We start from the raw sequence: 61,904 nt of genomic DNA, 5'->3' as shown, positions 1-61,904 counted from the left end.
ATAGTAGGAAAAAATCCTCGAAGACATGCCAAAGGTAGTAGCTGAATAAAGTGTAAGATGAGGGACTGTAAAGATCGTTGGACTTCAAAGTCAATAGTTTATTATACATTCTTTACAATCTACATTCTCAATGCATTTTATTAACCATCAGAAATTCCACCCTTTCCAAAAATGAAATCCAACAAATACCTGACTTGTTATGACGTCATAAAAAGGGGTTGCCCTTAGTGAGATTTAAGATAACTTAACGTTATAAAATATTGTTGTTGAATAAGTAATCTCATCCCACCAAATACCATAACTTTACTAATAGATAAATTGAACAACTGACTTGGTGCACGTATGCATATAAAATAGAGGTGGTCGTATATAGAGGCTGTTACACTCTGTGTGATCACCTCACTCTGCTGAAAGAACTAAATACGTCCTTTCTCAGATTTCGCGGAAGACAAGAACCCAAGCAATTAGTGGTATTATGTGGATTTCGAAAAAAAATTATGAATTTAATTGGAAAAAAGTAGAACAGAGTATTCGTTTATCTATGCACTTATTCAACAAATTTGAGAAACGTTCTACCGCGCGGAACTACTGTCTCGTGTGAAGAGAGAGGTAGCGTTTATGGTGGGAATCTATTAAAGCTAGTAAGATCCGTTATCAGAAGTCATGATAAATAAAGTTGGACAATTCGAGCTATGGACTCATTTACTTTCGGCGTTCGTGGGATTGTATTCAGTATTTGAAGTGAATTAGTACTCATGTATTGGTATGCAAATTACAATTTTGAATTGAATTGAATTTTTTGAATTGAATTGTTTATTCACCAGATACAAAACAGGATAACATTTTTATGTACATTTCAAAAAGGAGGTTGATTTGATAATATATCTGGTGAGGGCCACAGAAATAGTTCGATCTGAACTAGTCTAGTCTGTGACCCTGACAAAATAAATATAGAAGAAAAAAAATACAAGTGTGTAACTGGGCAACAAAAACTAAGAACAGAAAGGGATATCTACAAATACGAAACAATAATTGTACAAAATATTTACATGTCTCAATAATTTAAATAAAATTTATACTCATAAGAGAAAACAAAAATACATGTCATGTGTTTTCTATGAATTACTCAGGTGAGCCTTTAAAATTGATTTCAATCTATTCCTATCAGTGATGTCTTTAATGTGTCTTGGTAATAAATTCCAGTGATGAGTGGCTGCATATTTTATACTGTGTTTACTTTGTGTTAGGTTAACTTTGGGTACGTAGAAATTGCGATGTGTAGCGGAACGAGTAGAATAGGAATGTGAAATTGTATCCAAATAGCGGTTTACATCATGGGCAAAGTGATTGTGTAGCAAATCAAAAGTAAAGAGGCAGGTGTGAAATGAACAAAGTTTATGAATTGGTAAAATATGTAGCTGTTTGAATAAAGGGTCAGTGTGTGCACGAAAGTCAGAGAAAGTGATAAGACGTGTAAATTTCTTTTGTAGTAAATATATTGGTTCCAAGAAAGAAGTGTAAGTATTCCCCCAGATTTCGACACAGTAGCTTATATGTGGAAGAATTAGGGAGTTGTACAATAACAGAAGAATAGATTTCGGAATAAAGTGTCGGAGTAGTGAGATAAGTCCGATCTTTGGGGCAATAGATTTGACAACTTTTTGGATGTGGGACTTCCAGTTAAAATTGATGTCAAGAGAAACTCCAAGATACGTTGTCGAGGAGACGTTGTTCAATTCATTTCCATCTATTCCCAAACTACCCTCTATGTTCACAGGTTTACGGGGTGTTTTGATGACCATGTAATTTGTTTTTTCAACATTGACCGTTAGTTTGTTCGCTCCACACCAGTCACACACCTTCTGAAAATCTACATTTATGTGGGTAAGATTAATCTCGTTTCCTTCGATAGATTTGAATAAGTTAGTGTCATCTGCGAAAAGTCGAAACTGGAAGGAGTTGGTAGAATTTGCTATGTCGTTGATGTATATTAAGAAAAGAATGGGGCCAAGAATCGATCCTTGTGGGACGCCACATTGAATGTGTTTATAGGGGGATGATATATTGTCAATGGTAACGTATTGCTGTCGGTTTGTGAGGTAGTTTTTAAACCAATGAAGTGGAATGCCTCTTATGCCGTAATGTTCTAATTTATGAATTAAAATGTCGTGGTTTATGGTATCAAATGCTTTCTTTAGGTCAATGAAAATGCCGAAGGTGATGAATCCATTGTCTAGTTGTTCACTAATATCAGAGACCAGGTCTGCAAGGGCCAATTTTGTGTTATATTTTTTTCGGAATCCAAATTGTGTATCTAAAAGAATATGTTTTGTTTCAAGATAATTGATAAACTGTTTATTTACAAGTGACTCTATAATTTTACTAAATGTAGGGAGAATTGAGATTGGTCTATAGTTGCTGACGTTGTCAGCTGCACCTTTTTTATAAATTGGCATTATTTTGGCTATTTTTAAAGAATTTGGGACTATTCCTTGGCTCAGTGAACAATTAATGATGTGTGCAAGAGGACGAGCGATGATATGTGCAGCATGTGTGACAAGTCTTGGGTGAATATTGTCGTATCCAACAGCTTTACGTGGGTCTAAAGTTTTGATTTCATTTAAAACATCTTGTTCAGAAACAGGGTGGAAGAAGAAAGAGTTGAGATAGTTACCGTCGAGATATTGTGTGAATTTGGTGGCTGAAGTAATATTTGACGCAAGGCTTGGACCAATGCTTGTGAAAAAGTCGTTAAATTCGTTCGCTATATCAGAACTTTCTGTCAGAGGACCATTGTTGGGCGTCGTTGAGATCAGTTTGCGTGGGTAGAGTTTGTTAGTCGATTTGTTCAGTACTTCGTTGATCACCTGAACATCAGAGCCACGTCTTGTTAATATTACCTTGGGCCCATCGAAATTTATTGAAGTAATAACGTTTCTTTACTGACTTGAGGAGTTTTGTTAGAATATTTCTATATTTTTTGTACTTAAGTTTATAATTTTCATTTTTGCGAACAACCTATGTTTTGTACAATTACCATGGCAATCATTATATGTTGGGATTTAGAGAATTATCAACTCCGTTAAAGTTTTGCACATCTTCGAGGTATTGTTTCTAACTGTTCAGTATTGTATAGTTATGTGCCACCTTAAACCGTAACTTTTTTCTGTCAGGGTTTATTGAATTAACATTTAACATTGTTGGGAAGGTACAAAGTTGTTAGGAGAGTTGTTGACTTCTGTGTTCAAGTTCAAATACAGACTAGAAAGATTGTAATGACATTTTAAATTCATTTCAACAATAACTCTCCATGTAGCTCAATAGAGTGCTTGTGTGCAAAGTGTTACATGTAAACTTTTTAAAGGTTTTCATCATTTGAATTTCGGATATAGTTTATCATAAATTAAATTCTTTAAATTTTCCCACTATCTCGCTGACTCTCAATTAAATTCAGGACTTGTTAAAACCCCTCCACAATTTACAATGTAATTGGAATTCCTGAACAGTTTGACCAAAACAGTGACTTTCTATGTTATTGTAATATTAAATTAAAACCTCGGACTTGAAAAGCTGAGCAATCACTCATATTTTAATTAGCAAATGTCTAACGTGTGTAAGGTGTCATAAAACACTACACTTTCTGTTTCAATGTTGGTATTGAATAGACTGTGTACGTGTAAGTATGTGATCGTACACAGGTGTCAATTACTTTCGCCAACCTACTTGCTGTTCAATCTCAAAAGTTCAATAAACCCTGACAGGATAGTGAAAGGTAATAACAAACCGTGACTCACAAGTATACAAATTGAATAGGACATTTCTTCGAAGACGTGCTAAAAGTAGTTGAATAAAGTGTAAGATGAGGTAAAGGTCGAACTTCAAAGTGTACATTCTTAACAATCTTCCACATGTTCATTCCATGCCTTTATTCTTAACCCTCCAAGTAATTTATCGTCACATGACAAGAGACAGAGTCGTTACAGTTTTAACGTACATCCTCCAGTTTATAAAAAAATGGGGGTGGGGGTGGGGAGAGAGAATCGCCGAAAGCGGAGCTGAAGTCAAAAATGCACCATACTGGAAAAAATGATAAATTAAGATTTATAGAGTAATTCACGACTGTTATCTTAAATTACAGAAAAGCAGTCGGCATTGAGAGATAGACTTGACAAATTGGAGATCGATACAGAGGAACCTATACTCGGAGCGAAAGGTGAGCGCTATATTTCGTAACTTACAGTACGTACACTATTACAATGGAAAAATGTTCACGTTCACATCACGATAATATAGAGACTGTGGTATACAGGAACCTCATGGCTAAGTTAGCACAGAGCTGACAGTAGAGGACAGATAGGCCTAAGGTTAGAATGAATATATCCATCCTCCACTGTTAATGTGATATAGTGAATATGGTGGAACCCCCCCCCCCCCCCCACAGTTGTTGACGATTGTCATAAGCCTTAATGTATGTATGTACAGTATGTATGTATGTATGTATGTATGTATGTATGTATGTATGTATGTATGTATGTACCATTTATTGAATTAGTTGTAGTGTTATAGGTTTAGTTTTAACAGACTGGGTTACTCTATTTTTAGATCACCAATCTTCAACGAAAGACCACCTGACCAAACAACAGCTGAAGTACTTTCTACGTAAGCTTAGCCAGGCCACGACTGTTCGTAGTGGTAAGAGAGGCTGGTTTGACGACGTTATCGATGCAGTTGTCGATGTTGGAGAAACCATCGGCGACGCAGTTGTCGATACTGGAGAAGCCATCGGTGATGTAATTGTCGATACTGGAGAAGCCATTGTCGATACTGGGGAAGTTATCGTTGACGGTGTCACAGATCTATATGATGAATTCGTGGATTGGGCTGCCGGTCCAATCGGTGACCTGGTTGACTATGTCGACGAAATCATAGAATTCTTCGACAATGTTGCCAGCACTATAAATGATTTCATTTCCTATTTATATAGACAAGTAGAAACCTGCTTCAATGATTTAGAATCCTGCGTGATGAGTATCGTTGAACCTGTTCTTCGACCACTGTTTGAGGTAGGTGCTCTCATCTCACCCAGGGGGTAAGGGTGGGGGCTCTCAAATTATTGAGTGTAGGTATTCTCAGAACCCTATTTTGGAGATTAGTCTTCTACTAGAACTACAGAGGAAAGTCATTCAATCTCCCTCTGTCTTTAAGAAATTGTGATATCAAGGTGTCTAATAGACTGGCACCAATTCTTTGAGAGATTTGTTTGCTCTCATCTTCAAATGTTTGAATTTTGTTATTCGTTTCAAATTTTGTGAAGGGAAACAAAACTATATTATTTAGACAGATATGGGTTCGTCGTGGCGCGACAAAAAATATCCTTACCTGGTGAGGAACAAAACTAATTAAACAGTCACTCTTTCTAAATTTGCATGGTCATCATGTGTATTTGATTGTCACGTTTATCAATTTATGGCTCTAGTTTTGTGCCACAGAAGACAGAATTCTAAGGTAGAGAGAAAACTTTCTATATTTATTTTCTAGGTATAAAAACTTTACTTTATATAAATCACGAATTTAGTTATCGGTCTTATATCAATTCGGTAAACAGGCTCCGACCATTCGTATAAGCACAGTAATCTGGCCCCAGCCTGGGATGTTCTCTTATTATGTTTCTTTTCTTTCTCTCTAAGAAACTTAAAGACCGATTCTTGGGCATGCTAAATAATGGACCTGGGATTGGAGGTAAGGATGTTTGGTATTACCCGTGTCGTGAAATATTCAAGTTGTAGTCTACACGTGTGTTTTAACATCGCCTGTCATCTTGGTGTGCCAAGGGCAAAACAAGCACAAATACCACTGGGCTTTAATTACTAAACTATGCATTCAAAGGACATAATAATGTAAATAATAATAATAATAATAATAATAACAACAACAACAAGCAACAACAATAGCAGATGTGCTGTTGAAAATTAATAACAGTTACAACAAATCTAATTCAAATGCACAAAGAGAACTTTAAAACGTCTATTTAAAAATCTGCCAAGAGCAAGGTGCTCCGAATTCTACCATTGATGGCAATCTCACCTGTTGTAATAATGTATGAATGATTAAATAACGGCATATACTTATGTTAGAGTATGAATTTTTTAAAGTTACAAGCACTTCTTTCTTGTTGTCGATGTTGTATAGGTCCTGTTGCTGTATGGCAAGGAATGGCCCATCAACTCCGTCTTGCCGACACTGGTAAATGTCTCGCTTATAGTCAAAATGGCGGTAGTTATACGTTCGTCGTAAATGACTGCCTCGATGCCAGCACCACTCTCAAGTCAGACACTTCTCAGGATTTCAAACTGACACCTTGTGGTAGGTTTAACTGTGGCGATTTCACCTCAAATTTACGTAATATTTCTTCAATCTGCACTGTTTTCTATCGGATGACCTGAGTAATTTTATATGTTTTTACTTAGTACTCAAATGGCATTGTATTTGGCATTGTATTTCTTTATGTTTTCCCAAATTGTAACATCATTTGTACAGACTATATTTGTACCATTCAAGGAAACATGGTGAAAGACATGACAAATAGTTCTAACGAACACAATCTGACGTCATGGTGAACGTTACATTGCGAGTCAATATATGTGAATTTTTAAATTCTAATTCATTTACAAATGTAACTTTTGCATCCATTTTGTCATCTAGTGCATTGATATAGTTGCACTGTGTAAATGAAATATCTAGATGAGCTGAGCTAATAGTACACTTTATCGTTATAATTCTGTATTATAGATAGTTGCCATGACACTACTGCAAGTTTCTTCGATGTCTTTGAGTTCAGGATGCGCATGTGCAACGTTGGTGATTTGCATACCGCACGAAGCTGGTCCTTGATGATTGAAATCACAACATTCGGTCACGTCATCACCCGTGGACGAACTTCAACAGTCGGAGAACATGTCCGTCTTGAGGCTACGGCACCCTGCATCGTCTTCCCACTGTCCATCTTTACAAGAGTGATCGATATCAAGGCTGACCTTCACGAACTAAGCAACGGTGAGACTATAATTTTTGGTTTTAATAAATTACAATAGTGATATTCTCTTGAGATACTTTCAAGTATACATTAAATTTCTAAAATCTGTCCAAAATCTAATTTTTCGTTGATTCAACATTCTTCGTCTACGATTTAATAGGTCTGTATTTTATTTATGTAAACCTTTTACATTGCATAGCCATAGTTATAACACAAGAATAATTGTGATTAATTGTGATGGATGGAATGATGTCTGGAAAACTCAATATTAAAATTTAAACTAGTTATATAACACATTGGTTGATGTATAATACTGTTATACAATGTACACGAGTCGACGGGAAATATTTATTCTGAAAAGTCTATGTTTATATATATTCATGGCAACAACTTTATAGAGAGAATGTCAATTATAAAACCGCTGTTGATTGATGATAATTTTCTGTTAAATCTGTTTACTATTGTTGCCAAGGTGATAGTTTTCTTTTTTACTGTTGTTGATTGGTGATTATTTTCTTATTAGTTATTTTTGTTTATCATTGTTGCCAGGTGATATCAACTTCAGTATCACTTCATTGACGTCATCACCAACCAATGAATTCGTTGATGCTATACTGAGTCCGTTAGAGACTTCCTTCACCATCCCAGCTAGTGTGAATGGTTATACCATCAACCCAGGTGGTTTCCAGAACTACATCTCTTGTAAGTACTAATATGCAGCGTAGATAGAAGCCGTCTCTTTGTACAACGTTGTAATTTAGTTTGATAATGGAACAAGTGGATATGGTTCCAAATAAGTTATTGTACTTTAACAGTTTTCACAGATCTTCAGTAAGGTTCTAAAGTAGATTTAAAAAAAACAATTTCACCAATCATTATAAAACCAGATTTTGTCATCAAGACCAGATTTCAACCATATTTTCTGTGTCTGTGTTGTAGCTAGACTCACTTCTTATAGTTAGTTGCAGTTGATTTATTTCATTATTTTTTATTTCATTGAATTGAAAATTATTCCATCAGAGCAAATGTACTATAAGAGCATTTGATGGAAAACAATGAAGGCAGTAATCGAGCAGTACAGTGACAATATAGTCAGGATGCTATCGGTTTATTTTAAATCTGAAGATCTCACCACTCATGGCTGGTTAGATCTTCATATTCAAAAACAAACAGCAAGTATCGAGACTAATGACACTGACGTATATCAACAGCAAAACAAATACTTGTAGTCATCAGAAGTGCAAAAAGTAACTGTAAAGTTTCATTGACTTTATAATTAGTCTTTTCGACAGCTGTCTAACCATTCCCATGTATACTTTACAAAAATATGAAAGATATTTTTACTTCATTCTACAGCTCTTGGACGATAATAGAAGAAGACTTCACACAGGCGATATCTGCTGATTCTCAGCCTCGTCTTGAATATTGATTCTATGTATCTGTGTAGTTTATAGTCATTCCAGTGATAGACAATGTCTGTCACTTTTATAGTCATGGAATGATTCTATTGATAGACAAACTTCGTGTGTAACAACTGAGTACGTATGCTGCATGCTGAAGGAAATTTACCACAGTAACATTCTGTTTCGACTTTGTGTAAGAACTGTCAAAAATCAATTTGACTTTAGGAAAGTACCCTGGATGAACTGTTGTAGTATTACAGTTGATAATGAAGATAATGTTACCAGCATTGAATAGCTGAGCACTGATAGACACGTGGGCATCTTGAATTTGTAATTATCATGCATGATATTAATTTAGAAACATGGCGTAGTTGTACCTAGATTGAATAAAAGCATTTGAAATGATATATTATAGTATATTAGTTGTTGTTGTTGTTGTTGTTGTTGTTGTTGTTGTTGTTGCTGTAATTACAAACTTGCGACTGCCGCCGTCAATGATGATGATGATGATGATGATGATGATGATGATGATGATGATGATGATGATGATGATGATGATGATGATGATGATTGGCGAGTCTTATCAGTCAACGCCAATGCGTCAGCCGGAAAAAACGCCCTGGCTTGCGAGAATGGAGAACCCATTGTGTGTTTAGGGCCTAATACATAGTAATTCATCCCTAAAACCATCAGCGCCCCCCCTCCCAGTAATTTATGGCCAATCCCTAATAATTTTGGTTATTAGGGATTTATAATTTATAATTATAAATGTAAGTACTTATGGTACCATTGGCATATACGGTATACCCACATTTCGGATAATGAAGGGTTTCTAAGACCTTGAAATTCACCTAGCCATAGTATTATCTTATAGGGTCTACGCACAGGCATTTGTTTCCCGAGTTATGTCTCAGAATATTTATATCAGAATACAATGAAATGTCGATAATATCGTTATTGACGTAGTCAGCCAACTATATATGAAAGGGTTAAAATTACACTTGTTTCTGTGATCGCGCAGGTTCACTCACTGCGGTGTTTTCTTTCGCAGTGAGTGAACCTGCGCGATCACAGAAACAAGTGTAATTTTACCCCTTTCATATATAGTTGGCTGACTACATCAATATTAACGATATTATCGACATTTCATTGTATTCTGATATAAATATTCTGAGACATAACTCGGGAAACAAATGCCTGTGGTCTACGTACGTCAATATTATCGTACACTCTGATCTGAAACATATCTGGATCACGAGCGTAGAGGGCGTACGTGGTACTAAGGGGTGGACCATTTGATATCCTGGGGGGGCTTGGAAGATTTCGGGGAAAAAAGATGCCAAATGGATTTGCTTGAAAAAAAATCCGGATATGAGTGGGTGATGGAAAAAAAAAGATGGACCACTGCTGCTGCTAGAAAAAAAAATTGTCTTGGCAGGGAAATGATGCACAGGTTCGAATATCCTGTTCAACCTGCTCGTACCTCTCCACCCAGCACACTTGTCAAATCATGACAAACAGTTTCAAACACATGTCAGGGACCAGTCAGTTTCGTTAGCCTGTGGTCTTTCATAAATAGTTTAAATATTACTTCATGTAAGGGTTCAAACATAACTATACATAGAATTATACATATAATACATGTATTACCTAGCTACCACACTAGTTATAGAACATGCCATGTAAGTGTTTGGCTGTTTCACAATCAGTGCTTCACTTATCTTACACTTTGGGGCAAAAGTGAACTTGAAGGTTTTGTAATGGTAATCTTCATACTATTGGATAGTTTATAAAAGAACTTAATCTAAATTGTTCTAGTCTCTTCAGTATGAATTTGTAAGAAGGGATGATATACTTCCTATTTCAGACACTATATGTATCGACACCACAACTCAAATTCAAGTTTCTATTGTACACTAGGTATGACCTCCTAAAGTGCTCTAACACATCAGTAACTTTACTATACATGCAATATCAATGCCCCTTGGACTCCATCACCCCAGAGGCCACTCATTCGTTAAACCAACAATAAGATTCACCAAAATTGGTAAAAAAAAACTTGAAAAGCTTCTAGGGGAATTCCCCTAGGACCCCCCCCCCATAAGAGGTAGACATGTCCAAGCCTCAAATCAAAGTTTTTCCCTCCACCTCTTACTGTCAAGATGCTATGAAACTTTATTTCAAAAATGTTTCAACCATGTGTAGTTGCTTTTTACAATTGTTAGAGCTGTCTTGTAAAGCTTGCAAATTATTGTCTGAAAGTGTCTGTTAATAGCCTGAAAATTGGTTTTAAGAGTAAAAATCCTCCAGGGCTTATAGGGGACACCCCCTAGAACCCCCTCCCCCATAAGAGGTAGACATGTTCCAGTTTCAAATCAAAGTTCTTTCCTCCACCTCTTACTGTCAAGATGCTATGGAACTTTATTTCAAACATGTTTCAACCCAATCTGATTAAAATCCGATGTAGATGTCGGCTAATCGTGCATTGCTATCTTACCATCGTTATTTAGCTTGAATTGACCTTCGTAGTAGATGTTTACGTTTTTAGCCTGATCGCCTCCTCTACGTAGAGCTAAATAACGATGGTTATTTATTCAAAAATGTTTCAACCATGTGTAGTTGCTTTTTACATGTTAGAGCTGTCTTGTAAAGCTTGCAAATTATTGTCTGAAAGTGTCTGTGAATAGCCTAAACATTGCCTTTATATAGAAGTAAAAAACCTCCAGGGCTTCTAAGGGGAGACCCCCTAGAACCCCCCGTAACGGGTAGACATGTTCCAGTCTCAAATCAAAGTTCTTTCCTCCACCTCTTAGTGTCAAGGTGCTATGAAACTTTATTTCAAAAATGTTTCAACCTCACGTAGTTGCTTTTTACATGTTAGAGCTGTCTTGTAAAGTTTGCAAATTATTGTGTGAATAGCCTAAACATTGCCCGGTAAAAATCCCCCAGGGCTTCTAAGGGGAGACCCCCCCCCCCATTCACACACACTCACACAAGAGGTGGACATATCCCAGTCTCAGAGCCCTTCCCTCTACAGCTTACTGTCAGATGCTATGAAACACTGAAACACTGACACCCCCCTCCCAAGCTGGAGAAACTGACCAGTCTATCTGAATGTTTGAGCTCACCAATCAAGTTTCCGATTTGTATTTTCGGTGTGTCACCATATCATGTCAACGATGTTTATTTAATTGAAAATCAAACATGTATGAAATATGTAGTTTTCTAAATACAATATGTGTGTGATAGAACAGCATCTTTTTACTCTCTGTATTGCGGCCGTGTGCGAAAACAAAACAGAAAATTGTGGCAACAAATGTAGGTGTTCAACATTGACGTAAAAAAAATCCGGATATCTCAAAGAAGCAAAGAAAAAAAAGTTGCCAGCATAGGCGAAGGAGAGAAAAAATAATTCTCAGGCAAGCAGGTGGGAAAAAAATAATGACTCTCCACCAATCTTCCAAGCCCCCCCCCCAGGATATCGAATGGTCTACCCCTAATACGGTATGCATGGCATGAATCTCGCGCGATGACCTCAAACACGGGGTCATTGATGTAGACGTCATCCTAGAACGACTACAACAACATCAATAACATGAGCAAGCCGATATCGCGATATCCGGTGTGATGACTCAACTGCTAGTCGTATGATACATGATGATTTCGCAATTTTCTCAACTAGTAGAACCTTTGGAAATGGGTTTTTCCACCGCATATGCTCGAAATAAGTGCCCAGAACGGAGAGTTGGTTTATCAGAAAGCACTCGCTCTCTGACAGTGACAGTGCAGTTTCACGGTAAACTCAACGATATAATTATCAACTGCCCACGGGAAAGGAGTACATGTACGGATACAGAGACACCATGAACCTTCAAGAAACAAATCTCTCTATACAAAACAACGTTATTGTCTTCTTGTGTTGTGTAGCTCTTTTGATAGTTCAGATCGATGCGCAAACAAGCGATGGAAACTGCAGTCCGTCATGTACGGTAGAACAATATTGCCTATACCATGGCTCAGGGATCTCCACGTGCGGTGAATGCTCCGAGATATGTCCTGGCTATTCACATGAAGATATTGGCAAACATTTGAATCAACCCCTACCAACTCCAAGATTTGAATGTCAAGAGTACTGCTCAGGTTTGTTTTGTTTTGTTTTGTTTTGTTTATTTACATCACGTTTACTATCAACGTGATGTCATCATTGTTTATTGTGAAAAGCCCGAAAAGCCCACAAACGTGTAGTGTCGAAGGGGTGGTTAGATCATGGATGTATTAGTGAGACATCCATGGTTAGATTAACCATTGCCATTGTCCATGGCCCGTCCCGTCCCTCTGTGACAGAGAGACGATGGCCCAACGGTAGACCTAGGGTCAATAGCCCGTATCTTTTGATGATGTTTTCATCCAATTTTATTCGTTCATCTTGACTGACAAATTCAAGGTAACGTGTATAGAGTTACCCTGTCGGTTCAGGAGTAAAATTTGGATGAGTAAAACAGTTGTCTGACAGAGTTTTGGTAAAAATGTAATCACTCATTGTGGCTCTGTTGATAATACATGTATATGTGATAACCTGGGATTGGATCATTTCGAAATTGTTTGTATGTTTTTTTTATTTTGCTTTTTATTTTGTTCATGGCAAAGGCTGATGCACCTATCTGTAATATTTCCTATGCTTATGTATGATGGCTTTTTAATTTTCAGACTATCTGAAATTGTTTGAGAGTAAATCAGCAATTACTGCCACGGAGAAGACAATTGTTAAAGAGGTTCTCATAACACCAGAAGGTGAGTAATAACAATATTCTTTGCTCTCTCTGCTTGAAGTAAAACATCAAAATTAGTGTTAATTTTTGCCTTTGCTATAAAAGTAACCTTGGGTGCTTTTGTACACATAAATAATTAGCCAATTTATTTTTTCATTGATTTATTTATCTGTTTGTTATGTTAAGGGATATAACTATAGGTGAAATCTATGTGAATTACCTCAGCTTTTTACGAATTACAAAATTAAGTTACATGAAACGTTGGAAATCTATGCAAGTTTTACCAAATTGTTCCCTCTGTGACTGAGTTTCCCAAATCTTACATGTAAGGGACAAGTCAGATTGAATTAATTTGAGGTGTGATACATGCATGTCTGATAAAGCTATTGAATGAATATGTTGAAACAAAAAGAATGGACAAATGAATGAATATTCCACATAATATTAGAAATGCGTATTTGTTAATGGGATAAGTATTGGGATAATCTACCTGTGTTATCTCATCTTTTCCAATTAAGATTCCCAACCCAAATCATGGTACAAGAAACATCAGAAATAAATTTTGCAAGTATTACCAGAATTTGTCTGTGACTGCAGAGTCTTTCAAATCCCAAAGGGGCAAGTCAGACTGATGCCCCCTAATTTACATGTGCTTTACATGTAAATTATGTAAAAATGGTTATTCTGATAAAGTGTTTTTGGGGATGTGGTTAACTGAATCAGTTTTACATGTAAGGGATTGGTGGAGAATTTGGCAGCTATCTGAGTCATGTCGACAGGCTACACAAGACCTCTGACTTCCCCTGTGAGAGAAAAAAAATTTGATGTTTATGTTGTTATTTCAGAAAATTACTTTGGAAAGTGTTAAGGCTTTAAGCTATCAGTCCTTTTACATGTCTTTGTTGTTCACTGGCTTATCAAGATTTGCATGATAAAATTGAATGGATACCTACAATATTTTATTTTTACCATTTTGTTACCATAGGTATACTGGGACAATATTTTTTGTTGGATCTAAGTGTGATTATACTGGCTGTTGCTCCTTATATAAAATGTATATTTGTCTTTGGCTACAAATGTATCAGACGTCTCTGTGCTAGGAACAGAAGCAGTGGAAATGACTTGGAAAATGGTATTGATAGCGATCATAAAGACAAAACAGGTATAGTGAATAATTATGGAAAGTTGATTTATTATACTCACAAGTTTACTGAGATTGACACTTTTAAAAATACCCATTGCATATTTGTTGTCTCTCTTGGTCTGAGGAACAATAATGAGATATAGGCAAGGACATTTAATATGTGGTATCAACACACTGATCTAGAAAAAAAAAGTGACATAGCTACGATGACCTCATTGTCTCTCAATCAGCTCATCCTGATTACATCCCTGATGTCAAAATACTGCACTTTTTCATCTGCTCATGTAGTAATTGGTATGATCTGTTAAAAGAGAATTTGTAGTTCTGCTGAAATGTGCTTGCACCAAATATTAACCATGTTACCTAAATCTGTATTCCTTTTTCATTTGAACAGATGTACAGAGTGGTAATGTAACTAAGGAAGGGGATATGTATGCCCCCAGTAATAGTGTTCACAATGGAAAAGCACCAAATGGGCAAGTACCCAATGAAAGGGAACACAAGGGACACGAAACTAACGGACATATACCCAATGGGCATATACCCAATGGGAAGGTACCAAACAGTCATGTGACAAATGGACATGCATCCAAAGGGCATAGATGCAGAGAACACACACCAAATGAACACCAACTTACTGAAAGTGTGCCCAACAGAAGTGAACTCAATGAACATATACGTAATGAAAGTCAACCCTACCTTGGCACTGCAGAGGAACTTCAGCCCTTAACAAGAACAGCTGCACCTCAAGATTACCATCATAACCAAAGTGCTAGAATTAGAGGAAGTAGTTTTCATGAAGCAATCACAATCACACAGCCCAGTGATGATGGCAAGAATACTTCAGTATGATTTTTCTGACCGAGTGAAAATACTAGCTGCAAGAACAAGATCAGTTAGTCTAGTGATATCCTTCATCCATCATTCTCTTGGGGTTAGAGATGATTTGATATCAGGCAATGGCATCCAGACTATAAAGATGAGTAGGAAACATGATGAAGAGTCATGTGTTGTACATGTAGATAGAATCACTCCTTATCTCATACGCATCTAATTTGCATATGCTTCTTCTAAATCTGTCTATAGTTTTGGATATATCCTACTAACAGACAATAGACAAAGGGGTGAAAACAACAACTCCCATAGGAGAGTAATAAAAGTTCTAAGAGGATGGTTTTATAGGATGTTTTTGTAGTTGCTAACTGTAAATGTTTGTATAGCATGCATTGAAATTACAGATTGCTTTGTGCATGGTGTGCTAGTTGCATTTAGATGTGTACTAATCTAACCACAAGTTGACACCATGGAAGATATTTTGAAGTTGTAAATTAAAAACATTTTAATTTACCATAATGTGATCACAACTGATGTAGATCTGTGTCAACAAATGATATTTGCATGAATAGACATTGTACAAGGAAGTTTTATATGGTACCTTGAAGTTGAAGAACCTATTAGAATTTGTTGTGATGTTTTTTTTAAGATTAGTTAATAGATGCTCATGGTGTTTTGTGTGTACAATGATTGTAGCATTGTGTAAGTTCCTAATAATTTGGTGGGTGGAAAAAGTCACCGGTATAACATCTAATATCTATAGCAGAGGTATTTGGAGAATAGATAGTTTTGTTTTGTTTTGTAGACTATGGAGAATATTTGGCTGAAATAAAAGTAGCTGACCCTGTGCTACAGTTGAGTTAGTCGTGAGACTTGCTGTGATCTTACAATCCTACACTGCACTAATGCAAACTATACAATGTGTTTGAATAGCTTGAGATAGACCATAGCCTGACCTAGCCTGCAGTCTAGTCAAGTCAGACAACATGTGTATAAAGCCTTGCATTTAGAGTAGACAACATCAAAGTACTGATTTGTATATATGATATAGAAAATATAGAATATTGCATGTATTTATAGAACAGATGCTATTTTAGAATTTTAAAAAAATCTAAGTACAATGTGATATGTTATGCATTCTTGATGTTTCTCAACTGAAGGAGTGGTGGTGGAGAAACAATAAGTATCATGTCAGTAAGGAAATGTTGAAAAGGGAAATGTGAAAAATAAGAAAAAAAAAAAAAAAAAAACTTTTTTGAATTTCTTTCTAAACTAATAGAATGTTGGTAGCATAGAAACAAGAAACATCTAGCCAGTAAGGAAATGTCGAAAAGGGAAATGTGAAAAATAAGAAAAAAATAAAAGTTTAAAAAAAAATATTTTCTTTCTAAACTAATAGAATATTGGTAGCATAGAAATAAGAAGCATCTAGCCAGTAAGGAAATGTTGAAAAAGGAAATGTGAAAAAGATGAAAAAGGTGTTTTTTTTTTTAGTTGACATTTGAAAACTTTTATATGTATATTTTCTAGCTTTATGACAACATATTAAGATAAAATGTCCTTGGTCCAAAATAATTGAAAGTTTTTCACCTTTGGAGAAAGTAGTTGTGTAGTAGTTTTGTTATTATGGAAGGTACATTACACTGTATATTGATTTGATTTTTGTTTGAATATCTTGTCATGCCATATTTAAAATGGCCATCTGGATGAGGATTGGGTACTTATTTTGGATTTTTAATTGATAAAGCCATGATAATATTCTTTATAAATTCAAAATTCAAAATAAATACCCAATTCTCATCCATATGGCCACTTTTAATAAGGTGAATGTGTTGGCAATAAGAGATGAGTAAAATGTTAATGAAATGGAAGCAGTTATAACATTATACTGTAATGTAATCTCAAATCAAATCCTCTCAAAACATAGAGTGTTTTTAGTGTGGGAGGACTGTGATCTAAAAAAACCCACTCTTTGAAAGGATTTAACAAAACAATCCAGTGTGTTTTCATTTTGGACAATCATGATCACATTAAATTTCAAAATACCATATCAAAACGAACTTGTATATACCATGTGTAAACGTAAAGTTCACACTTTAAACTTTAGTAATGCATTGAATGCATGTTCAGTGTGTGTTCACAGTGTTGAATAACTATGAAATGTCAATTACAAATTTCTAGGCCCCAGGCAACCCAAAAATGCAAGTTTTCATAGTTTGAAAGTTATAAATAAATGTTAACGTGTTGCTATGACTAGATACACCATGTGGAAGAACTACATTTTTTTTACCAGAGTTAGTACAACTTTGCAAAACTTAAATAGAGACTTGAATGTAAATCACAACTGAAAGCATTATATTTTGTAGTTCACATCGTTCCCAAGTGACAAAGTCACATTTTCAAATTGTGTAATTTGATGTCATACTACAGACAAATTATTGCAGCACCTTTTATTTGCATTACAGTGTGTGGTTGTGCGAAATTGTACAGTGTGACCTGATATGTACTCTTATTACCTCATCAACATGTCATATGTTAATGAGTCACCTTGGTCACACCACATATAGGATGTTTTGGATTATCCAATAGAATGCTGAGCCAGCAAATATCATGCATAATGTGCATGATGGTTGTTTGAAATTTTTTTATTGCGTGACCTAAACATGACCTCTATTTACCTCATCAACACATCTGTGACATCATAGTCACCTTGGTCACACCATGTGTAGGATGTTGTGAATTAGCCAATAGAATGCTGGAGTCAGCAAATATCATGCTTAGTATTCATGATCACACATTTGTGTTTATTTTTAAAAAGTTGTAACACTTATTTATAAATATCCTTTCAGAACTGTATCAATACAAGGAAATGTCATTAGTTGCTTATAGTACCCCTATAATTTGTAAATTGTCCATGCCAGTTTTGTCACTGTATTTTCAAGTCTCATTATTCTCCAAATCCAAGAATAAATAAATTTAAGTGTATTTCAAAATTGTTACTACATATACTTGTAAAAGCTCAAACCAATCCAGTGTGTCCAAATCAAATCTAAACATTCAGGTTTTTTTTTTGGAAAACATGGACAACCAGACAGCATGTTTAACTTTCTAGAATTATTTATGACGTACATTTATCAGTGTGTTTACAGATAATACAAATTGTATCCTTTGAGTCTTGTCTTTACATTTTTCATAGCTGTTAGTATTTGGTTATTTATACTTTCATACCATGTAGTAACTTTTATAGATGTAACATTTGATGTGTTACTGAGAGAATGAATGTTCATGGACTCTGAGTTCATACTTAGTAATGAAATTTCTACTCACAGAGTCAAAATATTTCTTGGAAGCAAATCTCAAATTTTCATGAACCTCATCATCAGGTGTGTACTACAATGGGCTATTTGTTGTTTTGTTACTGTTTTTACTTCATAACAGTACTAGTGGAGAATACATCATTTATAGTGTTTTTAGATGTTTGCAAACTCTGACAATTACATTCAATTGTATCATCTCAGACCACTAACAACTTTTATATAAAAAAAATTTATGATCATAATGGTGTGAAATATAATTTCTTGAAATAAACTTACGTCATTACATATTCCAATTCAACTTAGTTTTATTACAGTATTATCGCATAGAACAAAGACAGCAAGATGATGACTTCATAATTAATTACTCTGATGTCATGCACTCACATATGATTAGTTTTTATAAGAATTAGCTTAATAGCTTAACAGACATCAGTCATTCACAAGTGAGATTACACAACAACATTGTATAAATAAAAACAGGAAATGATATGACCTAGTTCATTTACTCGTTACACAAGTATGTCAGGTCATCTCAAGGTCATCTCCATGGCTGATGGGTCCTAAAAATTTAAGTGTCATTTTTCAAATTCTTATATACCTTTGTTATTTTTCAGACATAATGAATTTTGTTAATTACCATGTAATACAATTCTGATTGTTTTCGTATTTTGTTTTCTTAGTCAATAAATTATTGTCAACAACAAAAAATAAAAATCTGTCGAGTATTTCTAAGCATGAAAGACACATGGTTTGTGAGTATAGCCAGGAGTGTATACTGTATTTTATGTTAAGCAATGATGCAGGTTCCCATTGAAAATATTACTAAGAGACACTTACACAATAGCTGAATACTGGGTTGATTAGGCCAAAAAATAATTTGTTTTATAGAACATCTTGTTACTTACATAGTAAAATATAGGGCGACATATACTGCTCATACCATTTCACAAAGCGACACACACACACAGACACATACACATACACAGAGTATCTAATTGCCAGCAAAGCTTAACATGATTGCCATTACATTATACATATCCAAAGTCTGGTGACACAGTTTGTGCACCAGTGAAAGACAGGATACACTGTATGTAAATGTCACATTGTAAACTGGTCAGATATTCTTCCATTAATACCTAAACATAAATGCATCATGTTTATCTACTCAAGCCATGTAAACTTGTGTTCAACATATGCTAAGAACATACAACAATATTCATGTTATATTTTAACAAATTTTATTCAACGATAGCAGATATATCAATATGTACACAAAGTAAGACATGAATGAAAACAAAGTAATTTTCCTCGCTTGTGAAGTATTGAATCTGGGCTTTCATATATATATATACAAGTATATTTACACAATTGATACCCCTATAAATGATGGGGCAATGAGCCATTACAAAGTCTATCAAGGTTAAAAAACACATTTGATAAATGAAAACAACAGTGCTGTTTACTTGACAGTCTATAAATAGATATTACATCATTGTAAATTATCACATGCTCATTTTTGGGTGTGGTATGTTTATGTATAAGACTATCAAAACCTAGTCAAGGCTACATAAATCTGGTAAACTAAATAAAACCTTATAGTCTCTTAAATTTACAAAGTATCTCAATTCAATAAACAATCTTTACATTTCAAAATGGGAGGAAAAGAAACTTATGGTTTGTTTCCTGTTAAATCTACAGTGAAGCTGAATACACATGTGGGGCTTTGCTTATGAAGTACAAAAATTGCTATTTTTATGCCTTCACCCCTTCCCAACCACCACGAGACATTTCCTTGGCTTTGCGTTCTGACTGTCTCCTGTATCGTTCCAGTTCCTGAAAAATAATTAGAAATTAATATTAATGTAGTGTTATGTATATTTTGTACGTTCTTGTGGATGATTTGTCAAGTAATCTTTTATTTCATTGGTATTTGAGAAAATTCTCATTCAGGTGCTTTGGACAAATGATGGATAATTTAAAAACAAATTTTTACACCTTGAACTTCAAAATAATGGAGTAGTCTTCAAATGGTAGGTGAAAAATATTGATTAATGTTTAGACTGGTATGATCATATTGAAAATCAAACACAAAGACAGGATCCAAAAATATTACCATCTTGATAAATAACATAGAAAGACAGTAAAAGTTATTTCCTGCAGTTATGTCTCAGATAAGGTATAGCATACTCTGAAAATAATATACTAACTGTGATGAACCTCTCGTTTCATATTAAATAAAATGTCACTGAGCCAAAATGCGAAGAACAATTACATTCACACATACACACATACATACATACATACATACAATACTACTCCCACATAAATACAATACTCCCACACACTATATTTTTTCAAAAGGAAAGTTGCGTGCCTGGAAAAAATTCCAAGTCACTTCATGAATCATAGCATGTAACACACTATTAATCTTTGGATAGTTCATTTAAAAAAAAAGTTGTGTGGGTGGGTGGAGAAGAATTCTAAGACAGTTTATGAGTACGAGTCATTGGGTGGATATAACTGACTATATCATCTATACTCACTGTGTGCATAATTAAAGAAAACTATACTCTCTAAAAGTTCATCTCAAATCATCAACTCATGAATTTTTCACATAAAAAAATCATTCAGAAACCACACATTGAAAGAGAAAATCTGACATACCTCGTCTTTCTGTACTCTAATATTATCAACGGCTGGTTCAACATACTGGGGATCCTTAGCTGGGTCATCAGCTGCTGCCATTGATGAACTGCTAGCCTGAATAGAATATTTCAAACAGTCTCTTTGACTTTCATTTCACAATATTTCATAGATTTCACCTGCTAATCTTAAATGTATCATGAGATAACAATATTTCCTGTCTCTATATAATAGCGCCCTCAATGTTACCATTTGAATATACCTTTGTTTATCAGTAACCTTCCATGTTTGACATACACAATCAAAGCTAACATATACTGTGGATAAAAGCCTAGGAAACGCACAGAAACATCTTTGTTGCTGATAACAATTTCTTACAAGCAAATTATTTTGAAGCCCAATTCGTCTTGAACCAACTATCACACTGTCTTAATTACAAACTGTGCAACAGAAATATTGAATACAAACTGATTTAATTCCACAGAGGTAGATATTTTATGATATTATATTTTTAATAATCAGTCTTTACATATTTGATAAATGATGACATACCTTCTGTGGGAAGAAAGCAGTGAACGCTTGCTTCCATAGCTCCATAGGATTTCTGGCTGTCAATTTACCAATGTCACCTTCTGGCACTGGTGGGGGACCTATATGCAAAAGGTGTCTACTGCTCAATACACATATTTTGGTACTTTATCAATTTACTTGTGTGTCATAACCTTTGCAATTCATTTGATCTACCAAGTTGATGAATATTTTTGGTTTAATTAATATCAAATGACAACTAAACAAAATGCTTGTGACATTCAGGTTCAACTGAGTTGCACTAAAAATGGTTGTGTCAGTAAATTCAATGATACAAATACTTGTAGTGAAAACACTCACATATGTGACTGTACAGTTCTTACCAATTTGTTGTAATGAGTCATTACCAGCAGGAACAATGATTGGTTTATTTGCATCTACTGAGAAAGTCTTCCTGTAAATGTAAAATATTAACAGGATAAAGTGAGAATGTCCGCTAGCAAAATTGTAATGAAGACTTGAGACTTAATTATTCGGACAATTTTGTGTCAGGCTTGAGTTCATTTCTGTACAACTGCTTGAAGCAACTCAGCAGTGCACAGCCTTGTGTAGTACCAGTATAACTAGTATGTTTATAGTTTGTATTTCATGTGTTGAAATGCCTATTCACACTTGCTTCCATCTTTAGTAAACACTGTATAAATTTTAACAACGGATTGCACTCTCCAGTGTTCCCTCTAAGTTTTTTGAGACTGAGCAACTTAAGGAGGAGGAAAAAAATGGAAAAGGCGACATGGCGGCCGCACTTGTGGGGCCATGGGGGATGGTCCAGAAGGGGGTATCTTCCCTTTCGATCGAAGGCCGGAATCAAAATCATATGTTTATTTGGAATATGAAAATAACACTTTTTACCTGCCCTTGGATGCAGAATAGAGAAAAATAAAACTCTATGACAACATTCCATTTAATCATTAATTATACTTTAGTTTTTTATTTTCCGTTTCATTCTTGATGCTTGAATATAAGGTTGCACAAAACATGAAATTTGACTGCGAGAGCAGATGGAGACCTTGCGCAAGTAGCGCGTAAATAAGCCTTAGTGGGTACACTGGTAGTCTCACACAATCAGGTTATTAAGGGGATAAAAGCTGAACACACTGGTACCTGTAGTCTCACACTCAGACCATGGTCTCTGGTATTACATTTGAGTGAGTCTCATATTAATGAATATATCAATCTTGTGCCATCCTACACAATGTCTAGAGTAACCCAGAGCTATTCCCAACTTACTATGAGACAGTAAAATAAGTAGGGAAATGTTGGCTTGCATATTTATTTTCTACAATGGCGTGAGAATGCACAGTACTTTTTCTCTCATACTTTGAATAAAATAGATGACTTATTTCCAACTATTCACTACCATATTGTGTATGGATGCTATGTACTGGACATTGAGTATAGTTTGATTACAACATACAATGTTATGTACTTACCCTATTGCTGTATTGAACACTAGATGACTAATTAGTTGGCGGGCTTTAGTTACCAGAGATTCAGTCTTCATACTACAAAACTGAACAAGAATTATGTTATTTTCTTCTTTAAAAAAAAAGCATTCTTCAAAGACATCAATAAACAATTATCGACAATACAATGACATCGAAGATTAGAGATCTGACAGCCTTCTTGTTATCTGAATCAAAATCATCACAAATCAACCTGTCTTTAGTCAACTTTAAACTCTACAACTTACCAGCAATGATGCACTGTGACTGTGGGCTACAAATCTCAATGTTTTACATATCACTTTCCTTTTCTCTGACTCAAAATCCTGTAAATACAAGACAACATAACATCACTGTCATCAGTGGATTCTAAACTTTTTTCTATCAGTATCAAAACACTGCAGTGTAATATAGAAAACATTATTGCACACCTGTATACAAATGAGTGTGTGAGAGTTCAATGATGTAAATGAAAATCACCCATGTGAGCACACAAGTTACTGTATATTTTTAAGAGAGGATATGTTGTTTTAGGTAAACATATGATTGTAATAATTACATAGCCAAATGACATGAAAGTGCCAGAATAGGTACTCAGGGTATCTGTAATCAAACTTGTGGTGTCTTCTGCTGCATTCTCATGAATTTCACATGTGAATGTACGGCCACCAAGAATATTAGTACAAGCACTTATGTTAATATCCCAAACATGCAACACAGGCACTCACACATCATGGATTTCTGTGACATCTGCCTGACCCGAGTGTTAACACAAAGCTCACACTGAGCTATGCCAATGAAAAGGGATTCTTGAGGTGTACTGTAGCCTACCTGAAACATGTCATACTTGCTTCCTATGATAACCAATGGTACAGGGAATGGTTCAATCATGTCTCTATCCTGAAGAAAAATAAAAAAAATTATGAAATGTTTACTTCTCCACTGTAAAATAAATGAAAGAAAAAAACATCTTATTTCTTGAGGGTCATTCTATTATTTCTTTGCCTGCAATTGCTTGATAAGTTTAGAAGTTTCTACAACTGTTTACAACCTATTCTACTAGTCTGTTTTTCATTAAATCATGTAATTGTCATTTTGGCCTGTGGCCTAAAGACGAATAAACAATATATATATATTATTCAAATCTGGAAACCTCCAGCAATGTATTGATACTTACAGGGTGTTCTTCTCCGAACTGTTTCAACATTCTTCGTCTGAGTCTCTGCTGTAAACCAGAATCCCTTGAAGAGGCCTCTAACTTTACTTTCTCTATTCTTTCCCTTGTGGCATTCAGCAGCGTATCCATGGTATTCCATAATTCTTGTGGCTTTGATAAATCCAATATGAGTATGATGGATAGCTTCCTGCCAAATGGACAAAAGAATTAATAAAAAATATTATAATGTTAGCTGTTGTGAGGATAACATATCTGTTTCATCATGAACACATGGGCTGAAGACACATACTGGACACTTGGCTGCCATCATTCAGGTCTTCTTTTATTCAATAAATTAATGAATATTTACAGTTCCACACAATTTAATTCTAACTTCTCACTAAAGTCCACTCATGGTGTGAAACTAGTCGAAGATTCTAGCCATTTTTGTACTGTATTATCACTGCTAAATATACGAATGAAACTGTATTTTATTTGTCACCAGAGGGCACTGTTTATGGATAAAAACATATGCTGATAAAAGAAGGTTAAATAACTGTAGAACTGTACATGAACTCACTCTATAGTTTCAACATTGATAGGTACATCTACTAGCTTTGATAGGAATGTCCCTCCACCTAGCTCCCATATATGACCAACATCTTTTGCCTAATATTAAAGGAATAAAAGATACAGAAGTATTAGAGTTTTCATTCAAGATGCAAAAGAGGAAAACATAATTTCATAAAAAATTAATGAACAATTGTATATCATATGGATATATCAAATGTTACATTACATTTTGATAAAGATATCAATTTTTATTTCCATCAAGATTGAGGTTTTACACACACACATCCATTGTGTTGGTTTTGTTGACCAATGTAACATGACATGAACTCTAGTATAGTAGTGACAATCCTAGTCTGTAAGGTATGCCATGATGGGGCGCCCTCACACATCGTTCAATCCCACATGAGAGGAGGCCAGTGAGAGCGGAATGGCACAATGTATCTTACAGTCTATGACAACCCAGGGTATCATCAAATACCCATTTGACAACAGCATAAACAGTGTCTGGAACTAAGCCTAAAATTTAGAGTAATTAGTTTTAAAAAAAATACTTACTATATTGTGTCCTTTTGCCCTTCTACCAAATGTGTATTCTAAGGCAGTTGTTGGTTTGGCTATTTCATCTTTGTCTAGAAACCGTAAAATTATTGATGTTTTCCCCTGTTACAAAATAATAACATTACAACAGTATATTATTAGTCTTGATATTTTGATCCCCAAAATGGATAAAACCAATGAATTGAAAATATAATGTATTTGAATAAAGTATCACACACAAAAAATATTGTGTTTGATTTTACAAACTGAGTGTATATGATATTTTGTTTACTATATCGGAAGTGAATACATGTAGGTACAGTTTATTCAAACTGATGTGCCCTTGTTCTCTAACTTGTGGCCAAACTATCCTGTAAACAATGAAAACATCTAAGTGTCTTGAAATAAAAGTATGATCACAGGCTACTTTACTGTTTAACATGATTTTAAAATTTGTCAATGACTGGAAATGCATGACAGCTGTTGTGGACAGTTTGCTAACAGATGAGGTAAAATACTATTTTGTCAACCCTCCTGCAGTTTATGAATGTTTAGATTGACTCTTTAACACCAGCTTTTTCCACAAGGAAGGATGGTACATCTGGACAGGTGTCAAAAACTGGAACAGGTTTGACATTTCATTCTTTAAAACAACTACAGTACTTGATCCTTATAAAGCTTGTTGGGTACTAATTCAAAGTCATTCAGATATCAGATTTTATCCTGCTGTGTAAATTCCGATCAAAATTCAATTACATCACACGAATACTTACAGCATCTTTATTTCCTACAATGAAAACAGTTGATTCCTCTCCAGTCTTCAGTCCTTCTTGTTCATCTGTAAGGTCAAGGTTACAAATTAACACATCTCAATAACATTCAATTTCATATAAAAACTACAGTGCTACAAATGTAAATCAATAAGGTAATGAAACATTATTGATAAGAATGTAGAAAAGTTAATTTTCTGTGTGAACAATTTTTACTTCAAGATATTCAAATCACCATGAAAACAGTGAGGGGCTCCAGACCACTAAACAGCCTAACTGCTATTATGACTGTGGTATAACTCAGATAATCAAAAAGAATAGTTTTCACTATTAAGCCACAGCATGTAGTTACTAACTTTGGGTTTCACTTTGTAAACACTCCAAGGGCAAACAAGAAATCAATTCATCCCATTAACTTTATTACAGAGTTAATTCAACAAAGCAGTGATCTAAAGTGCTCTCAGTAACTGTAATTTCCAAATACCGATACAATTGTTTGACTCCACAGTTGATCCTGCACTGAAAGACATTAGATGTGTACATAGACACTAAAATATAGATACTTCCAACTCTCCTAAATTTCATGCTGGTATTTTCCTATCATTTTGATATAGGTAAAATTATGGTTCACATAACAGGTTCATCTTTACTGTCACATAAGTATAGCCATTCTACTCCTTCATAAGTTTCCTTTGCAGGCAACTATACATCATGAATGGTCTGGCAATTATGAATAGCGTAGACTCCAGGGTGGGTAGTAGTTGATTTGGGCACTTATCTGTGATTTGAGCTACTACCCACAACTCACAGTAGGCAGCCTAAATCTCAGATGACTTTTAGTGGTCTGAGCCCAAACCAACCACAACCTTAGAGTCTAAGCTATACAATGCAATAAAGTTATCAATTGTCTATCAATGATAAACTCTCAGATAACTTATGAAATTACTTACCTTCAGATGTTTGATACACTGTTCTTCTTGATTTCTCAGCTTCATCAATTGCAATGTCCCATATTGTTTTCTCACTAGTACAATACAATACAATACAATACAATAGATCTTTATTATCCCAGTATGGGCAATTTTTTGCGCGACAGTTAAACGTATAAAAAACTATACACTACACATTAGTAAAAAGAGATGAAAAATATCAACTATCATTATTGACTGATAGCAAAGGACACTGGATAGATTTCCTTTCAGTGCCCCCCCCCCCCCTCAGGAAGTCTTACAGCTATAAGTTTACCAAACAAAAAAGTGAAACTTTATATTAAATTAACAAAATCCACGAAAGCATCACCTGTTGTCATGGAAACATGGTAATGATATTGGCCATTTATTTTTATATGACTATCCATTTTGACATATAACATGTAATGTGATCGCAATTAACCTACATGGTTTGATTTATCAACAATTTCAGATGAACTTACACAGACTAACAACAACAATGTGCTGTCAGAAACATACAGGGCATCATACATGCATGGATCTATTATCAATAATAGATCCATGCGATTCGGGCTCCGAGCTCTTTCCTCCCGCGAAATCAGTTCAACCGCAAGGTAACGACGATCGTTTCAATACTAAAAACTTACCCCTTATACATGTTAGTGATACGATTGCATAAGCCACTAGACTAAATAACCAATCCTTGACGCGAATATACTTCAAACATCAAATTTCTTCTTGACACACAACAGCTACAGATCTGTCACACAAGCGAATTTTACCGGTTTGCAAAAATGTGCACGGTTTAGGATGACGTCTACACGGAAATGTGACGTCATCAACAGCAGTGTACATATCCAAATGACACAGTACACTGAGACGGCAACCGAGGACATGTAAACACCAGACATAATGTGGAAATTTGTCACATTTTAGCACAATTTATTGATTGAACTGATAAATGGTGCCAAACTAATTGATATATACATTATTGTGCAACAAGGGACTGGGCTGCAATATGTCTGTTTCAAGTGGGAGGACTGGTTCAGGGAAACGCGTTCTCCCTCCGATATCTTCGGAGACAGACAAGCAGTTTCTTCAACGTGTTGACGAATTTATCGATGCCGAACTAGCTCGTCTTGGATGTCCTGACAAAGGTCCAGATGAGCGAAGATACTCTGTTTATAAAGATGTTTTTGGTCAGGTCAGTATCACTGAATGGTCGATGCGTTGTACAACTGTTGTCCATGCTTTAAAATTTTACACACGAAAAAAAATGGCAAAACAAAACATACACTCGAAACGTTGACAACCACGAAATTGCATAGAGATTTTCATTTTTAAGAAGAAGAAAATGGTTACCATGACTACGGTTGTCGTAATGCAATCGATATTAATGTGTGCAGCCTTCTGAGCATTTTTCTCTGAGTGAAATTTATCATATAGAATAATTGAGTTTTGTAATGATTTATAATTTACATATGATTTTAATATCCTGTAAAATGTTGTGTATCATGTACAATTTACTCAAACATAATTTCTTTTGGAATTACATGTACTAAATGTTACCGTTACACAAACACACATATATAAAACAAAGATGATACAATATGAAAAAATAACAAACATTTTGAAGAAGGAAAGAAAATGGAAAATGAACTGCAGTCTGCAGATAGTCAAAATTGAGAATTGAAGATCAATATTGCATTATTATAATCATGGTGGAATATTAAACGAACTATTCATAAAGATATTGCTGTCTCATGATTTAATAACAAAATCATATTTTATCATATTATTGGTATGGTTGAAACTGATTTAGTGAACTGTTTTTGCAAAAATTGTAAACTAATTATCATAATGCACATGAAACAGATTGATAAGAAATACGTCTTTGTATGCACAGGTAATAGAGCATGTTTCAGCCTACAAACCATTGATGACTAGTATCAAAGCTGAATATGAAGACTGCATTGAAGCTATTGAACGGGGACAGAAAGAAGCCTTCTATCTATCTGGAAAGGTAAAAACAATGGCTGCAGAACAAACAACATTGTCAAACTATCGTAAACGAGGAGATGAATTAGAGGAGAAGTAAGTATAGTGTAGTATGGTTTATATTTACTGCAATGATAACCTGAAAAAAATGAAAACAGTTAGACTAAGTGAGGAAACATGATGAGAAAAATCTGAGTATGTGGTACACAGGAGGACAAATACACATCAATGGCAATGAAATCATACTGTTATCATCATGATACTTCTCATACTTTAAAAGCTTATTTTGAATACAATAAAATGTAATACAGTTTGATAAAATACAAATTATCCATGCAATAAAAAGTTGAAATACAAATGTAATCTCATTCATGCAGGTCATCCTACATTTTCAACACCTACCCTGTCAGTACTTGGATAAATTTTAGACGAGGGGTTTGAAACATATACCCATTTCTAAGGATGATGTTTTTGTAGGAAAAGAGGATCGATGACTGAACTATGCATAAAGAGTGCATATCACCAATGTTTACAATAATGAAACAGTGTAGGTGTGTCATGTAGGGGACTATGGTGATGATCTTGATCCTTATTTGCATGGGGTTTGATAAGATGAGGAACTGCATTTTGGGTTAGACTTAGAGGGTCAACAGATACTATCTCTACTGATAAGTAATATGTAGATGGAGATATCAAGGAAATCAAGGTTGGTACATTGAGGTCTTTGGTATTTGTCTCACCAGGATAAACTCTGTGATAGATGATAATGAAAGACTAGAGGCAGAATTAGAACAGATTAAAGCACTGAGAAGGTCCAGGAATCAAACAGACAGTGATGCCATCAAAGATATACCACAGAAAAAGACTAGGAAAAGGGACACAGTACAACTACCAGGTAAAATAATAATGATCTTTCTTACCCTAAAACATCACATACCACTTCAAGCATCGGTGACCAACCACTCCAGGCTATTGGAAACCAAGCAGTTAATTGATACCGGTATACCAAGATAAATGAATGGCTTAACACTCAGAGAATTCAACTAATGAACAAGAGACTTTGAAACAGGTTTTTGCTGTACATATAATCACCACATGAGTCAGGTTGCTTTCAAGTATAATTGCTTTGTCTGGAAGAAACTATTTCTTTCAGAGGTTGTGTAGCCTGTCTAAATTGCCGATCGTAGATTGTAGACTGGCTATGTAGAGTACATATGAATCTGTTCCACCAATTTTCAATGAACATTTTGAGCGAAATTCAAAATTTCTAGAAAATAAGATGCAACTTTTCTTATTATGATAAATGGTTGTCATCCAGAAATATGTATAATAAGACCTTGTAACCTCTATTGGTATGCATGTATCTATTTTGAAATTTGTTCTTTTTTTAGACACAGATAAATATGGCATATTATGTGTACTTTTTTTAGGTCTGACCATTGAAGAGTCAACCAATGTTGATATGTTGACTGCTCACCTGGCTAAATATGAACAGCAGCTTAAAGAACTTACAGTCAACAAGAAAGCCAAGTTTGCACCCAAGGAAAAAAAGCAAGTATTGAAGGATCAACTCGACAGAAAAATTGGCACACGTGATGAAGTATCAGAAAGGAATGATAACCTCAAAAAGAAGTGAGTTATATACATTATCTCAGTTACTTGTGCTATTTTTGGTCAAATGGTTTTTTTTTTTATTTCGTCTCTTCTCTTACCTTGATATTTGATATATATGTACCCAGTCTATTTCTTTAGGAATAGATATCTAGGTTTCTCTGTTTTGTGAATATTTCAACATTTTTGTGAAAACCAGTATTTTTTATATTTCTGTAAGTGCAAGTTGCTTTATTCTGCTGTATGCATAAATCTAGGGGTTGAGTCTGTTGCTTTGATGTGTCATGACTAGACAAGTATTGAATATCTGTTAAAAAAGATTGAATATTTTGTTTTATTTCCTGTTCAAATTGATATTTATGTCTTTTTCTTCTGTTTCGAAAAAGAAAGTTTTTACTCAAATAGATATAGATATAGCCTGAAAGATCCCCAGAGGAAAGATTCAGGCGTTCCTTATGTGCTAGCGAGTGATTACATAAAGCAGACTCAACAGCTTGAGCTTTCAGATAAATATATATATAGACTGGCAATTTAATTCTTACAGTTTAGTCTACATGTTGTGTGTTTGTTCACTTCACATTATTGCTTTCATTTAATTGTAAACCTGTCATCAAAACCATACCAGAGTTGACATTTCACTTCTTTGGTGTATTTTGTTTCTCAGTTTTTTCCATCCATTATGGCTTGCAAATTCTTCGGTCTAATGCCTGGCAAAGTAGTATCTTTGGCATGCACTTAAAAGACAACTTTGTCTCATGTTTCTTGAGTGTAAAAATAGCGTTAAAGTTTGATTCTATTTTTCTTGGTGATTATTTCAGCAAGACTGACACAGTGAAACAACTGTAATAACGTATAGTAATCAAATACTTACCCATGAATAACTTGGTCACCATGTGTGATTCTGATAACAAGAATAAATGTTTTGATTGATGTACATCAGAATTCCAAGTCCCTATCTTCAATTCACAGCATGTTATAATTGACATGAATAACATACATGAAATTTCATCGATATGGATAAACTTTAATGTCATGTCTGTCTGTCTGTCTGTCTGTCTGTCTGCCTATCTGTCTGTCTGTCTGTCTGTCTGTGTATGTATGTATGTATGTATGTATGTATGTATGTATGTATGTATGCATCTGTCTGTCTATCTATCTCTCTATCTGTCTGTCTGTCTATCTATCTATCTATCTATCTATCTATCTATCTATCTATCTATCTATCTGTCTGTCTGTCTATCTAACTATCAATCTATCCATCTAGCTCCATCTATCTCTCTTTGATAATGATGTATGACATGTATATATGTATCAGGTAATTTGTCATGACATTGCTAGATTTCTATATGAAATGTTAAGTTGTCATCGCAAGCCAAGTACATTGATACAAAAATGTTGTATGTATATGTGTATGTATGTGTGTATGTATGTATGTATGTATGTATGTATGTATGTATGTATGTATGTATGTATGTATGTATGTCTAGTCTGTACTCTGTACAAGTATGTTCAGTTGTTGTGGTGGTATTGGTGCAAACATTCAGTGAATTTTTATGATCTCATAGTGTGATATCATTCATTGTGTACTAGGAATGTAAGGCTGAAAGTAGCAGTGGATACAGTCAGAAGATATAACAGAGATAAACCACCGTTCAGTTTGGTAGACAGTCTCAATTTAGCATCACGATCAGCTTCAAAAATGAGTCTAGCAAGTAAGTAAGCTTTACATGGCAGAGAGTAATTGAAATGATTAGAAATAGCATTGTTGGCCATTTTTGGATAATCTTGAGTACTTTTGTTTGTTGTTTATATTCTTTTCCTGCCAACTACTTGTCTTTTTGCTAAAAGTGACCAAATGGATGAGGATTGGGTATTTATTGGGTGATTTTTAATCTATATATTAAACAATTTTATCATGGCTTCCTACTTGAAAAGTCAACCTGAAACAACATCGACAAAGTCTGTGTTTGTAACTCAATACATTGCAAAAAAGCTTTAAAAAATGTGTAAAAACACTTGTTATTGTATGTACAATAACAAACACTGTACACATATATTAAGATTTTGCAATTTATTGAGTTACAAACAAGGACTTGGCATTTGTTGTTCTACGTTGATTTTGCAAGAAGGAAGTCATGATAAAATTGTTATATAAATAAAAAATTCAAAATAAATACCCAATCCTCATCCAGATGGCTACTTTAAATTTTTGTGTGAAATTTGGCAAATATAATGTGGTAGCATTATTACTCAGGAATCATGTACAGAGACTAAAATTCAACAAGACTTGTTGTCAAGTCCCACATTATACAGAAAATCCATACCATAACCCTTCAGCTATTGAAATTTATCCCATTCCATTTAAATGAATTGTAATGATAAGGTCAAAACAATTGAGGATATGGAAGCAATTTATAGCTGAAATCACATATAATCATGACATGATCTTTACAAACAGTGCCAGGTGTCCACCATGTATGTATGTGTGCTATCAACTTTCCAAGTAGTGTCAAGTGATTGTAACATCTCTCCTCAAAATTGACCCTTCCTTTTCACAGTTGATTATGTCATTTGATCCACAAAATTTTATTCTTTGTGATACTTTAAGAAAGTTCCATAAAATAAAGAAACTGCATTTCAACTGTTGTATGACTCATGCTTATATGATACAGTCACTAGAAATCAGCTCTTTCACATAACAACAGTTTTGTTTGAAAGTAAATGTATTATAGATAACACACAGTGAGCTATAGTGAGTGTTTCACCATTGCCACTGTGTATTTAAAGTGTTGTTGTAAAATGATATGTATTTATATTAGTTATCAAAGTAGTGCGTGGATTTGTTGTGAAACTAAGCTGTTGTTGTGTAGTACTCAATCTAATGTGGTATGTCATGAATGAATTGATTTCAACCCCCGCTGTTTTGTTCAGTACAAGTATGCTGAGTGTCAATTTCACATTTTATTGAAGGTCAAGACACAACTTCTTACTCCACATTTGAAGACGACGATCCTACCAAAGAGAGAGAAGCAGAAGCAATGCTGGAATATATTGAAAAATTTAATGAATTATTTGAAGAAGGCGAATACACGGAGGCAGCCCTGCATGCTGCAAATAGTCCTGGTGGTATTCTACGGAATCCAGGCACACTCAGTAGATTTAAAGGTAGGTGAAGAACACTTTCATGATCTAGTCACCACTCTTTGGTAATTAACCAGAGCTGTGTAATGAACAAATGATGTGTATGCCAAACTTCCCACAAAGTTGTATCACTGCAGAAAGAATGTGCCACTGTCACTGTCAGTTGTGTTACCAATATGGTTTTTACCAATATGGTTTTGATAAGAGTCATTTTAGTATTCTTTATTAAAGTCTATCAAACTACTACAAGCCTGTTGTAGTTATTTCATACAAGTGAAAATTGTGTTTTAATATTTTACATAGCTATTAGGTAATTTGTTGTTTGATAGCAATTTGAACATGTTTAATTGATACAAAATTGCTAGCAAATAGGGATTAATTTATAGTCCTCGGCATATAAAGGACATTAAGAGAACTTTTTATCATACTTATAAAAAATGACATGTACATCTCTAGTAATTGAAACTATGCAAATGGACACAGGATCACTTTTCAATTGTGTAACTAAGGTAACAGCAAGCCTGGAGTTGCCATTTGCAGATTGATATTTTAGAATGAGCCTCTGGGGATTGAGTAACGACAATTTGTAAGTGGTGTCATAATAAATTGAAATATATATAAATATTGATACAATATATATTGATAAATAATAGAGTGAAATGAATTCCACAATATTTATCATAATATTTCATTTCAGCTTTACCTGTTATACCTGGTCAGCCATCACCATTATTACAATACTGTGAAGCCTTGATGTCCTCTGTGAGTGCTGTCAATATCAAACCCAATGCTGAAGTATCATGGGAGTGTGTAGCATGTGCATTGGATGAAGACAGACTAGATCTAGTTATGTACTGGATTGCACAGGACAGGTAAGAGTGATAGCAATTATTGATGTCCAGAGATGTGTGTGTCCAGACCTGTTTATGTCTCTGTATAACCTTATCTCTGACACCATGACTCAATTTGAAACCTGGCACAAATGTCAGGCACTAGAGAGGACATATGGATGTCACTTTATTTTGCATTCAATTGTATGATGCAACTATTCGTATCCTGTGAAATAAATCACTGTTTTTTTATTCCAGATTGACCTATAGTCTTGAACTTGGCCATTTACTGAGTGATTATAGTCGACGTAAAGATCCAACAACTACAGACCAATGTCTAGCGCTAGCACAGACTGTATATAGTAAATTGGAAGAACATAGACTGGTAGTGCTGTGTATGCTGAGACAAAAACGCTACCATTCATTGATGGAGTACACCCAGAAGAAAGCTAATTTCACAGAAGGTAAGTTGGTTTGTTTAAAGGCTCAGTGCATGTAACTTTCACTTTTTTTTATCAGTTTCCCTGTTCAAAATATTCTAACTTTTGCTGGAACAGTTCAGTCATTCTGATTAGCTAAATGACTTCTCCAGTAGTTGTTGACAGTATTGTGTACACTGGCATGATGTTTGTATGTAAATGTTGTTCATGAATCAGGTAAAACTGAGGAAGCTTGTAATGTTATAAATAGTACCAAAATATATTGAAATGAAATGAATAGAAAGAGGTAACTGTCACATTGAATACAGTAAAATCAAATATTTGATCATTCAAAAAAAAGTGCAATGAAATCCAACCAATGAAATATCAATTAAGGAAAACACATGCCTAAGAGTTTGGTAAACTTTGCAGTTATACTAGTAATATACTAAATATAGCTGTTATAATTGGACTTTGATTAACAGATGATTATCTAGGATTGCTGGAAGAAAGTCCAACACTTGAACTAGCCATGATATTAGGTAAACCACACACATCTAGTCAAACCATTGTATCAACTGAAGAGGTTGTTGCTACGTTGATAAGAGGTGGTCATAGTGAAGTTGGACTAAGAACACTACAAGAAATCCATGCAGAATATCCATCAGGTAGGTCTTGTTTTAAACATCATGGATGACATTTTATCCGGTGCTCTGTTTTTTTCACTTACTAAATATGGATCTAATATCAAGTTTGGCAATCTTTTATTGTACAGCATAACTGATACAGTGCATTTATGCATTCAGGTTTTCATTGCTGTCTCTTGACCCTATTTTTTCATTTATATCATCATTGTTTGGAAAGTTCTCAGAAAAGGAAAATTTAATATTTAATTCTACTAGTGAAATCCAGGAGCATCCCCCCTTGAAAGCAATACTCAGATTAGGATTGAAATTCAAGACTGAAAAACAGTCATCTGGCAGAGTTCTAAAAAATTGGACACTCCTCAACAAAAGAATGATCCCATGTAATCCTTATGACTACACTAATAAGACAGTACTATGGGATTCAAACATTGGGGTTTAACTGCAGTTGGTTTTCTTTGCATAAGTCTGATGTCTTGCTTGTGTCCTGTAGTGGACTCCTTCATTTTCATATACATGTATTAATAATAATAATAATAATAATAATAATAAATTCTTATCAGCGCATTACGCAACAGCCTCAATGCGCTTTACAAAACTGAGAAGAGAAGAAGAGAAAAAAAATTACAATAAAATATCAACTTTCCCCCCATGTTACATTTGTAGGTGCAGAGTTTGGAAGTCTAAAACAACTGGTGTTCAAGGAAACATCTTCTCTTGACACATGGAAGGAGATAGTGAACACTTGTCAAGAGAATGGCTGGTTTGATATCGGTGTAGAATTACTAGCTGCTGTCACAGTCAGAGATGCTATCAGTAAAGCTATTGAAACAGCTGCTCTTCTCAAAGGGGACATATTTCAGAAGTCTATATAGTTATCATCTTAACAACATGTCAATTATTTTAAATTTGTCTTTCATAATCTCTATGTTTTGTTCTGAGTTTTTAACTCCTTTTTCATAAATTTAACTATTTATTGGTGTATATTAGAATAGGTTTGTTTATCTGTCCATCCATCCGTTTGTCTGTACCTTTATTCTCTACCATGCCTGTGTTAACCTTTATAAAAAAAAAACTTGTATACCATAGAGGTGAGAGAAGTGTAGGGTGTTTCACTTTGTTTTGTTGTCAAATTGAGATTATGAATCTTGCACCAGTTTATGTTATCATCAATTCACAGGTTAAATTCTTAAAGACGCAGCCCATCAATGGGATGCATGTTGTCTTCTACAAAGAATTATTCTTTTTACTATTATCTCTTGTGAGTATTGTCTTGTACTGAGTTTGTGTAATAAATTTAATACACTGGTCTCGAGTTCATTATTTATTTGCCACTAAAGTGGATGACCCATATAAATAAATCCCATATAAATCTCAAATTTTCATATTCATCATGTTGGACATGTAACAATAATCAAATTGTAAGAATTGGTCTTACAGGTAAAAATCATTCTATTATTCAAATGTAAGTCCCAGCTGTGTTGGAATAGACTTTTAACTTTGTAATCAAATTTTGTAAATATGAGTATTATTATTATTATTATTATTTATATGATTACAGTCTCAAAATATACAACAGATAAAAAAAAAAAATTTAAAGGTTGCAAAAAAAGAGACCTTTGTTCAATAATGATGACATGAAGTCACTAGGTATTAAATCATGAATAATAGCTATACTATGTGTGGGGTCGTATTCTATCTGGACAAATGACTATAAATGAACATCAATACAAAACTGTGACATTTTTTATCAAATTATTGACACATCTACTCCTCTAGAATCATACATCTCCCTCGATAATCTTGGAATATCAAAGAGAAAGAATTAGACTGACACAAAATATCTATATACAATGTGTAATGACTTTCACATCATAGTTCTGTATATTTTTTGTCTCATGACAAATGATACCTTGACATTAAAAAATCTGTATTAAAACTGTATTAATATATTTGTGTGTGTGTACAAAGATATGTATTAGTGTGTAGCTGCTGAACCCAAAAAGATAGATATGTTTGTTTTATCCCATCATCGCAAACCATGACCTGTTTTACGGCAACGTTCTGAACAAGCCTCGTATTTATTTTGAAATGTAGTGGTAGAAATAATAACTCTGGTTTGCAAGAATGGTTTTATCCATTCTGTCAACAAGGAATCCTGAAAAATCTTTTTTATCATGACCCCTGACAAAAAACTGTCTCAGGAATATACATATTTACTCTAATAGTATGATTCTGCAGATATGTTGTTATCCAGTAGTCAGTGCAGGTTCCATAAGTTATTGTGTACTGGGACATGAATGTGTATATTACGTAATAATGTAGTTGTCAGTATATTTGGTATACCCTATTTTAAGAAAAGGAAAAGATTTATGAAGACAAGAACATTGTTTATTTTAATAAACATTGGTTTAGGATTAGAGATCTGTAGAATCATTGTTGTGTGTCTTTTGTGTGTATGTCTATCAAGAATTGCTGCAAAATTCTCAGCACAAATTTTAAAAACAATTTTATGACACAAAACAAATGTCTTATATACCCAAGACCTGTATTTGAAAACACTATAACTGTGATTCCAGTCAGTCTGTAGCCAAAACTCATTTTCAGCTAAGAGTCATTAAAACAATTTCCATACCTTAGAACTTATCTAAAACCAAATCAGCCTGGGTATGCACTCTTTGGTAACCAAGGAAATTATGTCATAATGTCATTATCATATTTGAATACTTAATGAGAGCACAGATTTCCACTTCAATAGTTGTTGCACCCCTTTACTTGCATGGAACATTGACCATCAAGAACTGTAAAGTTCAGTCTGCACCTCATTGGAACAATGACTGGTATCCGAACTATCTTAATTGATACACAGTCCATGTAGGACTCTGCCTTATTTTGTAATCCATGAGTCTAACAGTAGTACATGATTTAATCATTTTGCTTCGCTGTTGTCATACACAATTCATTTACTACTCTGGCAATTGAGGCCTTAAGTTTACTAAGATAGCCAAAAGTATAATTACAAATTATAATTATTGTATTGCTATTTGTCAATTTGATGTACGTGGTAGATGACACAAGTGGGATAGCAGTGCCTATGTTGTGTAAATGCCAAATCTAATTAACTTGTGACAGTGCAAGATTGAAGTCCTTAAAAATGTACTCTACAAGGTCATACATGGAAGTCATCAAAAATGCTACCCTCCTTGGAGTACAATTACAAAGCAACATCCATTCAATTGTTTATATCAACACGTCACAACACTAGTTTCTGTTTGTGTCTAGTTTAGTAAACCGAGACCTTGATTGCCAGAGTTGTAAATATTCGTTGTTATATACACAGCAGTAAACCTTGTTTGTTTCCCATAATGCCTCACTCCATTGTACAGCAGGCCTCTTCTATAATAGCCAAACTGACCAATATATATAAGAGAGATAATCAGATTCTGTTTTTCCCCTTTCATAATAATGTACAATCAGTACATGTCAAAGTTAAAATGCATTCTTTGATAACAGTGAAACAATGTGTGTAGATATATACCACTAAAACAACCAATATAGTGTGTAATATTTATATTTTTATTTCCTCTTTTATACACTAATCACATAACAAGCCTTCATAAATAAACACACATCCATGGCAGGTTTGGACTGTGCAAAAAAACAACAACAATAAAAGTGAATTCACATCCAGATCTTATCAATTGTGTCTCGCTTGAAAACACGACATACACTGTGCTGAGTACACACGTGTGGCAAACATGAATATTCAATACAATGCATTCCAATGAGATGAGGGTGATTGATGAAGGCATTTGAATCAATTCCAAAACAAGTTCTCTACAAAAATACGCAATATAAACAATATGTGAGTATAAATTTCAAACTTCAATTTCCATACAATGTGTGAATCAAAGATAAATGTTGGACCACATTAACGTTTTGATGGAATATTTCTCTCACTGAAATGAATTACTGGTAAATCATTTTTTACATACATACATGTGTATCATTTTAGGCTGAACACAGCTGGGCAGATTTCTGTTGAAGAATGTAAATTATATGTATAGAAAACTGTACATAAAGGGTAACAGGGACTATATACAACAAATATTTCACATTACAAGACAGTATAGTGCCTTCAAATAGTAAACATGTATTACTTTGCATCCTTTTCATACCAAAATAAAAGAAGCTATCTTTGCTTTCAGTACGTTGCTAGCTACAAAAAACTTGTGTATAGTTCAGATGACTTCGCAGATACATACCAGTACAGTATGTATATTGTGGTTCATATGTATCACTAAAAGTACTCAATCGTTCATGACCATCTTTTTAAGGTCTTTTCTAGATTACATGACATTGTTAAAATACATGTATACTTAATATAGAAACATAAATGTCTGCTATTCTATCAGTCAGCAGCATATCTGTTAACTAGAATTAGTCAATACTTGTATAGTTATTCAGTTATAGTGCCCTCTTTCGAGTTTTGAAACTGGCAATGCCAGTATTCAAATTATCGGTGAATGGCACCCTCTATTGATGAAATTTTGCAATTACCAGATAGTGCATGGTAACCTCTAGAGAGGTCTCGTTTGGTGACAAAAGAGTGACAGAAATAATCATCCTAACCTGAGCTTTCTCAGTTGGAATGATCACTTTTGTATTTCTGTGAGTCATGATAAAATATAGGGGGAAGGGAAGGAGATATCAGCTGCTTATTTGTGTATGAATGACTTCTGGTCATTCCAGTTGCCTGTGTACAGTACATCACTACATTGCATCGCTAGATTCAAAACAAAGACATACAGCAGAACAACATGTAAAGTGCAAAGAATAACAGGGAAACAAAGCACCACATTTTATTATCAAGTTCACACTATATATAAACACATATAATTTTGACCGGTTTAAGCACACATACAAAACATGTACAAGTGTTAAACTTCTGTACATTAATTAAAACGATATGTTTAGTAGGAATGTACCTTATTTGTAATTATTCAAATCATCTGCTTTCAAAAAAATAGACGAAACTTGCACATTTCTTTACTACTTCACAATATCTAGGAAGGTATTTTCAACTATAAGGTACAAATCTACACTGTACAGTTTGGGGACTCATATTTGCACTGTTATGATGATAATGCTGCAAAGCTAAATCTTGTTAGGACCTCTCAATAAATTTCAGAATATGGGCAGCATTTTCAATATGGGGATGCACACAGTGGATGCACTTTCATGGTAAATACCATTTCTCTTGATGCTGGAATTTCTTCTCATTTCGTCTGAACAAATGTTTATTACGGACGTTTTCTACCATTACTGTTTGTCAGTCTGGAAGGAAAATAAGTAATTTAATGAGTAACAATTAGTTGTTTATATTTGCTCTGCAAAAATACCAAAAGTATCAGAATACTGGATAGCAGCATTAAAAGTACTAACAACTATCATGTAGGAAGAAAGTTGCCTGCATATCTGACTTGTCTGTGTAAAGATAGCACACCAGTGTATCTTACCTTGCCAGACTCTCTGAATGTCCACAATAGACATTGTCTGCACTGTTTGATGATGGTGGTTGGTGGGGCACATAGGGTACCTGGTGTGGTAGGTACTGTCCGCGTCCACTTGAACTACTGCCCCCTGAACTATGACCTGAAGACCCAAAGTGACTGTAACCAACACGGATATTACTTGTACCAGAGGATCCATATGCATCACCACGACCACTACCACGTTGTGGTTGACGGGCTGAAAGATTTGAAATATTGTGTAAATTTCCATTTTAATATGTCAATGCTATTATAGTGCTCAGCATAGTACTGAAGTTTTACATTGAATGACAACGCTCTGTCCCTAACCAATCTACCCATTATGGCTATTACAAACAAACCCATTTCACAACCATACATATGCAGTCCCAGTATGTTATGTGGAAATATACATGTTGTTCCTGCAATATACATCATATAGAGCTATACTTACTGCGGGGTTCAGGAGGCTGAGTTGTAATCTGTGTTTCTTCTGGACCATATTTAATGGATGTACTCCAACCATGTCTATCAGCTACACTAGTCTGTGTACCTAGTTGCATGTTAGTTACTTTCAATGGTGCTGCTGCTGTAGTTGTCTTGAAAGCTGAGATTCCTGGTAATCCACCTTCCATTCCAGTCAGCATACCAACAGGCTGTGAAATCAACATAGGCTAGCATGTTTATTTCTCCTCCATGGTGACAAGTTCATTTGAACTATAGTTTTATGGTGTGAATTTTAATCTCCTACAGAAGGTATTTTGTCTCTAACAATGGTGTGCTGTTTTACAATGTAATGAATACCCATACCTTCTGTATAGTTTACATTTCATCAATAATATAAATTCATAATACTGGTATATACCTAATAAAACTCTCTTAACCTACAAAACCCAGCTATACATAAAATACCTTACATAGTAGATTTAAAATTTTGTCTTTTGATGAATGACAACATAATAAACGAATACGTCTAGTTGATAATTTCAAATAAAAATAAAAACAATTAACACTAAAATGACTACAATAATCAAATGAAGTGTAGTTTGGTATAATTGTCTATTACTTAACTAACCCTTCACCAAAGTACAAACACTTTAATGCATATGATTTCTACATCCAATGATGCTTACAACTACTACAGTACCACCTTATCTTTAACACCAGTGATATTTCTATTACATGTATATCTATAGAATGTATAGACTTACTTAGCCACTACTTAGCCACTATGTTATAAACAAATATGAAACAACTACGATAAATTTACTTTACGGTTAACCTAATTTTAAAAAATTATATTTACTTTCTAAGCTTAATATGATATGCTAGCTTTTATCAAAGTCAAGTTTAATTCATGCGAGATAAGTGATTATGTTAATACTTACTATAACACAGATTTACATTTAAGCTTAATAACTCCAGATGTTAACGTGAAGGAGATGCAGCGATAGTTGATTATATATTAGAACTTTTATCTGTCTAAATTCAATCAAAATAATTGTCATTACCTTGTTGTTGCTGGCATTATTTACCTGTTGTTCCATGAAATAAAGTTCAGCTTTGGTTCTCTCCTCAGCACTGACTGGGATACCATCAATGCATAATAGATTGGGTTGACGATATACTAACATTGGACGATGCATCAAACGACGTGATACCTACAAAAACAGATATTATGTCAAGAGTTTGTATATTATCTATAGGATCATTGTTTTGTCAGTGTGTGTTCACATCTAAATGAAAATAAGCTGATAAAAAAATTGAGAACTTCAGAGAAGTATAAACATTTGGTATGTTTTGCATGCTGTGATCAACTTCACTATATTGTACATCATATAGACATATTGGGCAAAAATCTGATACTAGAATACTTACAGGATTGCTGATAACAGACAACTCAATCATGTTAGGCAACGCTTCTAATTTCTCCAATTCAGACATGTCCTGTAATATTAAACAAATATAAATTCATTAATGTTTTATCATTTCTAAGCTTGGACAATTTAAAACAAACAACTGAAGTAAACATAAGATGTAAGAAACTTCTCAAAGACTTTGCAAGGGAAAGTGATCCCCTAGTTTCCTGAAAGCCAAATTTATAAGACTGTGTATACATACCTGTACTCTATTCATGCCTAGGTACAGTCTTTGTAGGTTTTCCAAATGATGGAAGTTAGAGAGTTCTCGAAGTCTATTTTCCTCCATGTGTAGCTCTACCAGATTCCACTGGTTCATGAACGAGTACTCATTCAGGTTTTTGATCTTATTGCGATCTAAGACTAATTCTCGAAGATCTTGCAGTCCTTCCAACCCTTCAACTTTGGTAATGTCATTACCTAGACAAAAAAAAATGTATTGTAAGTGCTTGTTGATAGATATCAAATAAGCTTCATATGATGAGAAAACGTCAGAGAAAAAAGTTAACACACACAGATTTGTACTGTACACTAGACATGTGAGTTTTTCTTACCTTGTAAGAAGAGTGCTTTGAGAGATGGTAGCCTACTAATCTGTAGTTTCAGAAGGTCTGAAATTCCATTGTAACTGAAACATAAAGTGACGAACATTATTTAATAATTTTCATCTTTTATATTTGACATTTCATAATATTACTCCTGTGTTTCTTAACAACATGATCTGACATTCCATACAAGGAGCATAAAAGGACAGTTAACAACACAACTATGTCTCATCTGGAAGGAAAGACTTATTTTAAAAATGTAAAAGGGAAACAATTGAAGGCAAAGTTAAGACTGTACTCACCCAAGATGAAGTACTTCAAGGTTCTCAAGTACTGGAGTATAGTTCTCTGGATTGTACATATCCTGTGCATTACTTTGTGCTGTACTCTGTGAACTACCCTTCTGCTGTTTGGTGGATGTTGACTTTGGTTTGGGAACTATCGTCTCAATATGGTTGTGATTCAGACACAGTACCTACAACAGATATCCATGAACATTATACATTTGGACATTCCTATTCAGATGGTAAGATCTCAAGTTGAGTCAGTGATGAGTGCTGTAAATTACAATTTAATGTTTCTACTGGACAAACTCAGCCGAGAAATCTAAGGTTCAAGAAAGTTATATCAATACTCTTAGATACTGCAATATAAAAGCAATCTTATAAGTACTACCAAGCTATTGAGAGTATTATAGACCAGTTGATTCCTCAGTTTAACAATTTGAAATAACAAATCGTTTGATAACCTGCCCGCACAGTGAATTGATACCACTTATAGTAGAAGCCGAATATATGCAAATCCAGTTTACAAAGATAAGCGGTCATATGTATAATTTTTCTTCTGTAAATTGGTGACTGATTTGGTATATAGTACAACATACAATGTGGCATAGGACTACTTACTCTGAGGTTTATCAGGTAGATCAGACCACTGAATGATGACAGTGAATTGTGCTCTAGATTCACACTGAAATATAACATATTAAAAAGAGAGTTAAAGTGTAGCTGACACTGCCTTAAACCATAGACAGTGGAGGGGAGATCTCCCCTCCACTGTCTATGCTTAAACTGATATGTAAAAACCTGGGATAAATATTGTGTTGGGTTTGTAGAACATGCCTCTTTTCCACACGAGTAATTACAAAGGTGCATATAGTCTCTGTTGTTGTTGTTGTCGCCATCGTCATCATCATCATCATCATCATCATCATCATCATTATCATTATCAGTGCAAATGTGATTCTCACCTTCTGAGATTTAGGAAGTGTTCACCAGTTCCTAGATCGACCTGTCTAATACCACAGGTAGGGAAATCCAATTCACGTACTTCCAAGAAGTTAGCATGCCCAAGTCTCTCTGCTACAAAGTCCTGAGTCAGCCTACCACCAAAAGTATCCTTTGCTGTACCACCCTCAGAAGATTCCTGTCAGTGAGAAGAGTTGCATTACTTTACACAACAGTATGTACTACAGAGTGTGACATAATGGTTGTCAAACACAACTAACTTGAGGTGTCTCACGGCTCCCCAGGTACACAATTGCATGCACTCATGGCACTAAAGGTATGTGAAGACAACCACAGTGTGTCACATTTAGCAAGACTTAACAGACATCACCTCGTGTCCATCAGAGATGACTGCACATGTCTGACTGTAACCATCCCCCCCCCCCCCCAAGTCAAAAACGAAATGAATTTTGACAGTGTAAACACTTGTATGATAATGCTAGCACAGTCAGTGTCCTAGTACAGTAAACACTAAGCGTAGGTTGACTGTCTTGAAATGGTAGACTTACAATAGCAATGCCATCGAGTGCTTTAAGTGTCTTGAGATGGTATACTACAAACAGTCTATAATTGTCAGCTTCTGAGGCAACAGGGTTTCCATACAGGTCAAGTATCACAAAGTTAGGCAGGTTCTGTCAAAGATACAATAATATGTAATCATACAGTTACATTGTATATATCATTTACAGTATTTGGCTTAATTTAGCTAAGGATAGTGTGTAATACTGTACTATCTTGTCACTGGCGCTTGAAGGGAGCGATGTCAATTTCTGTCAATGATGACTGTATTCATTATGTAGATGAGGTGGGGAAGTGATGTCAAAGAAGGCAGTAAGTTTAGCAAGTACTGGTAAATGCCAAAGTTGTCAATTCTCACTAAAAACCACCATGACCCAAAGCGCTCACATCCCTTCCATAGTCAGTTTCACTGGCTAGCCAGTTTATATGAAACTGACTGGTAACTTTATTATATATAAATCTCACCTTCAAGTGGAATATTTCTCTGATGTTAATGATGTAGTTATTTCCAATGTAGAGTTCAATCAGTGCAGTGAGTCTGCTAAGTCCAGTTAGCGACATAATTCTGTTATTCTCCACTGATAAATACTGCAAGTCTGTCAACTTGTCCAATCCACCTCCTTCCAATGTACTGATATGGTTGTTACTCACATTCAGACTTCGTAGCTTACCCAGTTTGGACAGTCCTGGTGGAATACAAAGATATGATAGATTACTATAGAGGCATATGATTGGGAACTTTAATTATAAGTCTTACCAGTAGTTATGATGTGAACTTTACACAGTGGACCTGTACACATAAAGTTATACAATATAAAAGAATAATTTGATATTACAGTCAGTAGTTGAATAGCTTGTTGACATTAGTTTTATCTAAGTGAAATTCAGTCACAGAATTATGAGTTCGCAAACAAAGAACTTACCAACAAACATAAAGCATTCAAATTGAGACCTGTTATCCATATTCTTCACATCACATTACCAGCCAATCCTCATATTTTGGCAGAAATATATCATAATTATACTCATAACATCAGACAATAACCTTACCTTCTAATCTGCCTATACAGTTGTCTTCCAATGACAGTTCTTCTAGATTTATACAACTATCCAGACCCTCTATCTTTGTGATGTCATTGTCATTGAATGACGCCCACCTTAGATTCTCTAATCTGTCTAGATTAGAAATCTTTGTGATGTGCTGACCATCTAAATTCAAGGTGGTCACCTAAAAGGTAAAAAGTATACTCTAATCAATGCCTGTGAGCCAAATAAATCATTGTCTGAAAAAATCTCATTCAAGCAAGTTTGTCTAAATTTATAGTCAAGTATAGAATCAATGTGTGAGCTATTCATGCAAATAGCGTAATACTGTGCACAGTCTATAGACATACTGTAGTAAGTACCTGCACAGCTATACTTAGATGATACGGCCAAGGTACTGAATTCTTCAAAATCCAGATGTAATGTTATCATCAATATTTACCTGTAAATACCACTGACTATCATTTTCACCAACTCTATCTGGTTTGTTGCGACTAGTTGACCACAGAATTTGAGCATAGGAAGCCAAACTGAGACTACGTGGTCTTGTCTTGTCTGTCCTGGAGTGAGCAAGCAGGGATACTTGTGAGATACGTGATCCTGCAGCCATCCTCAATGCTGCTGTGGCTTCACTCTCAGTTACACTTGAACCATTTAGTTTTGTCAACGATTTCAGTCTGCCAATGGTTCGCAGTCTAAGGCCATCAGGCTGGCCAAAACAAAATGGATTTAAAAGATAAATTAATTCAAATTAGATTCATTAACACAGTAGGATATATCATTAATGAAAATAATATTCAAAATGGAATCAAAGATTACACCACATCACATCACACTTTACAACAACCACATGACAGAACAACTGATGACAAAGGATTAGAAACTAAATAGAGAGAAATGTATAACTGGACTAAATGCACCTCTACAAAATGACATTCATAAAAACAATTGTAAGGCCACGGTACTACCATGCAAATGACCTGATGTAGATGGGTACTTTTCCATTGTTTGAAAGTTGAACATTGTTATGGAGTGCTATTGAAATTAAGCTGAGCATGCTGAAAGTATGTAATACACTCTACTCTACATGTCTGCAACACTTGCAAAGAGATACCTCTACCAGACTGATGTAAAATACTGTTATCATTATATAGTGGTGCTATGACCTCTGACCTGTTACATACACTTGTTAATAACAACAGTACAGCATCATCAAACAAAATCCCTGCCTGCATTCATATAAATACAAATATAAAATCTTGAATTATATCTCAATCAGCTTACGTTGAACCCTACTATTGAACACATCACATTCAAGCTATCCAAAAAACAAAAAGATTACATAGTCTTGCCACCAGGAGTGCTGTTCAAAAAGGAGATTTTGTGAGGGCCAGCACCATACATGCATTCTGTAGTCTTTTCAAGTTTGTCATTTCACAACTGTTTTATGATCAAAGTCAATGGTGTTTCTGGCAGTCCTCATTTTGCTTACTGCTAATATTTGCTAATTTTTAGAAATCCAAAGAAGTCTTTTAGAAACACTTCTGTTCTGTTCTGAGCTTTGCTATCTGATTAATATCCAAGTCAAAAGTTTCGATTATCATTTTCCTACTCTGTTGTGCCCTCATGCAATACTTTTTGGTAAATCGATACAGGATACTGACCCATGGAATCCGGTGATTTAATTGCATTTGACACACATTTGACAAACAATTTTGATAAATTCTTTCTGATAAATGTGATGTATCAAGACTTATTACCAGTAGTCTTTCAAGTCAAACAGTTTTACGACGTACAAGCCATTATATTTTTGGCAGAATGACAGCCTGGCAAGAATGCTTGATACAAGTGATAATTACGCAAATACTGTTATACAGCATGGAGGTAGAATTGCAGTCCTTCTACCTCCATGTATACAGTAAATCTGTGTACCTTCTGCCATGGGTTATGTCTGAGATCCAATGTAGTCACACCACTACAATGTTTCCTTAGTATAGACAACTCATCTCTTGTATAACTCAAATCATTCCAACTCAGATCTAGTGTCTTCAACTTAGACATTCCCTGTAAGGAGAAACAGAGTTAGGTATCAACATAGACCCTGGTGTAAACTGGATACGAAACTAAGTCTCATCCTTTACCTTGAGGTACTGTTGTTGGCTTTCATGTGACATGGATTTCTTGATCACATCAATAGTTTTGTGATTGTTTATAACACATGGCATTACAGAACATTGGTGCAATTCACAATAACTCTGTCATCAAGAGATTTTGGTGGTAAAAGAAAGTTGAAAATTTTGGTATATACAACATTATTATCAGGATAATCCATTATATATCATATCTTCATGTTCAGGTCGTACATTTTTTCCTTCAAATACTTACCCTCATTCCCTCTAGAGATGTAATCTTATTAAAGCTGGCATCCAGGTATTCCAGATTCTGTGTACAACAAAACACAAAATATGTTGATTTATATAACTACAAGAACAAAGTTACCATGAGGTCATGTAAATGGTTCACAACTCTCTACCTCCACCCAACACCCTCTCTATAAAGCATGTCATTTGTATATTATATGTACTCACCATATGAGCTACGTCATCCAGCCGTGTCAATTCATTAAAACTGACAATAAGTTTCCTTAGGAGGGTCATTGAACTCATGTACTTGAGTTTTGTTAGTCCATTGCCATGGAGATTAAGCACTGTCACTCCCTGAAACGCAGACACCTTGGCTGTCTTTAAGATCAGTTCTTCAGTCAGAGCAATCAATCTTAATAAATACAAAAATAAGAAATTTTTTTTTTCAAAAAATGACACATAACTCAAAATTTGGAGTTTAGAATTGACAACAATTACATTTCACTTAAATTATGATTAGTTTATATAATTCATGTGAATCAATTGGCGCTAGTTTTTCACACTTCTGTAAACTGTTTTCGTATTTACCATAACTGACAATAAGTCGGGTATATGATATTTTCAATACAACACTTTAATAGTGTCTGATGTTAGCTGACACAGGAACCTGATACTTAGATATCTTTTACAATCAAAACCCCACTAATAGTAATACAACTTGACATATCTGAGCACAATAAAACATTTAATTTGGTGATATACACAACATGAACTTGTGCATGAAGATATGATTATACTGACATTAAATGAATGAATAGCACAACCCAGAAAGACCAATGCCCTGTTGGATTCCAAGCAACCATCTACAAGGATCAGGATACCACACTCTATTGCATTGACATACAAATTGACATACCTTGGTCTAGGTTTAATCTCAGGTTCCATGTTGACCACATCGTCATCTAGACTTGGATCATTATCTTCATTTCTCTTGTGTAAATCGTTAGTGTCTGGCATACCATCAATTAACACTGTAAATGGAGACCTGGGTTTCAACTGTAAAATGAAACAAGGACATTGCATTTATGCAGGTGAATAAGAATATTTCTATACACCAAAGACCATAAAAATACAGATTGTACCCCTTCACCATTGAAAATAAACACCTATGATTCAGCTGTACAACAGCCAATCAAAGCAACCAGAATTTGTAGCATTTTTCACTCAAAGATCAAATTAAGAACATTGTGGTGTAAATGAGGTATCAATCTTCATGAAATTGAAAATATGCCTCCTTAGAATATTGCGGTATTGAAGAAGTATATTACACTCACTCAATTCTCAGTTTTGCACATGCTGACCCAATGCTGAACTACTTATAAACCAGATTACACTAAGTGTTTAAGGAAACTTTTATTTAATTATTATCAAGACTGTCTAGTTCAACTTGGTCTATATTTACATAAATGATTGCATTACCTTGGTGATGTACTCAAAGTCAATGACATATTCTGGTAGGACAAGTTCATGGTCAAAGACAAACCATTCACACTGTCTAGATGTACATTCACATTGTGGTGAGGATGAGCCACCACTACCAGATGTACATCTCTCATGTTTCTTTGGTCTGTAGATGGAATCAGCTCTAGGATAGATCGGTTTGTGCACTCTGTCAAACAAAATATCAAGTAATGTATCAATATGATGTGATCATTATGCTTTTTTTGTAATAAAACCATAAACATTGTTAGTACAATTGGTAATTCCCGCAGCTAATACTATAAATTAGTATCATGGAAAAAAATTCAAACTGCCATGGTCTTTTTAAAAATTTTACCCCAACAGTATTATGACAGAACCCCATGATGCATGAGTGAAATAGTACTAGGGGTAGTTGCATGAGTGCTTTCTAAGACAGTACTTTCATGAGTGTAGCGAGTGCGCTCAACACTACAAACAGTCCTTTTGTGCACTAAATACTTCAATTAACAAGAGAAAGACAAAAAGATAAAAGAAACTCTCTGAATATACTGTACACTCAGACATTAATGTTATGGCTATACGTATGTCTCTTCATTGTATGATGTACAATAAAAGTAGAAACATTGGCATGGTTAAAAGTTACAACTTACAATTTGACATCCAAAGCTGGAGCACTTTTACCAAGATAGACTTTACACACTACAAGTTGTCCATGTCTGAATGGGCAGGGATCAGACAGGGATTTGTTTTTGGCCTCTCTCATCATGCTCTCAATCCGGGGTTTCTCACACAGACTCAGACTATTAGATAACGGTACAGCACCATCACGACCAAGTTGCTGAAACATGAGTTAATAGTAACATATAGGTCACCAAATGAATAAATGATTAAATCAACCAATCAACCACTAGATAAATACATACATACAATATTATAAATAACTAAACAAAAGTTAACAAAAAAAGACAATCCTCATCCAAATTAAGTTCCATTTGTGATAACAGGAACTTTTTCACAGTGTTTTTTATCCAAACAGTGTAAAAAATCTTTAGGATATAAAAAAAATGAAAACATGAAATATTTTTTATCTAAACAGAGGGGGAAAAATATTATAATAGGTTTCTCCCATTAAAATAGTTACAGCGCTATTACACAATTATCAATTTCATACACACTGAATCAAGCAAATTCATGTGTATGTATGACTGTTGTCCCCTATAGTGATTGACATTTGTACCAGGTTTGGTTGACATTGAGTTGTGGGGCAGCTAGCTGAGGCATGTCTGAGAGCATTGGATGCAGACAGACAGATATAGAGACACATACATAGATAGATTATATCCATATCTAGAGCCCATTGGAGCTAAATAATGATTTACATGACTAAAAGACAGCTACCTTATATGTATCAGCATCCATTGGTCCTTCTTCTAGTACTCTCATTAACTCATTCTTACCACCAGGTAGTTCAGGGTCCCAGACAAAGAATAAATATTCCAACAATTTCTTGACTGACTGACATCTGTAAACAAATAAACCAGATATGAACTGAAGGAGTTCCCATAGGTTGGTTTCTCAAGAAAAAAGGTTGAATAAAAAATAGTGCCTATGTTATTGTAGCACAACTGTTATACTTTGATTCATTTATTACCCAAATTAACACCCCCCCTCCAAAAAAAACAAACAAACCCCCCCCCCCCCCAAAAAAAAAAAAAAAAAAAAAAAAAAAAAAAAAAAAAAAAAAAAAAAAAAAAACCTAACTTACTCAGGTTGCAGGACAGATATCAAAGTTTTATATCAACATTTCTAGAATGTATATTATTATGATTGATTAGATAATCTTTATGTACCCTTTACATGTAAAGCACTCCAAGGAACACCACCTACAAACAACTTCAATTTCTCAAGCACATTTTGATTTCATAATTTTTTACCTATAAAAATGTCATTTTTTCACTAAATTTGAATGTCAACTATGAGGTCACTATATCTTGAAAAATGCATATTTTAGAACAAACTCCCTGGTAATTGCACACATATCATTGATTACTGGTACTTATTAGTTTATTGACATGTCTTTGAAATCCTCACCTCACCCCATCCCATAGTACTTCATCCACCAAACAACACATACTTGTTGAAATATACTGAAGTTGAGCACAAGAAATAGTTTGACAACTAATGTAATCATTAAATCACCCGACTGTTGCCAGGTGATTGACCTTGCTACAGTTGTCACGAACATATTTATTCAATAAAGTGTGCGTCTCCGAGAGTTCAATTTTAAGATAATTCTTGAACAGCCTGAGTAAAAATGTATTTTATGACTGCAGTGATCTAGACATCATGTTTTAGTGTGTTGGTTGCCCCGACAACAGATCGATTACAATGCATTATGGGATCCATTGATTCCTTTCATTTGACCATGCAAGAGCACAGTCCATATAACAAATAGTCAAACTAATGCATAAACCAACCAATCTGTCACGTAAATCTAATATATTACAGGTTTCATATTTGTACTGCCTGCTAACCTGAATAATATCATGAGAGTACATTCAATAATTACATCTCCTGTCTGTAACAAGTACTGACCTGCTCATAGCTGGCAAATCTTCCTTATCCACATATCCAGCTAATTTATCATCAAACTTAAATCTCAAAATACGGTTATGTACTCTAGTGATTCGATGTATCTTGATTCCTAGCACCCCATAGTCTTTGTAATCGGCAGCACAGAATCTTGATAAGATCAAGTCATGGCAGGACGTGAACCTGTGAAAATGAAAACAGGTTGCATCACTGGTTTTTTTTTTCTGTAATTGTAGTATTAGTAAATACACAGAGTTCATATGTGGTAATCTACAATTTACTTCCTTTCTACATATTAATGATATAGTTGACTTCCTGTTTCCAAGATTCACTGAGCTGGTGGTTATTTCTTCTGAGGTTGATTTTTGGTCTTCTTTTGTTTCCATTACATTGGTATATCATCATCCTTATAGGATGGAAAGAAATATATACAATCATATATGGTTGTGTGTTAATTTGCAAAAGAACGACGACACACACACGCACGAACACACACACACGCACGCACGCACACACACACACACACACACACACACATACACACACACAGACGTTACTTTTGCACAACTGAACCATCAGTTACGATATAAGTTCAGTCAAAAATTGAAGTTTGAAAACAATATCTTACCAAACATCAGCTGATCGACCATCTTCAAATCGTACATTTCCACCTGTCTCTAATTCTGTTAATAGTCTTCTAACTGTCATATCTGAGACTTGGCGTATACGGGCAACACTTTCACCGTAACATTTCTCTGTCCTGTTGACAAGTTTGCAATGAATGGAACAAAAGTGATGTTAATGACCAGCATAAGAAGTATTACTGTTCTGCAGTGCAGCTATAGAACATGTTCATGGTAATACAATATGTACATATGTACATCTACACAATTGAAAACTTGCAAAAATCATCATATGGCATCCTGGATAAAACATGCCAAAAACAATGAAAATTGGCTTGCAAATGACCAACACAACTAAGCAACAATGTCAACTTACTCTTCCACTTTGCCAGTGTATGATTTGACCCGTTCTTTTAAGGCCTGGTGTTTCTTTTTAAGTTTTTTAGTCAGAGATTGCTTTTCTTCTTCCTGAGTATCACTCTCTGTACCACTGCCATGTTGTTCTGATTCCTCATCATCTTTAGTGACTATTTCCTCACCATGGTGTAACTTATTTCCCTTGACTTCATCACGATCTCTCTCAGTCTGTAAAAAATACACATTAATATTTCTATTAGAGAATACATACAGTCAAAGCACAACTGAATATCCATGTACAGTGTCATAACTTTCTGATTCAAACAGACAATGATTAAAGTTAGTTTGTGTATATCATCAATGTATGGGTATATAAGGAACCATTTTGCAGATTTGTTTATTACTTTTCACTTGAAAAAGGAGGAAGTAGATAACCATTGCCCGTTCACTTTACACTTTGTGGGGAAAAGTCATACAATGTTTATAGATGATGAAAGAAACCAATATTTGATAAACAGACTCATGCTAAAATTCCGGGATTTCAAAATTTCATGTTTAAAGTTGAAATGTTTTATAAAACAGCCATTGTATGAGCATATCCAATTTTTCAACTTGGGGTGACACGTTACACGTATTTCCTTCAAGGCAGCAGTTATCTCACAACCTAATTTGCATCAAGAACACTTCAAGCAAAGCAAGACTTAGAGATCAGTATAAATCACACCATTCATCAAACTCACCGCTTTGATCATTTCTGTCAGGACTCTGATACGTTCAAAAGGAAATGCACACAGTCTGTTCTTCTCCTTCTTCAGCATTGACATCAATTCCATCATGTTTCGTCTAATTGTCTTCACGCGCATGTTATAATACATCTTCTTCTTTACCACAGTCGCCTGGTAAAACATTTTATAGAATATTTAAACTTTCCACTCTCATTATTCCCTCTATGTTTTCATCACACAGAATTCATTATGTATGAATTAATTATAAACTAAAGGTTTGATGTCACTACATAATGAATGACTGACAATCATTAATCACATAAATTCCATGGATACATTTGCTGTCAAACTATCATCCTGGAAATTAATTATCTAAATTTCTGTGGATGTCTGTTAGAGAAGGTTATAGTACTACACAGGTATCATTATGTTACAGATATCACAAGTTTTAAGAATCGACCACTGAACCTACCTCTGCCAATTCTCTGACATTCTTACTAGAGACATCATATGTATCTAGTCTTTCTAGTGTAGGCAAGTGGTATAACATGTGTGTGGAATAATTGCACAGTAAACAGACAGGATTGGGGGAGTATTGCGGATCCTTCAATCCAAGATATCTCAGACTAGGTAATCTAACAAGGTTGGTCAGTTCCTGTCAAAAAAAAAATACAACAACATATTTGAAACTTATTCTATAACACAAAATACAACTTATATGGTTTGATGTTTTACCATACATACAACACTACTCTATTGGTAATCTTATAAACTGGATGTCCATATTGTATATCTACATATTTCCTTTACATGAATATGGCTCTGCAGGAAGGTACTAGCAGTGGACGAACTGATGGACCCAATTTCCCTCTATGTCTTGTTTCTTGGGATAAAATGAAATAGGGTTTGCTAATGTTCCCCTACTATTATTGAGTAATAGACACAGTCATCTCAATCGAGGTAATATTCTTACCTTAAAAGAACAAATCTTATTGCCAGAAAGATTCAAATTTTCCAGTCGAATGTGAGTATCTAAAGAATGACCTGCAAAGATACATACAATTTATAAGCTTAATGTTAAGGTAAAATTGTATCAATTACACTTGTATCTGATTAAAAAATACACCTGTAACATTACACTGATATTGTGTATCCAAGTTTCTAATCATATATGCATGTCTACCTGGTATAAACATTATGGAGTACAAAGTCAAATAGACCTATAGTTATTGCTACTGCTAGTATGTATACACATCTGGTACAAGCTTTCATCTTTTGATTTGAATCACTCCCCATTCCTATCCATGCACTATTTGCTTTTTGTACGCATCCAAATGTATGTCAACAACATGTATGGTTGCAAAAACCAAAACAAATCACTTCAAAATTCCATTCATCATTGTGTGAAACACATACCATGTCCTTAGCAACTGATGTTGTTGTGGCTGCCATTAACAATAATATCAATACTCAATTCATGACTCCTAAACATTTTATAAGCCACTGTCTGACTGGTCAGTAAATACAGTGCAATTTAGCTGATTCAAATGGGAAGCGTCCAGATCAAATAACAATGGCCTATACCAGACATGTATACAAACAAAGAGGACATTTCAGTGCTGATGAAAAGGACAGTAGACATACAATACAATAAATCATATAATACATACTGGGTCTTTTTCTTGGTCAGATAGTAGTTAGATTGTTTCACTGTGAAATAAAGCTAACCCTGAAATATTAATATTACTTGGTGGGGCAATAATTTTGAAAGAAAAGTTAGATGTATATAAATTGATGTATGTTCAATACTTACCTATTTTGTCAATCTTGTTTTCAGCAAGATTTATTTCCTCCACATATTGAAGACCTATAACACCCTGTGGCAAAATATGACAGAGTTTATTCAAATTGATATAATAGATGGATTTTATAGCAATTGAAATTATATCTATCAATTGTCCAAACTGGAACTACAGTATAGCCTTTAAATCATTACCTCAATATATGAAAAAAGCACATTTTTTGACTGTCAACAATTACCAGTCTACAAATGTTTGCCTGTCTGTACTACCAACCATGACCTGAATCACCAACATGTTTATGTTTATGTAACATTGTCATGATCAAGTGATGTTAAAAAGGATGTCATAGTCCATTGCCTCTTTAGTGCCACACAAACAAAACAAGAATTTGAGAAAGATTTAACATTCTCCAGGCTTATAAGTTTACTTACAAATGCAGACACCATTGGAACATTCCTATAGCACATTTATATTGAAATAGAAATGACATAATGATGCTTACCTCAATAACTGTTATCTTGTTCTTTGCTAACCAAATCTTTTCAAGATGTTTCAGGTGAGCAATATTCTCAATCTTAGAAATATTATTTGAGTATAAGTACAACTTTTCAAGTCTTTTACATTCTCCAAGGCCTTCAATTCTCTATAAATAAATGAAAATTTTGTATTAACGTAACAGTTTTAAAGTTTCACCCCCATCAGGATCACAAATGGCCCCTTATAATACAGTAACACACAGGTTACCACACTACTGAACCTCAGTTTAATACATGTAAATGCTAAAAATGAATCTAATGACCTCACTAATACTTTGCGTACATACCTGTATTTTGCACTCACAAAGCCACAATTCTCTCAGCCTAGTAAGATGTGTTAAACCATACATTCTGTCTATGTCTTGTCCCATTACACACAATGTTGTCAAGTTGGGAAATCTGTCCATGCCAACAATCTTAGGGAATCCAGAAAAGAACATTTCCACAACTTTGACATTTTCAACTGGTCCCTGTTCCAGTCTATGGTACTTGATGCCATTAACATTGCACTGAAAAGAAGGGTATACAAAAAAAATGTAAAATTATAATAATCTATTGAAAATGGTGGTTCAATTGATGAAAATAAATTCATCTTGCAAAGCAGAATACTTATCAAGAATGATGAAACTTACTGTGTGGGCAGGGTGTCTTTGAAGTGCACATCACAACTAGGCACATTAAAAAAAATATTTCTTACATTAATATCACTCAAAATATGCTTATGAGGACAGACACCCTCCTTTTTGGATGAAGCATCATTAACATAAAACCATAATGACAGCAAAAAATTGATAATTTGCACAATTATGATATACTACTGTAGCAATGAATATACAATACATAGCACATCACTAGTAGCAAATCAAGGAGAAAACAGGAAGAAATTTAGATAGATGTTGCAAAAATGTAAATAGCACAAAAGGGGAAAAATGTTATCACCTTCAAATAAATATTCAGGATGACAAAAGAGTTAATTGCATACAGCTCCAAGCTAGTGTGTATAAATACCCATGGAGGTATCAACTGTGCACTCAATTCAATTTCTTAAGACACTATGACCGCAAAAAGTAATACACACTTGTCATAATCTATGCAAAAATATTTCATAACATATCAATCCAATACTACAATAATTGATATCAAATCTCACCACTTCTCGCAGAATATCTTCCTCCTCGATATCAGAAACACCAGATCTTGCAGAAGTCATGGCGTCTGCAGGCCCTGGTGATGTCATTCCTGATGCTGTCAGAGACATTTTCAAGTCTCTACTACTACGTTATCGGCTTACCAATCATTTTAATGGCCTTTACATTCTGCAAAGTAGATTAAAATATGTCACTATAAGGACCTGACACAGTTGAAATATCTTACAAGAATTACAATGTTAGAATCATAGAGAGTGAAGAAGTCTCCACTCTCTATGATTAAATCGACTTGGGACTCAAATACTGTTGAGATGAATAGTGATCCTGAAACTACATTATATTAGATTGTTCATATCATTGTCAAGGTCTCATCAATGATGAAGTGATTTCCAAGTTACATATTTTTTGGCAAGTAGAAGGTAGCACAGACTTACAGCTACAAGTTTTTACATGTAGCAAAATGAACTAACAAAACGAAGTTCCTAGAGCTGTATTTTCATCCAAAATCAAACTTAGTAGTCAAGCACAGAGAAAAGGGCTTAGAAATTATTCACGTAACCCGGTAGAATCCACAGTCACTTGTGAGCTAGACGTGAATGTCCTAGTAATATATTTACAAAATAAAACATGTAAAATGTAATTGCGTAATTAGATAATTTAGAACATTCATAAAACCATGAACCGTCCGTAACACATCCATGATAAAACGGCATCACTTGTGACTGTGTACGTAGATATCCTGTGATATATTCATACATATGCTAAACTGGCTAATTATGCAGTTATTTTGTAGATTTTGGACTTGCATTTTATAGTATGCTCACAAGTGCTGTAGACTGTGCCAGTACAGTGGCAAGTTCAAATGTTCACGAATGCATTCCCAAACAGACGACACGATTATGGTTCTATCAGCGTCTCTGTTTAGTGTTACTAGTTATAAATTCCAGAGTTATACTAATATACGGTAGGTTCTTCTAAGTCAAAGAGTTTTCATATCACTGTTGCTTGGTATCATCACGAGCGGTATGGAGCCACGATCGTCAGAGCGTCACGACACTGCGGCAGTTGCTAAGTACCGAACCACTGACATACTAACGCGATAATCACAGTGAGTGAAGCCATACCGTAACATGGTGTATCCAGTCTTCATAAAATACACTAAATCATTAAATGTTTGAATAAAGGGATGGAGTTTTTGGTACTTACTCTGACAACCAGAAGTTGTTTTCATTGAACGAGCTCCGCCATCTTGAATTTGTGTTATGAATTCTGATTGGTCGCTCCGGGTCACATGATCAACACTACCCGGCTGGCCGAGTCAACATCATCGTGTTGCTAGGTAACAGTGGATATGGAACGTATACTGTCACAGGGATCATACACCGCGAACAGTCCCTAAAAAGCTTTGAAACTACCGACATCTCGAGTAAATACACTTTATATATCGGTGCAAGTGAGATATATATGTGTATAACTGTAAATATTTCTCGCAGGCCTACCGTAACCCTGGATTGTTGGAAGACCTTTTTAGTAGGTTTTAGCATGGATCTATTATCTCAATAATAGTTCCCTGGTTTTGGGGACCGGCCAGTTTCTTCGGCCGGGGGATGGATTGGAGGGGGGGGGGGTCACCCTGTTTTTGAAATTGGCAGTAAAGGGTCATCCAGTTTCGAAAATTTGGGATGGAGGGGGGGGGGGTCATTGTGTTAAGGGTAAAAACCTCCAGATCCTCAAGGGAGAGAGACCCCGTAGGACTCCACAAGAGTTGGACATATCACAGTCTAAAGCACTTCCTCTACCTCTTACTGTCAAGATATTATTACAAAAATTATTTCACCCCTGTGCAGTTGCTTCGTACATGTTGGTGCTGTGTATTATTATAAAGTGTATTATAAAGAATTTTGATTAAAAAAGTCGGGTTGTATTTGTTTATTCGGACTGTGTAACTCGTTCCTTCTGCATTTCCTTATCATATATATATATATATATATATATATATATATATATATATATATATATATATATATATATATATATATATATATATATATATATATATATATATATATATATATATATATAAATGAAAGAAGACGAGTCTGATATTACATAGTGGAATTACACTACGGACCGTTTCACCCGAAGGATCGTCAGGTGTAATAGTGTGGTTTAATAGTATTCGTTAGCTATACATCCTGCATTATGTACATAACTTGTGTGTGTTCACTGATGGCTGTGTGTACACAAAAAGATTGACAACAAAGGTTACGTTTTTGTGTACACACAGCCATCAGTGAACACACACAAGTTATGTACATAATGCAGGATGTATAGCTAACGAATACTATTAAACCACACTATTACACCTGACGATCCTTCGGGTGAAACGGTCCGTAGTGTAATTCCACTATGTAATATCAGACTCGTCTTCTTTCATTTTTATGTATGATAGCTCTCCAAGGTGATCGAGCACTCTACTTGGCGAAAGAAGAATGAAATTATATGTATATATATATATATATATATATATATATATATATATATATATTGTATGTGTCCTCATTTTGTGATATATATATATATATATAACTCGGTGAGTATCAATCTGCTAAGACAGTGCTCTATACCGCAGTGGCAGAGCGTAATAGTTTTGGTAGTACTGGAACTCTTTCTTGGGTGTACTCGGAGTTTCACGCATATTGCGATCATCAGTGTCTGATGATCGCAATATGCGTGAAACTCCGAGTTACACCCAAGAAAGAGTTCCAGTACTACCAAAACTATATATATATATATATATATATATATATATATATATATATATATATATATATATATATATATATATATATATATATATATATATATACATATACATATATACACACATAATTCATATTAACTTCATCGGGCCATGAAAATATACATTGTACTTCTGTCACTACTCGTCCCATGAAAACGATATTTTCTTGAGACGAAAGCTGATGCTCCTCCCATGGTAATAGTTTCTTTAAGATTTCCAAGGGATGAACAGCAAAGTTATGGCATGAAAATTACGAACTTGTTTTCCTGACTTATCGAAGTTCATCCAACAAGACATTATGCGTTCCTTAAAAATCTTCATCATGGGACACAAAACATTGTATGTGTCCTCATTTTGATTTCTGTAACTATTAAGATATAAATTATGCTTGCATGTCTGCGTAGCCTCTAGAAACAAATCATAAATTTGAACTCACTCAGTATAGTGGCTCCTCAAACTTATCGATCGTGTCAGTGTGCAGTAGTATGCCGAAAGAGTTGAACTCTACTCCCAGAAACGAAATCGTGGTTCGTTTTACAGTGTAACTCTTTCCACAAGCCGTACCCCTTCATACTATATTAAAGAGAAACTGCAAACATCGAATGCTTTATGGTCGTCGCCATCAATCGATGTGAAAATGACCGAGACCTTGAACGAGGAGAAATTCGATGTTGCTGTATCTAGGTAAGCCGAACTACTTTTACATCACGCTTTTAAGTTTTAGCTCAGACCACTGTAGAAAATATAGTGGTCTGACGTTCTAGAAACACGATACAATGTCCCAATGTCACATATCAACAGCCTGCATTTTCTATGCAATGTGT

The 61,904-nt window shown here is 34.7% G+C and overlaps 4 protein-coding genes across 6 annotated transcripts; 2 read left to right on the top strand and 2 right to left on the bottom strand.

Moving 5' to 3' along the window:
• The first annotated feature begins 12,036 nt into the window (after nucleotides 1–12,036).
• On the top strand, nucleotides 12,037–19,192 carry LOC144453844 (uncharacterized). The gene is made up of 4 exons (XM_078145212.1): nucleotides 12,037–12,576; nucleotides 13,144–13,227; nucleotides 14,191–14,367; nucleotides 14,744–19,192. Exons 1-4 carry the CDS (start codon nucleotides 12,279–12,281, stop codon nucleotides 15,199–15,201), a joined length of 1,017 nt encoding a protein of 338 aa, XP_078001338.1. The 5' UTR covers nucleotides 12,037–12,278; the 3' UTR covers nucleotides 15,202–19,192.
• Nucleotides 19,193–19,748: 556 nt separating this feature from the next.
• LOC144450890 (cytoplasmic dynein 2 light intermediate chain 1-like) lies at nucleotides 19,749–30,214 on the bottom strand. 2 transcript variants are annotated; one of them, XM_078141641.1, is made up of 13 exons: nucleotides 30,081–30,214; nucleotides 27,163–27,236; nucleotides 26,216–26,280; nucleotides 25,461–25,565; nucleotides 24,913–25,001; nucleotides 24,354–24,540; nucleotides 24,008–24,076; nucleotides 23,425–23,502; nucleotides 23,165–23,244; nucleotides 22,055–22,125; nucleotides 21,696–21,793; nucleotides 21,165–21,260; nucleotides 19,749–20,333 (listed from the first exon to the last, which is right to left on the bottom strand). In XM_078141641.1, the coding sequence occupies exons 1-13, from the start codon at nucleotides 30,107–30,109 to the stop codon at nucleotides 20,253–20,255; spliced, it is 1,122 nt and encodes a 373-aa protein (XP_077997767.1). In that variant the 5' UTR covers nucleotides 30,110–30,214; the 3' UTR covers nucleotides 19,749–20,252. The 2 variants fall into 2 exon arrangements, with proteins under 2 accessions (XP_077997767.1, XP_077997776.1); XM_078141650.1 differs by lacking the exon at nucleotides 30,081–30,214 and adding an exon at nucleotides 27,810–27,940.
• LOC144450881 (clathrin heavy chain linker domain-containing protein 1-like) lies at nucleotides 28,038–38,147 on the top strand. Its single transcript, XM_078141630.1, has 10 exons — nucleotides 28,038–28,366; nucleotides 29,069–29,256; nucleotides 29,904–30,055; nucleotides 30,591–30,792; nucleotides 32,362–32,483; nucleotides 33,742–33,936; nucleotides 34,610–34,784; nucleotides 35,001–35,206; nucleotides 35,647–35,829; nucleotides 36,472–38,147. The coding sequence occupies exons 1-10, from the start codon at nucleotides 28,181–28,183 to the stop codon at nucleotides 36,678–36,680; spliced, it is 1,818 nt and encodes a 605-aa protein (XP_077997756.1). The 5' UTR covers nucleotides 28,038–28,180; the 3' UTR covers nucleotides 36,681–38,147.
• A 1,224-nt stretch (nucleotides 38,148–39,371) lies between these two features.
• Nucleotides 39,372–59,532, bottom strand: LOC144452584 (leucine-rich repeat-containing protein 9-like). Of its 2 annotated transcripts, none has more exons than XM_078143706.1 (32): nucleotides 59,484–59,532; nucleotides 58,280–58,445; nucleotides 57,417–57,638; nucleotides 57,096–57,236; nucleotides 56,605–56,668; nucleotides 55,765–55,835; nucleotides 55,264–55,446; nucleotides 54,807–54,962; nucleotides 54,086–54,294; nucleotides 53,715–53,846; nucleotides 53,090–53,269; nucleotides 51,893–52,016; nucleotides 51,145–51,332; nucleotides 50,492–50,681; nucleotides 49,929–50,068; nucleotides 49,238–49,424; nucleotides 49,035–49,091; nucleotides 48,582–48,713; nucleotides 47,092–47,358; nucleotides 46,656–46,833; nucleotides 46,071–46,291; nucleotides 45,596–45,718; nucleotides 45,050–45,225; nucleotides 44,706–44,769; nucleotides 44,103–44,275; nucleotides 43,810–43,883; nucleotides 43,458–43,675; nucleotides 43,215–43,283; nucleotides 42,848–42,997; nucleotides 41,791–41,992; nucleotides 41,325–41,556; nucleotides 39,372–41,142 (listed from the first exon to the last, which is right to left on the bottom strand). In XM_078143706.1, exons 2-32 carry the CDS (start codon nucleotides 58,385–58,387, stop codon nucleotides 41,109–41,111), a joined length of 4,665 nt encoding a protein of 1,554 aa, XP_077999832.1. In that variant the 5' UTR covers nucleotides 58,388–58,445; nucleotides 59,484–59,532; the 3' UTR covers nucleotides 39,372–41,108. The 2 variants fall into 2 exon arrangements, with proteins under 2 accessions (XP_077999832.1, XP_077999840.1); XM_078143714.1 differs by having other exon boundaries at nucleotides 42,872–42,997.
• Nucleotides 59,533–61,904: the final 2,372 nt, after the last annotated feature.

Source organism: Glandiceps talaboti, chromosome 2 (assembly GCF_964340395.1).
Source record: "Glandiceps talaboti chromosome 2, keGlaTala1.1, whole genome shotgun sequence".
Classification (NCBI taxonomy): domain Eukaryota; kingdom Metazoa; phylum Hemichordata; class Enteropneusta; family Spengelidae; genus Glandiceps; species Glandiceps talaboti.
This window is presented reverse-complemented; position numbering and strand designations above follow the sequence as displayed.

Excerpts from the sequence above, each read along its gene's own strand:
- LOC144450881 (XM_078141630.1), top strand. The coding sequence starts at position 28,181 with ATGTCTGTTTCAAGTGGGAGGACTGGTTCAGGGAAACGCGTTCTCCCT. Across the intron at positions 30,793-32,361 it reads AATGATAACCTCAAAAAGAA|GAATGTAAGGCTGAAAGTAG; the intron begins GTGAGTTATATA and ends ATTGTGTACTAG. Across the intron at positions 33,937-34,609 it reads CACACTCAGTAGATTTAAAG|CTTTACCTGTTATACCTGGT; the intron begins GTAGGTGAAGAA and ends ATTTCATTTCAG.
- LOC144452584 (XM_078143706.1), bottom strand. The coding sequence starts at position 58,387 with ATGTCTCTGACAGCATCAGGAATGACATCACCAGGGCCTGCAGACGCC. Across the intron at positions 51,333-51,892 it reads TGGATGCTGATACATATAAG|CAACTTGGTCGTGATGGTGC; the intron begins GTAGCTGTCTTT and ends CTCATGTTTCAG. Across the intron at positions 45,226-45,595 it reads CACTCGATGGCATTGCTATT|GAATCTTCTGAGGGTGGTAC; the intron begins GTAAGTCTACCA and ends TCTCACTGACAG.
- LOC144450890 (XM_078141641.1), bottom strand. The coding sequence starts at position 30,109 with ATGCTTGAAGTGGTATGTGATGTTTTAGG. Across the intron at positions 27,237-30,080 it reads GTGGTATGTGATGTTTTAGG|TGAGAAAACAATATGGGACA; the intron begins GTAAGAAAGATC and ends GTATTGTACTAG. Across the intron at positions 23,503-24,007 it reads GCAAGTATGACATGTTTCAG|GATTTTGAGTCAGAGAAAAG; the intron begins GTAGGCTACAGT and ends TTGTATTTACAG.
- LOC144453844 (XM_078145212.1), top strand. The coding sequence starts at position 12,279 with ATGTACGGATACAGAGACACCATGAACCTTCAAGAAACAAATCTCTCT. Across the intron at positions 13,228-14,190 it reads GGTTCTCATAACACCAGAAG|GTATACTGGGACAATATTTT; the intron begins GTGAGTAATAAC and ends TTGTTACCATAG. Across the intron at positions 14,368-14,743 it reads CGATCATAAAGACAAAACAG|ATGTACAGAGTGGTAATGTA; the intron begins GTATAGTGAATA and ends TCATTTGAACAG.